The sequence below is a fragment of the Quercus robur genome, chromosome 7 (assembly GCF_932294415.1).
Source record: "Quercus robur chromosome 7, dhQueRobu3.1, whole genome shotgun sequence".
Lineage (NCBI taxonomy): Eukaryota > Viridiplantae > Streptophyta > Magnoliopsida > Fagales > Fagaceae > Quercus > Quercus robur.
The window spans coordinates 32,926,903-32,998,991 of record NC_065540.1 but is presented as its reverse complement, the minus strand read 5'-3'; the positions used below and the strand labels follow the sequence as shown (position 1 = coordinate 32,998,991).

The 72,089-nt window shown below is 36.6% G+C and overlaps 3 protein-coding genes across 3 annotated transcripts; 1 reads left to right on the top strand and 2 right to left on the bottom strand.

Moving 5' to 3' along the window:
• The first annotated feature begins 2,916 nt into the window (after positions 1–2,916).
• Positions 2,917–4,695, top strand: LOC126693141 (transcription factor MYB60). The gene is made up of 3 exons (XM_050389015.1): positions 2,917–3,175; positions 3,377–3,506; positions 3,748–4,695. The coding sequence occupies exons 1-3, from the start codon at positions 3,043–3,045 to the stop codon at positions 4,511–4,513; spliced, it is 1,029 nt and encodes a 342-aa protein (XP_050244972.1). The 5' UTR covers positions 2,917–3,042; the 3' UTR covers positions 4,514–4,695.
• Positions 4,696–31,273: 26,578 nt separating this feature from the next.
• Positions 31,274–54,550, bottom strand: LOC126693139 (S-sulfo-L-cysteine synthase (O-acetyl-L-serine-dependent), chloroplastic). Its single transcript, XM_050389014.1, has 11 exons — positions 54,254–54,550; positions 53,976–54,085; positions 53,502–53,559; positions 53,061–53,324; positions 52,792–52,929; positions 41,274–41,325; positions 41,102–41,151; positions 38,675–38,734; positions 35,029–35,109; positions 31,672–31,857; positions 31,274–31,583 (listed from the first exon to the last, which is right to left on the bottom strand). The coding sequence occupies exons 1-10, from the start codon at positions 54,449–54,451 to the stop codon at positions 31,768–31,770; spliced, it is 1,101 nt and encodes a 366-aa protein (XP_050244971.1). The 5' UTR covers positions 54,452–54,550; the 3' UTR covers positions 31,274–31,583; positions 31,672–31,767.
• Positions 54,551–56,729: 2,179 nt separating this feature from the next.
• LOC126693138 (probable arabinosyltransferase ARAD1) lies at positions 56,730–62,512 on the bottom strand. Its single transcript, XM_050389013.1, has 2 exons — positions 60,909–62,512; positions 56,730–57,587 (listed from the first exon to the last, which is right to left on the bottom strand). The coding sequence occupies exons 1-2, from the start codon at positions 61,887–61,889 to the stop codon at positions 57,033–57,035; spliced, it is 1,536 nt and encodes a 511-aa protein (XP_050244970.1). The 5' UTR covers positions 61,890–62,512; the 3' UTR covers positions 56,730–57,032.
• Between the last annotated feature and the right edge of the window lie 9,577 nt (positions 62,513–72,089).

Here is a 72,089-nt window from a genome sequence, read left to right as displayed (position 1 = left end):
ATCTCTAACAAATCTCTTCCACAATCTTGATTTCAAGTTCATTAATATCCTTAGAAATATCTATATTTTCTTCTTTGACTTCTACATATTCTTCAAGGAAAATAATTTTTTCAACATGCAATTCCTCCCTTATTGGTGGAATATATGACTCTTCAAAATAATTCAAGTATGAACTTCTTGGCCAATAATAATCTTGTATTGTATATGACAAGATTTCTTCACAATCCAAAAGACAAAATTTGATAGCTAGCATCTTTTTCATCCTTGGCCATGAACGAATTTTGTTTTTACCTTGTTGGATTCTATCAGATTGTACTCGTTCCCACCAACATAATGCATACTTACTAAGTTTATACAAAGCAAGTCCAACTTTTTTGTCATAACAAATATTCTCATATTCAAATAAATCCTCTAGATCAGGTAACCAATCAAGAAAATATTCTTTAAAAAAAATAACTATTAAAACTTGCAATTATCTTATAAGGCTTATATGAAATTTGCTTACCAATAGGTTGCGCGTGAGTTACGTCTCCACTATAGTTATCACTATTATTTCTATTCATCAACAGCACTATCCTAGCATAGATATTTGTGAGTGCTTGTTGTACGTCACGTAAAACTTGCTAAGTTATTCGTCATTGTGGTGGTGGTAGTTATCGGAAGCCTGAAAAAAGCACACATGATGCTCTCTTTGATGGGCAAAAACTAAAATGTTAGTTTCTGGGTAATAAACCTCGAATCCACGAGAGGTTTCTTGAATCCACAAGGAAAAAGGGTCTAGAATCCACTAGAAAATAAAAAGACAAAAGAATAAATTTTATAGATTGAATAATTGTTAAAAAATGCGTATAGGCTTAGGGGCTTCGTAAAACTTGACAAACAAGAAAATATTTTCTAAAATAACCCCTGATTAATACCTAACTATAATATGAACCAAATTTTATCTAAAAAACATTAAAAACACCAAAAAACAAGGAGATAAATGTCCTAAACCTAAAATAACGAAAATTACATAAAAATACCAAATATAAAAAATTACAAAAATTAATTTGAAATTCTGTCCTACATCAACATATGTAAACATTCAACAACAAGGTACTGCCATGCAGTCAATAAACATAGTAAGTAAACCATTGTCATTACCAGTAAAAAAAATCAGGCATGCTCTTCATTTGACCCTGGAGAAATATAACCAACTATTCCCATGAATTAAAAAAAAAAAAAAATCCATTATAATACAAATCAAAATCAATGTCCTTATCAATTGAATATCAAAACACTTTTATTCAATTGAAAAAGAAAGACAGAATTACAAATGTTAAAATACTCTATGCATTTAATGAAAGTAAGTGATTAATATAATTGCTAGGCACAAATTTATCAGTTTAAACTTAAGTTAAAATGGTGTTTTAACATATCATATAAAGCCCTTATAAAGAGTCTCCTTAAAATTAAATTCTCAAAATCTCACAGCCACACTAAGGGTCTTGTAATCTAATAACATTAATATTTTGTGTTTTCAATTGAAATATTTAGGGTTAAATCCACTTATCCACGTCCTCACATAAGGAAAAAAAAAAATCCCAAGAATTTCTCTTTTTAACCGCTTAGGGTGTGTTTGGATACCGCTTATTTTATTGAAACTGAAAAATTATTGTTGATAGTATTGTAGATAAAAGTAAAAGTTAGTTGAAATAGTACAGTGAGACTCATGAATAGTGTCAAAAAGTACGCCCATGAATAATAGTAAAAATAAACTGAATAGTGAAACAATTTTAATTTTTAATACTAGCCCAAATGCACACTTAAACCCAAGATTCCAGCCCAAATTAAATTCTCACAAAGTGACGTCCAAGATTTTAACTTTCAATCTGCTCAAATCCCAATATTTTAACCAATTAATGCAATAAAGTAAACTAAGCTAATTTAAGGTCCCCCTCCCTTTTTATTTTCTAGCTAGGTTTTATTATGATCTTTGTGATAATGAGTTAAAAGAGAAACAAAATAGTTAAATAGGTGCTTGTTGAAAGTGTTGTCATTTTTTATACTTTCAACTTATATTTTCGAATCTCACTTTGTGAAAAAATACTTTTATTTTTATGTTAACCTAGAAAAAAAAAAAAAAAAAATCCTTAAACCTTGATTTGAGATCAAGGACAAAATTAGTGGGAAATTAGTGTGGCTTTACATCTTTCTTAACCACAATTGAGAGTGTCTTTATAAAAGAAATAGTTAGAATTGTGATTAAATAATTAAATTTATTATTTTCTAATAGTTTAGACTTTTAACATGATTAGTGATTTCTCATGGTATAAAAGTAGGTAGTCATAAGTTTGAATTTTTTCTTCATTCTTTCTCTGATTTAAAATGTTAAATTAAATGATTAATTCAATGTTTTCTAATAATTTAAATTTTGTAACAGTTGATAATTTATCATTGTACAAGAGCAGGAGGTCATAGATTCAATCCATTGTCTCCACCTTACCTCATACATGTTGGGCCCACTTAATAAAAGTCGCATAGCCGACCCACACTTGAAGTGATAGTGTTTAAATTCATTGTTTTTTAATATAGTTTGAATTTTGTAATTTCTTATTCAAATTTAAAAATCTTGTATTGGAACCCATTTGTTAAGAGTGAGTTTGAAATTACAGTGAGATGGAGTATAAGAATTATAATTAAATTCACAATTTCCTATTAACTTAAACTTTGAGTAAAATAGATAATTTATTAAAAAAATAAAGGCCAAGACTACAAAGTTGCCTACCTATGGTGACTAGCTACTTTGACACGTGAGCCAGAAGGGAAAGAGTGAAGATATTCAACTCTTCTTCTGACTTTGGTTTCTAGATTGACTATAATATATGAAGTTAATAAAAAGACCAACTGACTCAGCAGGGTAGATAAATGGCGTAAAAAAAATGCATCTCTTCTCATAAGTCACATGTATATAAGCACTCACATGTCCATCTCACAATTTGAAAGCTCCATAGAGTCCTGAAGAGAGAGTTTCTGTGAGGAAAAGGAGTGAATTACTAAGCCATGGGGAGGCCTCCTTGCTGTGATAAAGTTGGCATCAAGAAGGGTCCATGGACTCCAGAGGAGGACATCATCCTAGTCTCCTACATCCAAGAACATGGTCCAGGAAATTGGAGATCAGTGCCTACCAACACTGGTAAGTGCATATATATATAGATCCAGCTATTCTTCATTTTTTTTTTTTTTGGTTCAAGATGGTCTTGAAGACTTCTATCAATACAATTCCATAAGGGGTTCTGTGAATTATGAAATTTCCTATGTCTTGTTTGTTAATCTGTGTGTAAATTTTGGAAATTTCATTTGTACTAAAGGATAGATCACCTTTTGTTTACAAAAGGGTTATTAAGGTGCAGCAAAAGTTGCAGACTTAGATGGACTAACTACCTCAGACCAGGAATCAAACGAGGGAACTTCACTCCTCATGAAGAAGGGATGATAATCCATTTGCAAGCTTTATTGGGTAACAAGTAATCTTCAAACATTACCATTTTTCAAGCTTCTGTCATTTTTTCCCCCATGTTATCATATAAATAAACCAAGTAATAAATTAAAATAAAATAGAAAAAAGAATGGAAAATAGTCCAGCCACAGATGAATTTGTCATGTCCTTTTCAATTTTGTTGGGAAATAAATATGGTTTTTTACCTTTCTTTTTTTTGCTGGAATTTGTAAGTTATATATCTGAGTTTACAAATTTAATTGGACCAGATGGGCAGCCATAGCTTCTTACCTCCCACAACGAACTGATAATGATATAAAGAACTACTGGAACACCCATCTGAAGAAGAAGCTAAAGAAATTTCAATCTGCTTTGGATCCCCACATGGCATCAGACTCAGCGAGTACCACTCAGTTTGTATCAAAAGGCTTTAATAATGAGAGAAGAAGCAGCTTAGATATGAGCAGCCCTGCCCCATCCTTGGGGGTAAACCAATCCTCCTCTACATATGCCTCAAGCACCGAAAACATATCGCGACTGCTAGAAGGTTGGATGAGATCTTCCCCAAAGAATAACAACGACACTATTCACATCAATGAACCCCATGAAGATAACAAGGTTAATGACAAAAGCAGCAATTTTGGCAATTCAGCATCAGTGACTACTAGTACTACTCTTCAGTGCTACCAACCCAAAGCTGAGCAAGAAGGTGGTGGTGGAGGTGGTGGTGGCGGCGGCGGTGGCGGTGGTGGTGATATAGTCTCTCATGAAGATTTTGATTCAATATTATCTTTCGAGAACATGAACAATGCCGCTTCAGCGTGGGACAAGTCAACCTGTGATTCTATGCCTGCAGAGGCTAACAAAACCTCTCAAACTGATGCAAATGATGACAAGGTAATTCATGTCATGACAGAGAGGAATAGGCAAAGATCTGAGAACTCTCCGCCCTTATCAATTCTTGAGAAGTGGCTTTTCGATGAAAGTGCTGCTGGTCAAGTAGAGGAGATGATGGAATTGTCTCCAATGTTCTAACAACATCATGATCTCTTTTTTAATTTAGAATCAAATTATATGATTTGAAAACCAAGTGTTTCATCCTTTTTCTAGGGTTTATTTACCTTTGTTGGGGTTCTGAGAAGCTGGAACCTCTTTGCAAAATGCATGTAACTTTTTCTGAATGAATTATCTCAAGTAACATTAGTCTTGCTCCTTAATTAGTTTGTATTACTCTGTAGTAATCAGCTACTAATTTATCATTGAATCTAGTTAAGAAGTTCTTTAATTCAGAATTAATGGAGAAAATGAAATGAATGCACCGCACGTTTATTGATGCGACTTTTTTTTTGAGAAAGTTTATTGATGCGACTTAAACATAATAACTTTTCTAATATTTCTTTTTCATGTATTTGGGGGTAGGTAAGTGCATATAATTTTCGAGTCCTACTACGAACTTAAATTAGAAAAAAAAAAAAATCTAGGATTATCGCCATTCGCCAATTTTACTCAGAAGCCACTGGACCTCTTTACACTTTTGAAAACAAAATTGTGAGTTCTACTTTTGACATAATGGTATTCAATACGTACGTATCTATTTTGTTTGGTTTAAAGTTTTAAAGAACGCTAAAAAAAACGTAAATATAACTATACAAAGATAGATTACAAAGCTAAATTTTGATATTGAAAGATCATTTGTATATATTAGCTAATTTTTTATCCTATTCTAATTTTTTTCAATATTTATGTTATCTTAGAATAATTTCATAAGATAGTATCAAACTTAACAAATGCAGGATATAAATGTCTATATATTTCTTCAATTTTCGATTGCAGTTAATATAATAAATACATATATTTATTTTTTAAACTTTTATAATTTAAAATATCTTAAATTTCTTTTTATTTAAGTAATACATACATACATACATAAACACACACACATATATATATATGAAATTAAGAGCCAAGTTATAAAAAAAAATATCTTAAGAAATCAAAGGAACATATAGAGAATACAAATAAAAACAAGAAAATATTGAAAAAACATTAGAAAAGAATGATTTCAATATATATATATATATATATATATATTTAACAACGACTTCGATATATAGTTGTGCTGTCTGTCATACTAATACAAATTGGTACAATAAAAAACTAAAGCAAACAAAAGAATATCAAATTTTAGTATAATAGAGTATTTTTTAAGCATAATATAGTAGGATTTTTAATATTTGAAAATAAAAGCTTGTTCTTTAGGAACTTCAATTTCGTACAATGAGTAGGAGTTAAATTTTTTTAATAAAAAATATGTGTCAGTGTGTATGTGTATGAGTATGTGTGTGCTTTTGTATACATGTGCACATGCATGTATTATACGATATAATGCATGTATTCTATTAACTATAATATTTCCAAATGAATATTTTGTAAAATAAGGACTCAAAGTTTTCCTTATATATATGGATAATGTTAATAATTTGAAGCAAGGATAAGAGAGAGGCGAATGGTAAGGGGAAAGGAATAATTATAGCCATAGTATCAAAGTAAAATAGGATGCCGTCACGAAAGTCTTGCATCCAATGAAGCAAATAAAGGTCTTCCTTTTGGGAAAATTATGAGAGGGAAACATGTGATCTTCTTCACCTTTCGGTGTGATAAGCTTCTTATATGGCTACCATGCAAATTTATATATTTATATTTCACAATTTTCACAGGATACAGGAAATAATTTGAGTCCTCACTCCTCTCACTTTGCTGTTGCATGTTGCATGGCCCCTTTACAGATACCACACCACAAATCATAACGTGCCACCTTTCCATCTTTTACCTTAACAAAACTGTCATGATAATAATGATGAATGATGATGATACGAAATCTATGAACTAAAAATGTATGGAGCTTTGTCTTTTTGTGTAAAATGAATGCAGCACCTTCTCCAACATGCGTGATGTTACATTCTGTGATAAGAAATGGACAACAAACGATTAGGTGCGCCATTTATGAACTCCCTAGACAAAATAAATTGTGAAAAGGAGTTTATAATGGCGTTAAACAAATAATCAACGTTTCATTAATTTTGGACATTTTCGTTAAAAATACCAAAAAAATTGGAAAATGATAGTTTAGACCTTAGACGTTTTTATTGAAAATAATAGAAAAAAAAAAAAAAAATTCAAGCTAAGCTACCATCTTAGTATTTATAATTATGGGTGTGCACTAGGGATGACAATGGGGCGGGGCGGGGTCGAAGGATGGGGTCTTCGTCCCCGCCCCGCATGGTTTTATCTTGCCCCATCCCTGCCCCGCCCCGCATGACGGGGAATGCTTTCTCACCCCATCCCCGCCCCATGGGGCCCCACGAAGCCCCGCCTCACCCCGTAAAACTCTACTTTTTGTTAATTTTCCTTACAACTAGTACAATTTTTTTAATGAAACCTATTTCATTAATAAAAATATACTTGAAATTACAACTAAATTTATCCCATCAAATCAAATCAATTTTTAGAAAAAATTGAATAATATATCCAAGTGTTTATCAAGACAATCATTAAAAAAAAAATTTTAAAAAAAAATCTCATAGTATAACACAACAAAATAAAGGCATAGAATCACATTGAATAGAATAAAATATGCTAATATTAATATGTTTGTTTAAATAGTAGGGTTTCAGGTATGAAAATTTTACAATTATAACCTTTAGTAAAGCGGGGCGGGGCGGGGCGGGGACAGGGAGGGGCGGGGCGGGGTGGGTCTAAAAAGCCTAAAGCCATCCCCGCCCCGCCCCGTGGTGCGGAGCTAAAATCTTGCCCCATCCCCGCCCCACCGCCTTTGCGGGGTGGGGAAAACCCGCACGGGGCGAAGCGGGGAGGGGCGGGTTAAGCGGGGCGGGGGAAAATTGCCATCCCTAGTGTGCACAGTTCGGTTTTATCAGTTTCTTTCTAAATTTGTAACTGTATTGATAAGTATAAGTTTTCTCATAATTGGAACCAATGCACACTACCAAGAGTTGGTTTTCCGGTCTATAGTAGTACAGTTTTATGCGATCAATTAATTGGTTTGAAAAATTAAAATAATATATACTTTTTAAAAAAATTTTGGGCTTTCAAGCCCAATATCCATATATCAACCTGTTCAAAACTTCAAGTAAATAAAAACTTCTATTTATTTTTTATCAAAACTTCAAGTAAATAAAAACTTCTATTTATTTAGCAAGCTGTCTAAATTTTTTTAAGAACAATTCACAATGTCACAACCTGTAAAAACAATAGCAATCATTACTCAATCTCAAGATCATTTTTTTTTTTTTCATAGCAGTAACATAGTGAATTATGAACATCCCAAATAATTTGTAAAAGAGTTGATATAATAAAGTACTAATAAGAGTTTTCTAAGCAAAAGAGTTGATAATATATATATCCCAAATTCAATAATAAAATAAAACAAAAGTTGGAGTAAGACTAGGATAGAGACTCTTTGAGAGAGAGAATATTAGGAACTGATCGGCGAGGGGTGAGAGAGAGACTTACCGGCGGTTTGCCTCGAACTGGGTGGCTGAGTGGGTTGGTTGGCGCGACGGCGGCACTTGGTGAGAACTTGAGAACTGAGACAAGAGGCATCAGGAGAGAGAGAGAGAGAGAGAGAGAGAGAGAGAGAGAGAGAGAGAGAGAGAGAGAGAGAGAGAGAGAGAGATAAGTGAGAGAAGAGAAAAGAAAGAATTTATGCTAACAGAATACCTAGCAAAACGACAACATTTTGATTTTTTTTTTTTTCATTACTAAGTGAAACAACATGTTTTGATATATTTTTTAAAACCCACAGTAAAACAATGCCGTTATATATATATATATATATATATATTAGAATATTGGTCGGTTTAGAAACGTTTCGGTTTTAGACCTTCACCTCCGTGGCCTACGCCACACCGGCTTCAAATTGGATTTCCATCTCCACTTATTGGCCTTGGCTCCATCAGTCGGCCACAACAACGGTTGGCGCCAGTCGTTACCTTCGACTTTGGTACTGTTTTGCCCACCCCTATTTATAATGGATGTCTCTGTTGTAAAATGTAGGCTTTCACTAATTTGTAGTGCTTGAAGAATAATAATAATTATTATTATTGATTATCTTGTAACTAATACTTTGCACGAGTCTTTTCTTTCTTTCTTTTTAATAAAATTTTATTAAATTATCATAGTATTTTAAGTATGTCTTTTGATTCCAAAAATAAGTTTTCTACTAAAAAAAGTGATAAGTAAATAAGAAAGCATTTCTTTTTAGTTTTTCAAAAAAAAAAAAAGTATTAATAGACTCAGATAATTTTAAGATACTAATTTGGAGTATAACATTACTTAAAATAGACTACATTAAATAGGAAAAAAGCTATAGTGTCTATTACTTTGCTGAGGAAGACCCAGCCTATGGGGATGCTGGAGAGGTCACGATGGTCATCGGAGCAATATCTACCCAACAAGGAAGGAGCAATATATACTAAAGAAACAAATGCAAGTTTGAACCAAATTAATTTGGAATATGCCTGAACCTACTCCTGATTTACTGGTGCTAAGAAATGATAAGGAGAATGTCATGGAAAATATCTTTAATTCTGTTGGACCGTGTGCCTACCGATCCACCCAACGACCAATTGGTGAAGGATGAGGGGCACAGATCTTTTATAGCATTCGATTGCAGACCAAGCCCATTGGTATTGGAGCGAATTGTGAAATCCCTCACAATCCCTCCCTCACAATGCAGCTCTAATGACTCGAACCTATGACCGGGCTCTAATACCACTTGTTGGACCGTGTGCCTTACCGATCCATCCAATGACCAATTGGTGAAGGATGAGGGGCACAAATCTTTTATAGCATTCGATTGCAGAACAAGCTCATTGGTATTGGAGTGAATTGTGAAATCCCTCACAGATTCTACTCAAGATATTAGGGAGTCTGATTTATCTTATGATAGAAAGATAGGAGAAGTTACCATTCCTATTCCTAGAGCCAACGATGGCCCAAGCTCTTCAAAGTCAACTAATGAGCCCATATGGAGAAGCCCTTTTTAAAAGAGATGATGAATATAAGACCAAACTTTGTGAGAGAAAAGCCTGTTAAATGAGTTTGGGTGGACAGGCCCTTGAACCTTAATGATGAATACGTGGCTCGCGTAACACTGGGAAAACAAAATTAAATTTCTACTCTGTTAGAGACCCCTGCAACAAAATGAAAACTCCAAGTTTTAAAAGGTGACTTGAAGTACTCTTTTACAATGGTGGAGGCTAATACCTAGCCCCACTAAGAACTATGAGTTGGTTATGTTGGAACGTGCGTGGGTTTGGGAACCAACGCACAGTTCATGAGCTTGCTTGATGGTGCGGGCACAAAATTCCTCCATCGTGTTTTTAGAAAAGACATGGGAAGACGAAGATAGGCTAAAAAAACTTTTCGATGATATACAGTTTGATGAGAATTGGGTTGTTCAGAGAGTCACCAGAGCGGGGGGACTTGCTCTACTTTGGTAAAATTCTTTGGATATTGATGTGGACTCGTCTTCACTTAACCATATTGATGTCATCATTAATAAAGAAAGGATGACTTTTGAAGGTTTATCGATATCTATGGGTTACCTGAGTCTAGCAGAAAATTTGAGACTTAAGATTTATTACATAGTCTGAATTAGAAATTTAATCTCCCTCGGGTGTGTGCATGAGATTTCAATGAAATCTTAAGAGCCCATGAGAAGTTGGGGGGGTGTACCCAGAATGGAGTTTGAGATTAAAGCTTTCCATGAGATTATAGATGAATGTGGCTTATGGACTTAGGGTGTGTGGGCCGTAAATTTACTTGGAAAGGGAAGCAGTCTAGAGGTATTGTTTTGGAAAGTTTGGATTGTGCTCTTACCACCAATTCATGGATTGCCATGAATTTAGCCACATGTGTGCAGCACATCCGTGTCAATTTCTCGAACCAAAACCCTATCGTCATTAAACTTGAAGGCATTGTGACCAGTTTAAATAAACCCTTTTGTTTTGAACAAATGTGGATGAAGGAACAAGGTTGTGGAGACATAATTAAAGCAGCTTGGGGCAACCCCCCCCCCCCCCCAGTATCTCTTCACCTTTAGTCCATGCAAAAATAAAACTGTATTTGGAAAAATTAATTGAGTGGAGTTGACGTTCTTTTGGGTGATAATGTTTAAAAAGTAGTGCTTGATTGTCTTAACAATTGTCATATGCATTTTGAGTTTAATCATACTTATGTTACTCCAGTACCAAAAGTGAAGAGCCCAGAAGAAAGAATATCTGAATTTAGACCAATACGTTTGTGTAATGTCATATACAAATTGGTCTCAAAAGTTTTGGCAAATAGGATGAAAAAGTTGCTATCTCTTGTTGTTTTTGAAAACCAAAGTGCTTTCCAAGCAGGACAAGTAGTCACTAATAATATTCTCATGACTTTTGAAAATCTACACCATATGAAAAATCACCAATATGGCAAACCAGGTTTCATGGCTCTTAAACTCAACATGAGTAAGGAATATGATTAAGTTGAATGGTCTTTTCTAGAGTGTTTACTGAGTAGAATGGGCTTTCATAGTAGGTCGGTGCTTTGATTATGGAATGCATTACTACTGTCTCTTACTCTATTTTGATCAATGGCGAACCTACAGGCACTGTACACCCTACTAAAGGCATCAAACTGGGGGACTCTATCTCTCTCTCTCTCCCCTCTGCATTGAGGGTTTACATGTGTTGCTAACCCAAGTTGCTACTTCGGGGTACATTAGAGGGATCTCCATCTGCAGAAATGGCCTTAAGCTAACACCTTTTTTTTTGTTGTTGCAAATGATAGTATTTTGTTTTGTAGAGCTTCTATCTAGTAATGCCAATATATCCAAAGTCTGCTCACAATATATGAAAAAGCTTCTAGGATAAAACAACTCTATTTTTTTAGTAAAGCTACACCTATTGAGGTCCAAGATTCCATTAAAGATTTGTTGGGAGTACATGAGATCAAGCAATATGACAAGTATTTCGGCCTTCCCTCTTTTGTGGGCCAAAAAAAAAAAAAAAAAAAAAAAAAAAAAACTATTTTGATTTATATTAAGGAAAGGATATAGTCGAAGCTCCAAGGATGGAAAGGAAAGCTTGTATCTCAAGCTGGTAGGGAGGTTCTCTTGATAGCCATGGTTCAAGCTATACTAACATACTCAAAGAGTTGTTTCAAACTTCCTATAATACTCTACCATGTGATAGAGGCAATGATCCAAAAATTTTGGTAGGGCAAAGGGATAATAGAGAAAATATCCATTGGGCCAAGTGGAGCAAAATGTCTACTACTTAAAAAAACATTAAATAAGAAAAAAGTTACAATGTCTACTACTTCGTTGAGGAAGACCCAGTCTACTACGCTGTTTTTTTTGTAAAGCCACACCTATTAAGGTCCAAGATTCCATTAAAGATTTGTTGGGGGGTATCTAAGATCAAGCAATATGAGAAGTATTTGGGTCTTCCCTCTTTTGTGGGCTAGAACAAAAAAACTAGCTTGATTTATATTAAGGAGAGGATATGGTCAAAGCTCCAAGGATGTAAAGAAAAGCTTTTTTCTCAATCTGGTAGGGAGGTTATCTTGAAAGTAGTGGTGCAACTTATACCAATGTACTCAATGAGCTGTTTCAAACTTCATATAACATTTTGCCATAAGATAGGGGAAATGATTCGAAAATTCTAGTAGGGCCAAAGGCTTAATAGAAATAGAAGAAAGATCCATTCAGTCAAGTGGAACAAAATGTGTAGACCAAAATAAGAAGGAGGGATGGGTTTTTGAGAGCTTCGAAAATTCAATGACATTTTGCTAGCTAAACAAGTTTGGAGATTTATGACAAATCAAGATTCTTTATTCTTTAAAATTTTCAAATCAAAGTTTTTTCCTCATGGCACCATTTTTTATGCCAAGAAAAATAAGGGCTCCTTTGCATGGTAGAGCATCTTGAAGGGACGTGATATTGTTAAGAAAGGCATGAAATGGAGGATAGGGAATGACTCTTTTGTTAGGATCTACCAAGATAACTAGTTGCCTGGGCCATGACATGGGAAAGTTCTATCCCCTCTAAAGGACTACTACTCTAATGCTTTGGTTTCAAGCTTGATTGACCATGATCTATATTGTTGGAGGACTTTAGAAATTGATAGGCTCTTCTTACCTCTTGAAGCTAACGTAATCAAGGCCATTCCATTAAGTTTTTTCAATAGGGAAGATTTCTTTTTCTGGATGAGAAACCATGATAGGATGTAGTTAGTAAAATTTGGATATTAGTTTCTTTTGGTGAAGATGATCGGGATTCTCCAAGCACGTCTATCAGTGAGGTGAATAAGGGTGTGTGGAAGTGCATCTAGAGACTTCAAGTTCCAAATCGATCGAGTTAGATTTGTACTATGGCGTGCTAGGACAGATTCTTTACCAACCTATGTAAACCTTCTCAAGTGAAAGGTTTTGAACAAAGCACTTTGCCAAGGCTGCAAGCTCCAGTAAAAGGATACCCTTCGTGCTCTTTGGTTATGTCTGGTATTGGATGAAGTCTGGAAAGCCCACTTTGATCATCTGATGAAAACTACGTGTAGCTGCTCCAGTTTCTTAGATGTTATCCAACTTGCCTCTCTGGATAAATCTAACCTTTTTGTTTGCAATGATGATCTCTATGATTTGGATGAGGAGAAATAAAATTAGATTGGGTGAAGACACTTTGATCATCTGATGAAAACTACGTGTAACTGCTCCAATTTCTTAGAAGTTATCGAACTTGCCTCTCTGGATAAATCTAACATTGATTTGTTTGCAATGATGATCTCTATGATTTGGATGAGGAGAAATAAAATTAGATTGGGTGAAGAAACTTTTCCTTTAATGAAGATAAACTCCATGGCTTGGGATTCAGTCCAAGAATTCCAACAAATCTAGCCTATCCATGCTAAGATCCCCATGACTGCCATATTAGTGAGGTGGCGGCCTCCTCTAGTGGGATGAGTCAAGGTGAACTCTGACAGCCCACTTTCAACACTGTAAGGTTGAATTTAATCAACCATCTTGTTAGCTTTATTCCGTGCCAAATTTGTTTGTAATTTAGCAATTAGTAACCCAGTATTTAGGTGGGAATCATGTAAGGGTAGTGTGTGAGAGAGTGTGAAGAAATGCTCAAGACTGTGCAGTGAAGAAAGGACTCGCGGCTGGATTTCACAGGTGGCTCGCGGCTTGCAAGCCACCAGAAGATGCTCACGAGTGAAGCATGCAAAGAAGCTGAACCGTCATGCCAACTGTAGCATTACAGGACAAAAAATCCAGACTGGCCATTCAGTTAGCTCGCGGCTTGGACTCGTGACTCAGTCAAGTCACGAGGCTAAGTCGCCAGTCCACTCTGTTATGGACAAACTGACTCTCCGCATTCCTTTCTCACTCCAGTATAAATACTCTTTATACCCACGAAACATTGAGAGCTTCCAGAGAGAATTTTGAGAGAGAAACCCTAAAGAAAAACAAGATTGACTCATCCACAATCTTCACATAGTGACTTTTTAAATTCCTCAACTCTTACCCTCTCCATTATTACATCATTGAAAGGTCCTTTAACCAAATCATTTTCTCACCTTACCCATATCTGTGAGAAAGCTTTTTGGTGCTTTGTGATGCAGTTCGGAAGGAACCAATTCATATTGGTTGATGTTATAGGTTACAGTGGAATCCGGTAAGTTAAAGAAGAAATAGGTTCGGCGTAACCTCGTTGGAGTAGGAGCTTGGAAGGCTTAGGTACACTGGGTAGATTAGGCTTGGAGGGTCTTCTGCTATTCATGTATCCCAACTACATTCTTTAGTGGATTATTTACTGCTTGGAGGGCGGCGAAGAGGTTTTACGTTGAGGGCTTTGGTTTCCTCTTCGATAACACATCGTTGTGTTGTCCTTGTATTTGCATCTCTCTTCCCTTAATTTTTGCCATTTGATTTCTGCTGTGGATGTGATTTTATTTGGTTTAGATTGTTTATCAATTCTGTTATTTTCTTATGTTCACATTCCACATATTAATTGTTTGATAATAAACTTGAATTGATAATTTGGAAATTGGGAGTCTAAACGTTCATAGTGTTTTATACACATTTTGAACATTCAAATACAAATTACAAAGGTATATAGCTATTATAATCTAATTTATAAATTATTGAATTATATATATGTATATATATATATATATATATAGAGAGAGAGAGAGAGAGAGAGAGAGAGAGAGAGAGAGAGAGAGAGAGAGAGAAAAAATAGATTTCAATTAATAATGTTCGTTTCTTGGTAATTTGTGATACCCTAATTTCATTTGTATTGGATAGTTTGAGTGTGTGTTTTACAAACTACGGTTGTGTATTGACCTACACATTGGGTATTTTTACTAAGTGAATCTTGAGTTTATAAATAACTAACTTGTAACCCCATGCATATGTATGGATACATTTAAAGATATATAATAAGATGTATAATATAATTCCTATATATATATATATATATATATAAAGGTGAGGTGAGGTTATGGCTGCCATGGCAACTAAGGGACCTGAGGTATCTTGCAGCGAGGAGGCTGAGTTACTTGCTTGTAGAAAAGCTATTGCATTTGCTGTAGATGTTGGCTTCTCTGAATTCATCATTAAAGGGGAAAATAGCTCTATTATGAAAGCTATTTTAGCTTTGCAGGATAATCATTCTTTGCTTGGGAATGTAATTGGGGATATTCATCATTTGATTAGGAATTTGCATTGGGTAAGGATTGAATGTACTAGGCGAGGGGGGAATAGGGTTGCTCATGAGTTAGCTCAATTTGCTTGGAATATTAGTCATGATTTATTTTGGATGGAAGATGTTCCTCCAATAGCTAGGGAAGCTTTTTACCAAGATGCCAATTTTTCTGATTAATTGAATGGCATGCTTCTATTTCAAAAAAAAAAAAAAAATATATTGATAATTGTTTAAAAAAAAATACTATTGATAGTCATTTTTATATTTTATTAACTTTTTAAAAAAAAAAAATTGTAAGGATATTACTATTGATAGTCATTTTTATATTTTATTAACTTTTTAAAAAAAAAAATAAAATTGTAAGGATATTATTAGGTATAAAATGTAAATTGTCCATTTTTTTTAAAATTATTATGAAGCACATTTTTTTTTTTATGATTCATTTATTCTAGACTTTTTAGTTTTTGTACTTAATAACTCACTTGGATGAATATTTGTGATGTGATTCCATATTTGATTCTAAAATTAAGAAATAAAGCTCTTTAAAGATAAATAATTTAGGACACATGGCGCAAAATTAAAACTCTAATTTGAGTTTCTCTCAGCTTCACCTATTATTATATATATAGATATATAGATTACAAGGAGCCCCAAGTATAACTTGACTAGTCATTTTGAAGTGTAAGCGCAAATTAATGATCAAGTTAAGTTATAGTATGTTATAGCATATCTAATTATTTGTTATAGATGTATTTGATATTCTAATTAATTAACTTAATTAGTAAAGTTTCTTAATTTGTTAATTCCCTTGATAGGAAGTAGCGATTCAATTCTGCTGTGTAAAGTTTCCAATGTGTATTTTTTTTTCTTCTTCTAAACTTAGTGTGTGTAGGGACTAGGGAGATAGTTTCTTATAACTTAGCATTTCAATAAAAAATCATTTTGCATTATGCCCCATTTGTGGTTCACCATTTTATTATTCTATATCTAGAAGTCAACGGTATCCTATTTCCTTTCCCATGTCAATTCTTATTAAAAAACAAATAAGTAGGATTTAGACTTTTCCTTCATTTACTTTTTTTTTTTTTTCAATAGTATTGAAGAAGGGCATGTGAGCTTACTCAAAAGCGAAAAGAGAGGCTACTTGGTTAGCCGGAAATTAAATGAGATCTAGGCCTGTATTGTTGAACTCATTTATTAGCGGTGAAGATGCCTCAATTTACTTGCCTCCGAATGGTAAAAGAGTAACGTTTCATATATAAACTATTTTATAATATTTTTATAAACTACTGATATGTTAAATTCTTACTAGTTCTAATATGGACTCATTATTAATATTACATTTTTACTTATAACAACTATTTAGAAAATGTTAAAACCATATCAGCAGTTTGTAAAAATATTGTAAAATAGTTTGTCTGTAAAATGACTCATGGTAAAAAGGGTGCATTTGCCAAATTTAGGATGTGTTGAAACCAACAATGCTAGTAGCCTAGTACCACATATTTTTATGTGCATTTTATTATAATTGCCTTATGTGGTAGATTTTGAGTAATGGAGAAAAAAAAAAAAAAAAAAAAAAGTAGATCTATGATATATTGGCAAACAACTAATCACCCTTTCCTATATAGGACAGCTGTGGCAAAGTGTGTAGTACTAACCTTTGAATTAAAATATATCTTCTTTTTTCTTACAAAAAATCTAGTACTACCAAAAAAATACATAGCCTTTGACAAAACTCTCCATGTGGTTGACTGTGATTAGTGGATAAAAAGTATTGGGTTAATGTGAAAGTGATAAGCAGCTAATCACAATTTACAATATAGGAGAGTTGTGACAAAAATTATAAATTTGTTTGTAGTATTAGAAGAATTCTTTTCCTTATTTCAACTTGAAAAATTCTTGAATCACAAACAATTTCACACCTATTTTCACAACTATCCAATGTGAGTTATTAAAATGTGTAGAATTAATTGTGCTCATAAAATAACTCTCCAAACTTGTTAGTTGTCATACAATTCTTCAAAAAAAAAAAAAAAAAAAGTCAGTGCCACCAAAATATTTTGAGTTTAAATCTTATCTCTACTAAAAACTAAACTAATTGATCTCACTGGATCTAAATAAAAGAAAAAAGAAAAAAACTTATGAACCTCTCTAATTGAAACAAGAAGAAGAAGAAGTCAGGTTGAGCTAAGGTGCATGCCGTGAATCGTGATACGGAGCATATTGATATTGTGTACTTTTCTTTATGTATGAACGTATTTATCCTTCAAAGCATTACTTTGACATTTTTGACACGATTTCGCATGTACGCTTTTGCAGAAACAACAGAACTATATATACAATTTGTACCTTTTTGCAGCACTTGGTATGATTGGTAATCATCATCAGAGTAAGGAACTGTCTCATTATTTTTCTTTTGTTATTTTTTAAATATTTATTTATTTTTTGTATTTAAGTCAAGGTGTCTCTCTCCATTTTGGCAGACAGATTATCTTCTGTAGTTTATAAGTTCAATATATTCGACCCACCTCAATTTTTTGAAAAATTGAATGCACCTTTACTAGTTGTGAAGCATTGAGTACGATATGTTGCTTGTGAGGACCCAATGATTTATATTAACTTCGATACATTTTGATGACCCATTAATGTGTTAGGTTTAGTTTTGATCTTTCTCTCTCACATGCAAACCCACACCTAGATCCCACATATACATAAGATTTAAAAATCAAAAAATAAAAATAAAATCGAAAAATTGCCAAAGCGCACAAATAAATTTTGACAATCGAATTTCTGAACTTTACATCATGATTTAGTAAATTTATTTACCTTATTTTGGATGAAACCCATCACATATTTAAGATTAAAAAAAAAGTTTTATAATAAAGGGTGTAGCTTATGTCCAGTGCCTTTAGTGCATTGGACCCGCTGCGATCATGACATGTGTTTATTTTTGGACACGTGCTATGATTACAACGGATCCAGTGTCATAGGACACTAGAACTAAGCTGTACTCTATAATAAATGAAACCCATCACATCAATTTGCCACATTATTGCAATCGCTACCTAACATTGCATGGCTGGCAATGGCAAGTGAGATAAGTGCCACCCCCTATGGTTATGATCCTCATCAATATTGCCTTTATTCTTCACTATAAACAAAAGAAGAAGGGACTATTATATTTGGGGACCACAACAAGCAAGCCCTACTACTAAAGCTTATTATTATTAAACTCTCACTCACAGACTAGTACACTTATTCAATCAGAAAGTGAACACGTACTAGTTCTCTTCGCTCACATGAAGACCTTATGGTCATGGATTGGGCTAAGAAAGGAAACAAGTCTAAACTATAAAAAAATTTCCAACCAATAACCAATGAATTTATACCAAAAAAAAAAAATCATAGTTATTGCCCAATAACTCTCTGTTCCCACTGCCATCAATTGAATTTAAACTCTACCCTTCCTCAGAAACACAATTATTAACAAGGTTTCATATCTCTCTCTCTCTCTTGCACAAGAGTGTGTGTGTGTAAATCAACATCTATGCTATAATGTGAAAAAAGGAAATTGGGTAGGGGTTGCTTACTACAAGTCCACTGCATTTAAGTGACCTTCTTTATGGACCTTCAAATTAGGCCAAGATATGGGCCAGCAATGAAAGAAAAAGGAAGCCGATTGCCCCTAGATGATAGATGCATGATAGATCATTCTTTCGAACTAACCTTTGGATAAACGAAAGTCAATGTCAATGATATAATGAAACTTCAAAATAGCCAAATGCCATTTGCTAATTAAAGGGGGGAAAACAAACAAAACAACTCACATATTGAAAGATCTGCAATGGAATTTAATTCTAGTAATTGCACATCAAATTGCGTGGCTACTACACAAGTATAAATGTTTGTGGGGTGTGAGGGACAAGGACCGAGGGTTAAGTCTCCAGAAGGGAGTTTTACACACATATACACTTAGATTAGGTTATAGTAGAAATTTTATCTTGTATAAAAAAAAAAAAAAAAAAAAAAAAAAAAAAAAAATGCAACAACTTTCTTAGATTTTTTTTTTTTTTTTTTTGAGGGAAATTTCTTAGATTTGAGATTAAGAAAATTAAGCATATTCTTGACCATAGACTTTTATTTTATTTTATTTTATTTTTTTTAGGTTTAGGGATCAAATAAATAAAGGACCTGAATTTATATTCCGTTCACATAAAAATCAATTGATGTCTTGTCATGACAATAACGAGCAATTGATTTGAAGTGCAATCCATACAAAAATCAATCAATCAATATATATATATATATATATATATATATAAGCAGAGACCTCATGCAAGAGTACATGAGGTCCTGTCATGTGGCACTCTAATGTTGCATTTAGCCTTTTTTTACCTCTTTTCATTAAATTTTTTTTACTATTACCCAATAAATCATAGTAACTTATTTTTACTGTTATATAAATTTAGCATTTTTTACCTCTTTTTATTAAGTATTTTTTATTATTACCCAATAGATCATAGTAACTTCTTTTTACTATTATAAAAAATATGAGCTGTTCTTGACAATTAGACAAAGTTATTCACTATAAAATGGACTGCCTTTTAAAAGTAGACCAAACTTTATGAAAAACTCAAACCTAGTTATTACCTTATATATTATGACCAATATTTGACCATTCTGATGTGTAAATCAATGCAAAAACTCTTACCCTCTTACAAACTCTCTTCTTCCTCCCCCATGTATATATAGATGATACTTCTAGAAAATCTCATTATCATGAAATCATGTCTCAATTTTTCCTCAATTTCAATTCAATATGCTTTTGTCTATTAATAATGTTCTATGCAATTTATGCAGACAAATTCTCTATCATCGACCAATGCAACAAAAATATATATAAATCTTGAAATTCCTGAGGTTGTTGAAATAATAAACAAGTGTATATTTCTAAAATTTATAACAACAAAAAGTCTAATAAATAGCATATACTATCTCACAAAATTCCATTAACTTAATATTTTCTTTAAAAAATTTCAATGATAGGAATGGTAAAAAACATGATCCTATACAAAAAATACATGCAAAAAAATTTTCATAGGAGGGTTTATCTTTAAATAATATGAAGAAAATAGTAAAGATAAAATGCATTGAATGAGATCCTACGAAATAGGTTTGCTAATCATTTCAAATTATACTCATCATTTACATAAAATAATAATAATAATAATACATCATATTATTTACATTAAAAAAATAATACATATTAATTTCAAAGTTCGTTGCAAGATGTGAACTGCTAGGGTATTGCAACAATAAGTAACATTGATACAACAATGGGTTGGTATTACATTTTGTGCGTACTTTGTAAAAGGAATGTCAAATCACAAGTAGGATCATTTTGGTGTTCAAAATGTGAAATAAAAACAAATCTTTCTATCCCAAAGTTAGAGGCACTCACATTAACTACATACTCTCCAAATATTTATAATATATTTATCTCACTGTAACTACTATATATATATACACACATACAATTGCAAACTATTTCAGATATAAGATTCAAATTGAAGTTTTTGATGCAGCTGACAAAACAAATTTTGTGATATTTGATTGAAATGCCGAGAAAATGCTAAATAAATTTACAAGAGATCTTACTGGAAAATAAACTGAGGTACAATTTATTTAAATTATTGCAAAACTATTGATATTGGAGAAGGAATCCCATGTGATTTGAAAAAAAAAATTTAGGAAAAAAATGGATTTTCCTACTTCATTTGAATGAATTCAATCTAAAGGATGATTTTGAAAATTACATAGTTGCTAAGATTTTTGATGCACCTTCAAATGACAAAAAGGTATGGAAGAAAAAAAAATACACAATCCAATATGCTATATTAATTCTTTTTGCTGCACTATTCCAAAATTAACAAAAATAAAAAAAATAAAAACATTTACTAAAAACTGTCACATCATTGAAATTTAATATAAATGCAAATACCTACAAAAAATCTTAGCGACAAAGTCCAAACTTTGTAAAATCCAATCAAGAATCTCCTAGTGCCAATTCATTAGTGATTAACACAAATGATGCAACAAAAGGAAAAAGTGATGAAAGCTCAATAATTGAACAAATATGGACGGACTAAACTTCAAACGTTGAAGATGGAGAAACTAATGATGATAACAAGTGAAGATGGTAAAATATAGAGTTGATGGGCCTACCTTAATGGGCCTGACGGATCGGAACGGGTGGGCCTGTATAAAGATGATCCCCTGCACTTTGAAGGCCCATTGTTGACAGACGTAGTAAGGGCCCATGATCCGAGGTCCATATCGCCTAGAAAAGCCTTAAGAGCCAAAAATGGAAATCCTTACTCACCACGCTCAGAGGAATTTGTATTAGAGTCCCACATGGAAAAGATTTGGAAACCAAGAAGAAAAGTCAACCCTTTGCCACTATAAAAGGCCTGCCACCCTCAGAAATCGAGGTACGCTTTAATTGACCCTCTCTAACGCTCTAAGTAAAACAGAAGAATTCTAACTTGACCGTCGGAGAGCCTTTGGCCGGCACCACACCGGTGCTCTCTGAAGGATTCTTTCAATTGCTTCTGTCGTGCAGGTTCGATTCGAGTCGCGAGTACGGTGTGACCCATTGGTGACAATTTTCGACGTCATCAGTTGGCGCCGTCTGTGGGAAGAAGTAGCGCACTATCGCTTCCTAGACAAAGGAGTTACATGGTACTCACACGCTCGATGGCAACCACTAACGACGTTCAGGAAGGGGAAGCCCTTACGACTGCCCTTGAGAGACAGGTCAGGACGCTCGCCACTGCCGTGGAGCGCCTCACAAAACAAAACCACGACCTAGAAGAGCAGCTGAACCAAAAGAGTGCGGCCGTCAATAACCAAGGAGCGGATCAAGAAGGAACCAGCGCTGAAAGGAGGAATCATGACGGACCGCAGGAGAGTAACGCCCCAAGCAAACAAGTGCGACGGGACGCTAGCATCCCTTCAGTGACGGATACAGCTCCACAACCCATCATCGCGGAGATGCAGGCGATGAAGGAACAGATGGAAGTACTGATGAATGCTCTCAAGGGGCGAGTGTCCAGTGATCTTGACGACCTTGTCAACCGGACTGACTCGCCATTTACGGCATCCGTCAATTCCTTCCCCCTGCCAAGTAAATTCCGCATGCCAAGTATGGATAGTTATGACGGAATCAAGGACCCTCTCGATCACCTAGAGACCTTCAAGACCCTGATGCACCTTCAGGGAGTGGCAGACGCAATTATGTGCAGGGCGTTCCCTACAACCCTAAAGGGCGCAGCAAGGATTTGGTTCAGCCGGCTAACACCAAACTCCATCGGCACCTTCAAGGAGCTGAGCGCTCAATTCACTACGCACTTCATCGGAGGACATCGGTATAAGAAATCCACGGCTTGTTTAATGAACATCAAGCAGAGAGAGGAGGAGACGTTACGGGCCTACATATCACGCTTCAATAAAGAAGCGCTCTCGATCGACGAAGCCGATGACAAGATACTAGTGGCAGCGTTCACGAACGGGCTGAAGGGGGGTAAGTTTTTGTTTTCCCTATACAAAAACGACCCAAAGACCATGTCGGAGGTGCTTTACAGGGCCACCAAGTATATGAACGCTGAAGACGCACTATTAGCCCGAGAAGATAGACCCAAGAAAAGAGACAGACAAGAGGATCCCCGACAGGACCAGGGGCGGAAGAAAGGAAGGATGGGAGACCGAAGGGAGGAGATCCTCTTGTCTGTCTCTTTTCTTGGGTCTATCTTCTCGGGCTAATAGCACGGAACTAGTTTCATCTGAATTTGATGCCCAGTCATGGGGATATAGCGTGATCATAGTCGTAAAGATTGTTAAGAATATGAATTATGTTTTAATATTTGAACTATTTTAAATCCTTGAAACTGCTTATGTGTTTTTGGAACCTATTATAAATTATAGCTTTGATATATGGAAAACTGATTATTATCTAATCCATCTATGATATATTTGTAAGATTAAAATATTCAAACTATGTACAACTTATTATTTTACAGATCTATTTGCTTGATAGAACTTATTAGAACTTTGGTTACTTATTGAGTTGTCAACTCACCTCCCATTTTCCCCTTCAGTTTCAAATTGTGAAGAGATAGCAAGTTTTGGGAGTTTTGCTATTGTGTTGTAAGCATGAAAGAAGCTTAGTGATTTTGGGATTAGATAGTCTTGTAATAGTCTTATATTTGTTGGCCAATTGGCATGATGTACATGAGGTTTGGATTTTGTTCCTTGATGAGGAGAAAAATTACCTTCGTCTTAAAAAAGAAAAGCTAGCTTCGTTCATCAAACTGACCCCGTCCATCAAGCCGGCCTCGTCCATCAAGCCGGCCTCGTCCTTCAAGCCAACTTCATCATTCGAACGAATAACTACGGCACGCACTAAATGAATCCTCCATTAATGACAAGAGTAATGTTTAACACGCCAAATAGGCAAAAGTGTAACCGAAGGACCAATGGGCAAAAGACCATTGATGATGATAAACTCCTCTGCATTGAATGCTATTAAGACCGTCATTGATCAAAGAAGACGTTACGCATTTATTACGCTCATTAATGATAAAAAGTAATGGATGAAGCAACGGTAACGAATGAGCTGTACACACCAGACATGAATTCCATAACATATTAGCCGTTGAGCATAAATGCAAGAATTAACACAGCAAGCAACTATAAAAGGAGAAATCTCTAGAAACCTAAGGTATGCCCAATTACACACAAAAATACTCTACAAAAATCACTCTCTAGTCTGTTTCTCTCTAAAATCTTCCTCTCTTATTGACTTAAGCATTGGAGGTGGTTTGGCTAACGCCACATCGGTGTGTTACTCGTCCACCCCGCTCATTTTGTAGGTTTTCTTACAACAGAGATGACCCCAATCACAACTTCGTCTATCCGCTACGACGAGGAGCTCAATTGCTAATTTTTTGCATCATCATTCCTTATGAATTATTTGGAGATCTATTCATAAAGAAATTGTTAAGGTATTTTGGATTTATTTGATGTAATTTTTTAGGGTAAATTTTAGTTGCTAAGAAGGCCTTGCACACTTGTAGGGTGATTACTCTATAAGCGTGCGGCTGTTGTCACGTGCCTATCTTTATAGTTGGGTTTAGGGCATGACAATTTAATTATATCAGAGCTTAGGTTATGATCTTGTAGGCTCTATGCTAGGTTTTGATTTAGAATGAAATTTGCACACTAGGCATTACGGTTGTAGTTATTGTTTATGAAGGTTATTAGGCCATAGATAGTGTTCTTTTGGTGACTTGATGAGAAGTGTAGGTGAGGTTCCATCATATGATGATTTGTTAGGTCAGTTTGTTAGGATTTGATATTTATGTCTCTTTGGTTATGCATACGTGACTTTTGTTCTTACACTAGTATTAAGTGGGTGTGCTTTGTTCTTGAAATTTTGTACTAGATCAAATTGGTTATTCAAAAACTACTTCTTCTTAAAATAAAAGAGAGGGAAAGGAACAAGCAAAAGTATCTTATTGCTGTTTTGTGATTGATCTTTTGTAAACTCATTTGATAGTTTTGCCTAATATAGTCAACCTTCCTAAGGTTAGTTTGGTCCGGTTTAGTCAAACCTCGCTAGCCACAAGTGGCCGAGTGAATCATTGACCATCTAACTTTAGTATGGTTCAACGAGTATTTATTGATTAACATAGTTGGTAAGTGGATTTATTTGACTCCATTGAGCTCACGTGTGGTCTAATAAACCAATGACCATCTAATTTTAATGTATGCGTGGCATTAGTATATGTATATATGTATAAAAAAAACTATGAAGAATTATGTGAGAGATGATTTTTTATTTTATTGAAGAGTTTTAACTCTATTACATATATTTTGTATATTTAATTGTGATTAGGGTAAGGAACTAATTTTGATTAACATATGAAATTCTCTTTTGCCACCTATTTTGTGATGGAGAGTTGTATTTGGATCTATTCAGTTGATTTTTTAAGATTCCACTGCATTTTTGAAATGTGCCTTCTATTCTTATATGTTCAAAAAGAAAGTATCCGTAAAATTTTTCTGATACCCTATGTTCGACTTCAATTTATCTTGTCATGTCCACTTGAGCACATCCACCCAATGATATGATCAGCTTAGGACTTTGTGTCGATCCAACCATCCTTGAAACCTATGTCTAATTCTCGATTTAGTTTAGCTGAATACTGAGCAGAGATGGGGTTGAACTTCTCTATTGGTTTCACTTGGCTCCTAAATTCATTGTTTAAATTTAGTCTTACATACTCTTGACCAACCTAAGCAAATCAAAATTCAAATTTTGTTATCCAGATCTTTGAAATCATGCTTACCATAACCTCAATATTAAATGTGAATTTTTGAAGTTAACTCTTGGTCTTACATATTCATGAGATTTCTTTTCTTCCCTTAAACTTTTTCATTGGTAAACACTCAAGGTTATAGGTATCCCAACAACTGTATCGGTACTTCTTCCATTATGACTAATTCATATTTGAAACTCTAAATACAACTCCTTGGCTAAAAGTCTAGTTTGCTGAAAATTTTTCGATTCCTCTGTTAATCTGTATAGTAGATTTCAATTTTTATATGAGCTGGTTTCAAACAAAAAATAAAAATTTGGTTTTCCTAGAGTTGCTAGCATTCCTTTAAACTTGATTTTTCTGGACTTATAATCAAGTTGTCATTGAACTTTTTCCTTAGTAAAATATATATTACGTTAATCCATTGGGCCTAGACGACACTAATCATACTTGAATTCATGAGACACCTATTCCTGAACTTTGTAATGTATATGTTTCATTATTCTATATTAGTTCTACTTGTACTCTTGGAAGATTGTTTAATATTCTGGGGGATAAGTTTTGATGCTAGAATAGTAATTCTTTGATTTTAGTTGGTGAGAGTCAAAGGATTGGCTCAATAGAACATGAAGTGGGTAGAGTACAAGTTTGTGGTATTATTGAATTGAACTAGTGAACCATATTTTGATTGGATATTGAAGGATTTGGGATGGCAAGAGAGTTATTTTGAAAGACTATTACAATTTGAATTATAGACAATTGCATTACCTTTGTTTTATATTGACAAGTGGTTAATGATTATAAAGTTGCATTATACTCTAAGTTCTAGGCTGTTGGGACAATATTATTTGTAAGTTAAAGAAAGGAAAAACAAAAACAAAAGGGGGTTTGAGATATTTCATGGAATTCGTTCTAGCAAAGGTACATTTAGAGATTATGATTTCATAATAAGCAGTAGATTCACAAGGAACTCAACTCTTCAATGAGTTTAGCCCAAGCATCATCTAGAGGTTAAAGGTGAATAAAATTTTGCTTAATCGCGAAAATTATTTATGTGATTAAGATAGACATTCTATGACAGACACTATATCAATGTTCAGTTGATTTTTGTGGAGACTTTGGAAATTTCTATTTTACAATTTTGAGGTCGGAAAAGTCTACACATCTGTTCTGAAATAGTTCTGAACTTCTATGTAAGTGGAAGCAATATACAACTTAATGGGAGGTCAAAGCATAGTGATTTACGGAAAACTTTGATTGTGGATTTTCTTTCATCATAACCATGGAAGCTCCTTCATTGTTCAGAATTATCAGAGATTATTTATTGAAGAAATATCATTTGTTACTAGATTTACTTGAACAAGTAGGTTCTAAATATTTTATTCACCAAGGATGTAACTTTTAAATTTTTTTGGGGTCATAGTGATAGATATCTGAAAAGGAATTTTTTAAGTTGCTCTTGAACCATGGGGTTGAGTAAGAAATTGTATTGATCAACACAATCATGGCATTCCAATTGCGTAGTGGAAGCGAGATAAATTGGTTCAGTTTGTGATGAATTCAGAGAACTGAATTCTTATCAGTGGTGGAGAATGTAATACACAGGAAAAAAAAAAAGGGATTTAAAAGGAGGGGGTATTAAGTAAATATGTTTATGGGGTCAATTTTATAATTAATATTACTAAGGGGTTTTTTAGAAAATAAGAGAAGACTACCCAAAATACTCAAGTTGAGAAGATTTGACTGCACACTTGAGGTGATATCTAAGGATTTTAGAGAAAGTGTTAGGGAGATGTTCTTTTATGGTAAGCTAGCTGAGGTAAGTAACCTTATCCCAATTGGTTTTATTTTGCTTATACTACTGTATTTTTAACTACTGAAAATTGTTCATAATTGTTACATTTTTATTTCAATTGTACTATTGATTTAAAGTAAAGAATAAAGAATTATCACAAATATATTTGATTACTAATACTATATATATATATATATATGTATGTATTTGAATGAGATATATTTTTGTTTGATCTATGATTTGATATATATGATTTTAGACAATCTGACTATGTTTTGACTTTGATACTCAGTCAATGGGGGTTATTCATTGATACTGAAACTAGTTCTATCTGGGGTATCGCGAGTCTACCGTGTTTCTAGACCCAGCTAATGAGGGATAGACATTAGCACGAAACTAATTTCATCTAAATTTGATGCTCAGTCACGAGGATATACCATGATCATAGTCGTAAAGATTGTTAAGAATATAAATTTTGTTTGAATATTTGAACTATTTTAAGTCCTTGAAACTGCTTATATGTTTTTGGAACCTCTTGTAAATTATAGCTTTGATATATGGAAAACTGATTATTATCTAATCCATCTATGATATATTTATAAGATTAAAATATTTGAACTATGTACAACTTATTATTTTACAGATCTATTTGCTTGATAAGACTTATTAGGATTTTGGTTACTTATTAAGTTGTCAACACCCCCCCCCCCCCTTTTTTACCCTCCAATTTCAAATTGTGAAGAGATAGCAAGTTTTGGGAGTTTTGCTGTTGTGTTGTAAGCATGAAAGAAGCTTAGTGATTTTGGGATTAGATGGTCATGTAATAGTCTTATATTTATTGGCCAATTGGCATTATACACATGAGGTTTGGATTTTGTTCCTTATAAATTATTTGGAGATTTATTCGTAAAGAAATTGTTGAGGTATTTTGGATTTATTTGATGTAATTTTTTAGGATAAATTTTAGTTGTTAAGAAGGTCTTGCACACTTGTAGGGTGATTACTCTATATGCGTGCGGTTGTTGTCACGTGCCCATCTTTATAGTTGGGTTTGGGGTATGACAACATCCATATTATGTATAAGTTATCTAAATCATTTTAAACATGAATATCAACAAGACACAGTATATATATATATATATATATATATATATATATATATATGATCATATCAACTTAACTATCTACTTCTAATAAAAAACAGCTCAGCTTTCATTATACATATGAACTTACTTTTCTTTAGAGTTACTTTTTTTTTATTTTTAAAATTTTTTTTTTAAAATTTTTGGGTAACTCTAAAGAAAAGTGAATTCATATGAATAATGAAAGTTGAGTTTTTTTTCCCCCCTTATTTTTTTTATTAGAAGTAGATAGTTAAGTTAATATGATCATTAATAAATAAATAAATAAATTATATATATATATATATATTTATATTTATATAAAAATGAAACTCTATTATTTTGCAAAGCAAATGGAAACTACAAAAGCAAAGTCAGTTTATTCCTCCAAGAGAAAAACTAAAGTGATTTGCTCCGGAACAAAACTTTTCTCCAAATTAATTTGGAGAGAAACTCTTCAAACTTTTCATATATTTCTTTTTTGGATGTGAATTTTGAAAATCTAATCGTTGAATTTCATATTCCTTATGTTCTTAACATGCATATCAAATTTCGTTCAAATCAGATATTATTTACTATTTGATCAATTAACTTATTTTTTATATATAATTTTATATTACAAAAACTTGAAATTATAACATTTGTTTAATGACATAGCAATTGATCTTTGATTTTCTTGAAATTTTGTAAGTATTAAGGATGTAATAAGAACATGCAATCTAACGGTTAGATTTTCAAAATTCACACTCAATATAAATATATATGATGAGTTTGTAGGGTTTCTCTCCAATCTAGTTTGGAGAGAAACTTTGTTCTTTTGCAAACACATTACAGTCAAAATTAATTTAAAATCCATATATATATATATATATATTTATATTTATATGGCACTCATGATTAGAACCTGGTATTTTAGTTAGAAATACGAAGCAGTCCTAATTGATCTAAACGTAATTGGTATGGAACTTTGAAACCATAATTAGGAACAGCAAAAAGACTAAACTAAGCCACTCTACTCGTCTCGTGTAAACTGTCTGAACTCTCTGAAGGAAGAAAATTGAACCACTACCTTTTCTTTCTAATAATTATTCTATGTTCACGCCTTTGCCACAATTGGCCCAAAGGGTGAAAATGCAATGGTTTTCAGAAGTTTTCAAGTTTTTAATTTTTTAAAGATTTGTGTCTAGTGTCTACCCAACGGGCATGCTAACTTTAACATCTTAAAAAAGCAACATCTTCATGGCAACACATAAACTTGCTATTTTACTGAAAAAAAAAATAAATAAATAAAATAAAAAATAAAAAAACTCAACTCGATTAACACTTTCATCCATTATTATTATTTTGTATGATTGATTTTCAAATCTGTTGGCTTGTGATCATCATCAGCATAGAGGGGGATACATAAAACTGTATTCGGAGTTTTGATTTTTTTTTTTTTTTTTTTTTTTTTTTTTGAAGAGGACTATTGTTGTATGTTAATTAGGAGTTAGATTATTTGAAATAAAGCTAAGACAAAAGGTAATGTAGAACCTGCAAAACCGTACATAAAATAAGCAAAAATATAATTTATAATCATTCCTCATGCACACATCTTTCCAAGATGAATTGCAATTTGAAAAATCTGACATATAATTGATCAAGTTGCATCACTCCTATCAAATTCGGATTGCATCAACCCCAATTAAATCTTTTTTTGACCCTTTTACAAGTCCAGTGGCCGAAGGGAAAGAAAACAAGAGAGTTGTTTGAGTTTCGTTTCTTAGCTTTGACGATTTATTTATTTATTTATTTATTTTTTTCATTTAACATTAGATTGCTAAGAATTTCATTAGTTGCCCAATTTCAAAACAAGGTGGAAAAGTAGCATCTCGAGTTTTTAAAACTCAAGTTCTGGGTAGAAATCGAGTTTCAAATACTCGACATCCTAAGCTACAAACATCTAACATGGACTTTTTCCCACGTGGAGCCACGTTGAAATCGAGTTTCTAATACTTGATTTGTGATCATATTTCAAACACTTAAGCGTCCAGACTCCAAAACACTCTCACTCTCCTTCACACCCAAACCCTCACTCTACTGGAGACAAGCACATCTCATCAATGGTAGAAAACCCATCAGCAAACCCTCACTCTACCGGAGACAAGCGCATCTCATTGGCGGCAAAAAACTCTCTCATCTCCTCTCATCGGCAGCCTCTCACTCAAAACCTCACTCAGCTCTCTCACTGTCTCGCACTGAGGTCAGTAGTAAAACACAACCCCTCTCCTTCTATATTTACTCACAAACATTTGGCAGTTCTCCTATCTTTTATCACTACTCCCATTTATTCATTATCAAACCACATCAATCCACTGGGAATTTTGTTTTTCCCTCATTTCCACATAACCCCAAACCAGATACATAAAAACACTTAGGGTTTTATTCCAGTAGAAATCGAGTCTTAAAGAGACTCGGTTTTGCTTTGTAGAACTCGAGTCTTTAAGACTCAAGATCTATGTGGCATAATAGTGCACAATAGTGTCCAACTCAGCAAGTAAGAAGCAAGTCTTTAAGCCTCGAGTTTTATATGGAACTTGAGTTTCTAAAACTCAAGATGCTACTTTGCAATTTTCTTTCAACCACGTGTTAACTTACTATATTCTATCCCCTTACTATGCTAGTACCCAAATATCCCCCAGCTTTGACTCATCCTTCTTTAGCTTTCAGTCCCAATAAAACTTAAGCTTAGCATGCAAGCACTAAAGGTGACCCTTTATAATGGCCTCATTTTGAAGGTGACTCTTCAGCTCTGACTCATCTACACACGCATAATGGCAATGCAGTGTGGGATAGTTACTTGTTATACAAGTGCATCAACAATCTGCTAGTACTGTTCTTAAAAAGAAAAATGAAAAACAAAAAATAATATATAAGAAAGGGCCAGTTTGAAAAAAAAAAAGAAGGTATAATTCCAGCTACTGCCTTTTTGGTCTAGCTACTCCTTGAAATGCTATCAACTCTAACCTCCTACTAGTGCCTTCAATGAAAATTGCACCTGCAAAGAAATTACAAGTCACTGAATGAAAATACTTCTCTTTTTCTATATTTAAATGATTGAGAGCATAACAAATAGAAGTTTTTACCTATTAAGAAAATAGGGTGCTGACTTGCTTGCTCAATTGTATGAGAATGACTCAATTATCCGGAAGACTCAATTTTTGGAACAGTTTCGTTTCAAGCTATCTTTGTTGCATTTTTTGGACCTCTTCATGGATAGAATGAAAAAGAACAGTGGGAATATACCTCTCACCAAAGCTTGGAAAGATAACCTTAATAAACAAATTAGAGAGACGTGTCAAGTTCAAAGTAATGTGAGGAAAAAATAGTGTTGAAAATGAATGTCTTTGTCTCAATTCAAGGAAAAACTTGTTAAGTATGAGCCCAGAGAAAGAAAATCTCAAATAAAGCAATTCTTCATTGGTAGTGCATTTGTATCTATTAAAAATTATCTTTTTCAGGGGGAGGGGAAAGAAGAGGGAAATTGTATTTCACGTAGTCCACCTTTTCTTTTCGTCTTTGAGGTAATAAATGAGATTGTATATTAATCTTTACCTTTATAAGTTTCAATTTATAGCATTTAAGTTTAAACCTTTGAAAAAGAAGTCACCTCTACTACTACAAGAAAGGCGAAGTCACCTTATTATGCTACTAATAATATGCAAAGATAACACAATAAATTTTTTCTTTTTTCTTTTTACTTTTTTGTCCAATGGCTGGGCTACACGATGTACTATTTTTAATGTCCTACGCCATAGAAATACTCATTTGATTAGCGGAATGCATATTTGATACATTCTATTTAGAAGCCCATCTTTAGTTTATGACAATTAAACATAAGGAAATTGACATGTCATTAATATGTTTCCACTGTCTATTTTCAAGCAACTACGTCTATCAATAACATAAGACATAATTTTTCTCCAAACCAATATGGAATAAAGTTCCTCGAACTCACTACGTGCTAGCTAAAATGAACATCCACGTGTACTTTTTAATCACATAACGTATTTAACGCTCCATTTATTTCAATGTAAAATATTTGCAGGAAAATATTTTTGTAGTTTACAGTGTTTATTTTGCAGTAAAACATTTTGTCAATGGCAAAATATTTTAACCAAGGCGAATAAGTGTAAAATTTTTTACACTTGAAATATTGGTAAAATATTTTACATTTCTATATGTCTCAATCCCAATCAGCCTCTCTCTCTCTCACTCTCACGCTCTTTCAGTTTCTCTCCACAACCCAGCCCACCTATCACTGGCTCTACCTTCTCTAGTAGTCCCTTGGGACTTCGACTCTCAACATCAATGTTCCCAACGTGAATGTCGAGCGTAAGGGTGGTGCAAATCGACGACCACTACCCCTTTTGTGGTGCAGATCAGTGATAAGGTTGGTAGTGGGGTGGGTCATCGGTGTTGGGTTTTGGTGGGGTGGGTTTGGTGTTTTCAGGTTTGGTTTTGAGTTTGGTGATTGGTTTTTGGTGGCCGGCACTGCTATAGTTGTGGTTCGTGGGTTTTGATGGTGGCTGAATAAGGGTTGGTTTCATTTATCTTTGATTTTGGAATTTTTGTTTTCATTTGGTATTGTTGCTTCTTGTTGGTGGTGGTTGTTGTTGTTGTTGTGGTGGTGTGGCCATGTGAGTGGTGGTGTTTAGTCACTAGATTTTGGTGGCAACAGGGTGGTGGTGGCTATTTTTTTTGCTCTTTCCAATTTCAATTTTGGGTGGTTGGTGGTGGTTTGTGCTTGTATTTGGTGGCTGATGGCTGCCTACATTTTCAAATGTCTAATCTTGCCAAACACTTGAAAATGTTTTCAATGAAAATACTTTACAGTAAAATTTTTACGTGTAAAATATTTTACATTGAAACATACGGAACGTATTAGTCATGTTAATTGAGTAGAAAACTTAATGACTCATGTTATTAATATACATGGATAGTCATCTAAATTGCAACATAATGGATTAGCAATGATTCTTCGGAAAATTTTATCCTAGTGAGTTTGAGGAACTTTAAAGCACTATTCACTATAATTTTTCAAATGCTCAAAACATGAAGATTTTTCAGTTAAAGCTCTTATATTGCAAAAGTTCTACAATGAAAATTGTACTTCCTATAGCAATTCAGAATGGGAATTCTTCTTCTTTTTAATTTTTTTTCCCCATTCTCCTTTGTTTTTGCTATATTTCATTGAGGCTCTCACCTAAAGTGCCTTACAGTCTGTTTAACGCGCTTGAGCACTCACCTAGGCTCTAAAGGCAAGCACCTCAGTAAAGGTGCCTTAGTGTCTTGCCTAGCTTGAGTGCCTAGCTCGCCTTTGACTACACTGTTTTAAGCCTATAAAATATCAATAGCAAGGATCATATTTATGTTATGGGATTCTAAAAAACAACTATACTAGGAAATTTTTTTTCTAAATTTCCAACAAGTCACCATTAATGTTTATTGGCAAAAACAAAGAAACTTCACACTCTTTCCTCACGGAAACCTCAATTAGAAACATTTATACCCAATCGGACCAGCTAATGGAATTAGAGTATATGAATCTCTTTTGAACTAACTTAGCAACGTTCCTTCTCTGCCATTAACTCATTTTATGAACACATGTTGATTCTTGCCCACAACTCTATGTCATAACAACCTAATAATAGTCCTGTAGACTTTTTCCTTTAACTTCAAAAATATTTCTTTCTGATAGGTTTTAACTTCAAATGTATTCTATAATGAAACATTACTCTAGACACACTTCTCCTTCTCAATCCACTCTATCCTAATTCTATTGATAACTTAATTTCCTCATTCTTTTAAATAGCCGACTCAAGATACTTGCATTGATTACTCTCTAATTTTCTTTGCCATCAATTATTACTATTTCCTATCCCTATTAATAGTATTCCTATAGTTGCATTCTATATACTAAGCCTTAATTATGCTTAACCTAAACCCAACACATAATCTTTCTTTTTTCCAACTCCAAGTAAATAGGGGGGAAAACGAAAATTATTGCTTGGCTATGGTCCTCAACAAGATAATCAAGATCATTCGCATGTATTCTTCTTTGCCATTCCATCCTATCCAAAATTTCTCTTTGTCATCCTCTTACTTAGCATGTCATTTTTAACAACTTCCTAATATAACAGTGATAGAAGTAATGAAAAAGAACATGCTAATTAAGGAAGTGATAGAAAATATAAATTTTTTTTTATTATTTTTTTTAAATAGTGGAGAAGAATACATGTGAAGGATTAGTTTATTGAAAATCCATAGCCGACCCCATACTAGTTTTGTGACTAATACTTTCATGTTGCTGATTTGTTGGTGAGAAGATCAATGATGTTGAATGCTGCTACATATGATCTTGCTATAAATACTGAATGTTGCAAGCTAACAACATTAGTCATATTTTTTATCACAGCCAAATAATAATAAAAAGTACTCACTGCAATAAGTTTTCCAGCATTCTCAGGCCTTCTTGCTAAATTTATTGCAGCTGCTGCAGCAGCTCCTGATGATATACCAACCTGGGTGCATGTATGAATTTTTTTTTTTTTTTGATAAGTAACAAAAAATTTTATTAAAAAACACACAGCCCAATACATAGGAAATGTACAAAAAGGCAAAAACATCAAAAAACCAAATTACAATGATCTAGCAACACAGGAATGGAAATACAAGAAAAAGATGGTAAAACAAGACACCATTCGAGAAGAGTAAAAAAGAAGACTTAAACTCAATCATGGACCGTTCACGACCCTCAAAACTTCTAGAATTTTGTTCCTGCTAGATACACCACCTCAAATAGTGCAGCGCAAGCCTCCAGATAACTATATTATGATGACGCCTGAATTTGCATGTCCAACAATCCAACAAATCCACTACCCTTTGAGGCATCACCCAACAAATACAAAACAAGCAAAAGATCATACTCCACATCTCAAAGGCTATAGGACAGTGAAGGAGGAGATGATCTACAGATTCCCCACACCTTTTGCACATAAAACACAACTCAAGGACAACAAAATGCCTCTTCTGAAGGTTATCTATAGTTAGAATCTTGCCTAAAGCCGCAATCCAAGAGAAAAAAGCTACCCGAGGAGAAACCTTCGATTGCCACACCATTTTCCAAGGGAAAGAAATTCTAGTATAAGGGGAAATAGAATGATAATACCCACTCACCTTGAAACCTCGACTACTGGCTGGCTTCCAACAAAGATTGTCAGAACCAACACCCCGCAACTTAGTGGAATAGATCAAAACCATAAACGAATCCAAAGATTGTGACTCTTGATCATTCACTAAACGACGAAACTGAATGTCCCAAGAAACTCTCCCATTTACAAAGCACATAACCTCAGAGACCAAAGCATCCTTTGTCCTACTAATAATATATAAATCTGGAAATGCCTCCTTAAGAGGACGATCCCTACACCACACATCATCCCAAAACTTCACACAAGTTCCATCACCCACTTCATTTCAAATGAACTTGGAAAAATTCCCCCAGCCACTCCGAATAAACTTCCACAAACAAACACCATATGCCCCGGACACAGATTTTGTGCACCAACCACCCCACTCATTCCCATACTTCGCCCCAATGACCCTTCTCCAAAGGGAATCATTCTCCAAACCATAGCGCCACAACCATTTGGCTAATAAGGTAGAGTTAAACCTTCTCAAACACCTAATGCCTATCCCTCCATTCTTCACTGGCCTACAAATCTTAGACCAATTTACTAAGTGAATTTTATGCTCGTCCCCCATACCAGTCCAAAGGAAATCCCTTTGTAATTTCTCCATTATCTTAGCCACCTTGCCTGGGATAGGGAAAAGAGAAAGGAAATATGTAGGTAGGCTAGAGAGAGTACTCTTAATAAGGGTAACCTTACCCCCCTTAGATAAATACAATCTCTTCCAACCAACTAGCCTTCGCTCCATCTTCTCCAAAATATGATTCCAAATCGTCTTATCTTTAAAAGAAGCTCCCAACGGAAGACTTAAATATTTCAGCGGAAGAGCCGACTCTCTATAGCCCAAAATCTCCACTAGCTCATGAAGATTAGGCACATCCCCAACTAGAACCAATTCAGACTTTCCTAAATTAATTTTTAGCCTTGACATCTCCACAAATCTAGAGAGAATCCCATGCAAGGTTGTTATATGATTACTATCAGCATCACAAAAAACAAGTGTATCATCCGCGAACAAAAGGTGAGACACCATCATCAAGGAACCAATCACATTCCCCACTATGAAGCCTGAAAATTGCCTTGCTGCAATAGTTGCAGCCAACATATGGCTCAATGCCTCCATGACAATATCAAAGAGAAAAGGGGATAAAGGGTCACCTTGTCGAAGACCTCTAAAACTCCCAAAAAAGTCAGAAGGGCTACCATTGATCAAAATGGAGAATTTAATAGTTGATATACAACACTTGATCCACCTTCTCCACTTTTCAGAAAAGCCACACTGCTGTAACAGAAACATGAAAAACTCCCAATTCACATGATCATATGCTTTCTCAATATCCAGTTTGCACAGCACCCCCAGAACCCCTTCCTTCAATCGACTGTCTAAACACTCAAAAGCAATAAGGACAGAATCTAAAATCTGTCTACCTTTCACAAAGGCATTCTGAAATATAGAAATAAGGCCATGAACCACCCTACGCATTCGATTGGCTAACACCTTAGCAATAATCTTGTACAATCCTCCCACCAAACTAATAAGCCGAAAGTGTTTGACATCCACAGCATCAATTTTCTTAGGAATGAGAGCAAGAAAAGTAGCATTGAGGCTCTTTTCAAACACAGCGAGGGCATGAAAACTATGAAACAAATTCATAATATCTGATTTCACCAAGCTCCAACAGGATTGGAAAAATGCCATTGTAAAATCATCCAGACCTAGCGCTTTATCACCATTGAAATCATGGACCACTCCAAATACTTCTTCCTCATCAAAAGGTCTGTCCAACCAAGTGGCATCTTCCTCAGAAATTCTAGAAAAAACAACCTCATCCAAAAGAAGTCTGTGGACCTCATTCTCCGTGTACAACCTGCCAATAGAAATGAGTAATGCACCCCTCAATGCTTCCCTGATCCGTAGCTAACTCTCCATCTACCATAAGCCTATCGATAGTATTGCATTTTCTATGTGAATTTGCAATACAATGAAAAACTTTTGTGTTCCTATCTCCCTCTCTAAGATAAAGAGTCCTAGATTTCTGCCTCCAGCAAATTTCTTCCAACAAAGTTGTTTGTTCTAGCTCTCCACAAATTCGATCCTTATCCTTACTTTCCCCCGCTGAAAGAACCCGGTCATCTTCGATAACTTCCAACGCATTAAACTCCTTCCATAAATTCTGCACCCTCAAACCTATATTGCCGAACTCCTCCACATTCCATCTTTTTAAATCCAATTTCAACATCTTCAGTTTGTTAGCCAAAGCAAAACTAGGAGTTCCTTGGAAATGATAGGACTCCCACCATGAACTCACCCTTTCCAAGAATCCCTCATCCTTTAACCACATGTTCTCAAACCTAAAAAGTTTTTTGCCTCCATGTAAATTATCAAACCCAAATTCATGAGAGGGGAAGGGATGTTTTCTGTAATAACAGTGTCATTGTGATAGCTAGCAAGAGATGAAAATGAAGATGAAATTAAAGATCAACGAATTAGTTGGCCCCTTAGTAAGAAGCTTCCTACAATCAAAAATTGCTCAACGGATATCAGTTCTTTCATTAATGCTAATCGCCTGGCCATTGAACAGAATATGAAAGAGAAATATCTTGGAAGGGGATGCTTGCAAAACTAAAAAACTGGGTTCTGTCAATAGTTTGGTTTTGAACTTCCTATGTTTGTCAAATGTTGAATAGTATGAAATGGGTTCTGAATTTTCAGCTTTTGCATTCAAAATCACTGCAAACAATAATCAGAAAAGACTAAAATGCGAACATAGAAAACAACACTAGTTCGAAGTTGAACTAGTTTTTATTTTAATATAGTTCAAAACAATATTGAAGTAGTTTTGTACTTTATTAAAAACTTTCAAAATGTTCTATGTTAAAAAATATGGCATATTACCAGCAAGCCTTCCTCCAATGCTAGTTTCCTTGCCATTTCAATAGCTTCCACATTGGTAACCTACATTTTGGTCAATAAACTTCATATGAGATAGTTCATGAAACTACATTTTGAAATGAAAGCACTCGACGACACTAGTTAAGAAAAAACAAATTTATCTGAACTCCAGATGAGTGGTATATCCAGACATCAATCCAGTTTGGCCATCCAGGAGAATGTCAAAAATTGACTAGAGTGATGACTCTGATGAGATAAATGAACTCTCCACAAACCATTGCAATCAAAAAATTAAAGAAAATATTCCATTTCCATTGAATAGAAATCAAATAAAAATTGATACAATTAAGATTGAGAAGCATAATTCCATGAAGAAAGGAAAGGTATCAGGAAACTGACTTTTGGGAGTTAAATTTTCAGACTTGGTAGGGTATTTCAGGAATTCTATTTATAGTTAGAATTGTGGCAGGTAAATCACTTTATGTTAAGGTTTAATTTCTTTGTAATGAGATGGGCTAATGTGTATATCCAACATATTAGGGTTTTAATTTAAGTTATCAGTAACTTAGAGCCCAAGATCTATAGGGTTTAGTCATTTAGGTTTATATACAAATTCTGTAACAGAGGAGCTGAAGCAGCTTTTGACCAAGAATGTTTAGATTTGAAAGTTTTCTCATTTCCCTTCAATTTATTTTATTTCATTCGGTAACCTATTGGTATTAAACAGGAAGGAGATCAGCATACAAAAAATGCACTATGTGGTATAATATGGCCTCATAAGAATCATGTAGCAAGAAGATGAACAGTGCATGAGTAATATATATTTTATTTAAAACATGTTTCATGAAAAGATGAATATTAAAATGCAGTTATCTCCTTAACTTTTTATTTTTATGTTTTTTGATGAATGAGAGGACATTATTATTATTATTGAAACACAAGAAAACAGGGGTCAAAAGACAATACAACCAGAGTTGGACACAGAGACTGCTAAAAAACCAAACTTTACACCTTACAATCAAAGAACCAGGAAACATCCCCTTTCCTTTCAATAAAGAGACAACACCATAGACACAAGCCCAGCTCTAATCAAACTAGAACATCACAAGAAGATCAGAGCATGTACAAAGAAACCAAATAAACCCCCAGATTTACAAATATAGGACAGTTGAACACCCTCCTAAACACCCTTCAAACTACAACTATCCACCTGAAGAAAATGGTGCCTAGAAGGATTAGCTGCCAACTTCTGACTCGGCAAGAATAAGGCCTTTTCCCATCAGTATTAACTTGTTAAATTTTGATAAATGAATAAATCATATTAACCATAGAATTAGGTGTCTCCATCTTAAGTAGAGCTCTATACGTGTTATGGTCCTTGACTCTTTGCGTTCATTCTTCCACAAAATTCGGCAATTCAGTTTTTTCTACTTGTAATTCAAAAAATCAAAAGAAAAATTAAGAAATTTTTTATTCCAGGATATCATGTTTTGGATCATATAATTTTGAACACAGATGCTAGGAACTCAGCATAATTATTGAGCCTTTTGGTTGGAAAAATAAAACAGGCAGTTTTAAAGTTTTCATATATATGGAAGGCTCCACTGGGTTAAACTCGTGTTCCCTGTGTGTCAACATTGCAATCATCTGAAGAGCTCCATAGGCAAATTGAGAATCTAACATGTAAGCTTCAATCCATTGTGATGATTTTGAAGCCCCAGGCGGATAATATTAGTGTTTTGGTATCTATTTCAAAATGTAAAAAGGCTAGCATGCTTTTGAATACTGAATCAGAATCAGTTGATTCTCTGTTTGAAATATTATATTCCAAAATTCCAATATTTCATTGAGTAGAAAGGCAGATAGCAACTGGAGGCTGAACCAAATTGGTATGTTTGATGTTGAGCAGTTGATCATCTTTTTCTTCATTGCTCTGTTATTAGAGAGATGTGGTCCTTGGTATTTACTTTTTGGGTGCAATTGGTGATGCTAAGGTTGCAGTGTGGGAGTATTAGTTTGCTGTAGAAGGACTTTTCAACAGCATAAAAGTAGTTTTATTTGGAATTCAATTCCACTTTACACTATGTAGATCATTTGGAGAGGAACAGCTGACCTTTGATGGAGATCAGCTCCCATGGAATGCACTTGAAGGTTCTATTCTTGAGATCTTTGTTTGATTAAATGTATGCTGTTTTTGGCATTATTCCTACTTCCTATGACTTCCATTACTTATTTGTGATCTTTAAGAGAACCTATTATATACTCTGCCTCAAACAGAACGAACAGAGATAGAATCAGACCGATTTCCTAAATGCCTCTCTGGATATTCCTCAATGTCCCGGCTATTCACGGAACATGAGAAGCAGATGATTGGGATTTATTACCTATCAAAAAGAAATCTTAAAACAAAGGAAACAAAATTTTCTTTACCTTGACAACCTCATCAAGCAATTTAACATCCAAAATGCTTGGCAAATAACCTGCACCAAAGCTTTGCATGCCATAAATAGAAAGCCCCACAATTGTTCTTGAAGCAGAAATGGCAAACGATTATCAAATTAATTAAAAAATTTCTGGAAAAAATGGACATAGTGGCCTCCACCTGGGTTTTCTCCTGAGATTACACTTCTCTCTGCAGGTTCAACGCCAACAACCTAAACAGAGGAAAATTTAACATTTGGTCATCTAGGAACAAGAAAATCAAGAACAAAGGAAACAGCACATAACTACGTTAACCACTCAACAACACCATATGAGAATTGAGAGCTACCATATCATGTCTCCACCAAATAAAAAATAACCTGATTTTTTGCTACATTTCAAATGATTTTTTTTTTTTTTGATAAGTAAATGGAAAGCTATATTCAATTAAGGATAATAAGAGTTACTTATCAAAAAAATTAAGGATAATAACAATACAGCAATTGTGCACAGGAAGTGAACAGAGGATACTAAAAATCAATGTGAAGAGTCCATAAATCCAAAAATTCCAGAAAAGTAGGAAAGGAATGAAAGCTTAGTGCATCATCCAATCATAAAACAGTTTCACTTCCAAGGGCAAGCACTCAGTGTCATCAAACATACAATGGTTAAATCTCTCCATATAAGCCACATCACACAGAGAGGAACAGCACCCCAAATGATATAAGTTTAAAAAATAATAATAACTTGAACTTTTAGGTTATGAAATATAACTTTATGAACTTTGGAGTCAAACCATAATGTATATTTATCATGGAATACATATTCTCTTTCAAAGTGCCTTGATGTGTAAGGTCCTAGACTTGTTGTTCCTATTGATAGGGGTTTGTGATGGTTAATGGCTGACTTACCCAAAATAAAATTTGTAATGGCCTTTCTATATTTTAATAAATGACTTCTTTTAGATATTAGAAGTTCTGGTAAACTTTGATGCATGTTCTTGGGAAGGCCAATCTTCTCTTTGAAATCAAAAGCAGTCATAACATCCTTCTAAAAACTACTTTGATGATTTCTGTAATCATCACTATGTTGATCTAGTATATTTTATTTGCCTCAACCCATTTCATGTTTCGTAAGAAACTGTATCTACTTCAGTTAAATTTTGCTAGGTTGATATTGAATTATTGATTGAATAGACAATTGGATGAATACAGTCAAATTTTTTTTTTATCAGTAAAAATGTATATTAAAAAAAAAAAAAAAAAACTGTTTTATGCAAAAAAACACAGCATATCAAAGATTACAACAAAAAGGAGAAAAGAAAACTAATTACAAAGAAAGAGAGAGCTAAGGAAGGGAGGGAGAAAATCACTAGATGTGAGTCCCCAAGCCCTAGCCCAATCATAAAGGGAACCAATAAAAAGAGCAAGCAACATGTCATCAGATCTAAGTCCTCAAAAGTCTGCTGATTGCATTCCTTCCAAATGCACCACATCAAACACAACAAAAATAAATTCCAAATGTTAGATGAGTGCTTCCCCAACCAATTCCACCAACCAAACAGGAAATCTGCTACCATTCTTGAGAGCACCCACGAAATCCCAACAGTTCTAAAGACAAAGCTCCACAACCAATGAGCCTTTCCATAGTGTAGCAACAAATGATCTACTATTTCCCCACAACATCGACGGATAATACATCGGTCAACAAAATCAAAACCCCTACTCCGTAGATTATTACTTGTGAGATTCCTATCCCAAGCAACTGTCCAAACAAAGAAAGAGATATGACGGGGTGCCTTAACCTTCCAAATACCTTTCTAGGGAAAACAATGGAAGAAGAACCACACAACTTATGATAAAATGAACGGATATTAAAATCCCCATTCTTCGTCAACTGCCAACTCATACGATTACCATCATCTGCTAAAGGTAATTTGGATGCCAAGAACTGAAAGAAATCATCCACCTCTCAATCATTAGGACCCCGAATGAAACGAACATCCCAACTTTTCCTATCCCCCATTCCATTCCATAACAGAGAAAAGTCTGTAGAGGCCGCTTTGTTAGTAGCAATATTGTACAAGACCAGAAAAGCCAAATGGAGAGGAAGGTCCCCACACCACCGATCAATCAAAAATTTCACTCTATTCCCCACCCTAACCTTAAACTGGATGTTTTTGCTAAAAGCTTCCCAACCCATTTGGATACTCCTCCACAAGTCACACTCATGAACAAATCTTCCCAACTTGGAGCCCGCCCCCCACCCCCCCCACCCCCCCAAAAAAAAAAAAAAAATCTTCCCCACATTTCGAAGCTACTACCCTCCTTCAAAGCCAAGTCTCCTTAACCACGAACCGCCAAAGCCATTTTCCTAGTAAGGCTTTATTGAAGGTGGTTAGTTTCCTAATTCCTAAACCGCAACTAGCAATAGGCATACACCTTATCCCATCCCAATATATGTGTCTTGGAATCACCCCACAAGAAATCCCTTTGCAACTTCTCAATTTTATTAGCCACATGAGTAGGAATGGTAAAAAGAGATAAAAAAATATGTAGGGAGGCTAGATAACATACTCTTAAGCAATGTCGGTCGATCACCTTTCGACAAATACAGCTTCTTCCACCTAGATAACTTCCATTCAATTCTTTCTAAAATAGGATTCCAAATTGAGAGAGACTTATGAGACGCCCCCAACGGCATACCAAGATATTTCATTGGCAAAGATCCAACCCTATGACCCAAAATCTCTGCCAAAGCATGCACATTATTCACCTCCCCTATAGGAACCATTTCACTCTTAGATATGTTGACCTTCAAGCCTATCACATCCTGAAAACAAAGTAGTAACAACCAAACATATAGGATTTGTTCCACATTTGCATAAAAAAAAAAAAAAAAAAAAAGGATAGTACCACCTGTAAACAACAGATGCGAAACACATTCCCCTCCACCCCTCCTACCACCAATCTTAAAACATGGAAGTAAACTTGCCCCCTCCATTCTCTTTAGCATCCTACTAAACACCTCCATCATAACAAAAAATAACATGGTAGAAAACGGATCCCCTGGATGCAATCCTTTGGAACTACCAAAAAAATCAGCAAGAGACCCATTGACCAACATAGAAACTGAATTGTGGAGACATAGGTACGAATCCATCTACACCATTTCTCCCCAAAGCCCATTCTCTGTAACAAATTTAGAAGAGTCTCCCAATTCACATGGTCATAAGCTTTCTCAATATCTAGCTTACAAATCATCCCAGAATCTTACTCTTCACCCGACTGTCAACACACTCATTGGCAATAGGACTACACCACTTTCAAATGATTTGTCAGAACCTTAGCCCAGATTTTATGAATACTCCACACCAATCTAATAGGTTTGAAATCTCGAATATTAGAGGTATCATTCTTCTTTGGAATTAAAGCTATAAAGGTAGCATTAAGAGATTTTTCAAACTTATAGTGTTGATAGAACTCTTTAAAGATTGCTAAGACATCTTTTTCCACAACTCTCATTGATGGAAAAAGGTCATAAGAAGCCGTCCGAACCTAAAGCTTTATCCCCTTCTAGATCTTTGACAATTGATAGAATCTCCTCCTTCTCAAACCTCCTTTCCAGCCATCCCCTCTCCATCCCCCCAATTTGATCAAACTCCAAACCTTTCACAAAAGGCCACCACTCCTTTGTCTCTTGATACAAAGTTTTATAAAATTGAACAACCTAAGTAGCCACTTCTAATCCCTCATCATAAATCACCCCATCCACTTCCAAGAAACTCAAATGATTCTACCTTTTACGGGAATTAGCCACCTTGTGAAAGAACTTAGTATTATTATCAACCTCCTTGATACATAACATTCTCGACTTCTGTCTCCATGAGATCTCTTCCAGTGAAAGAAGACCTCACTGAATTTCTCTCATGGATCTCTGCCTCAGAGAGTCCAAGATCCCTTTTCTTAGCATATAATAAATTTAAAGCCCCCAGTAATTCTTTCTTCTGATGACTGACATTGCCAAACTCACTACGGTTCCACTGAATAATGTCTTCTTTCAAAGCCCGCAGCTTTTTAGCAAACACATAACTAGGTGTACTAGAGAAAGAATGATGATTCCACCAAGAATAAACTCTATCAACAAACTCATCCGTCTTCAACCACATATTCTTAAACCTAAAAGGACTCTTCCCCCTCTCCATACCCCTTGCCTCCAAAAGAATTGGGAAATGGTTTGAAACAGGTCGCGGTAAAATCCACTAGATCACATTTGGAAAGTGTTCCTCCCACTCATGAGAAACCAGAGCTCTGTCAACCTAGACATGGAAGGCTGGTCAGTACCACTAGACCAAGTATAACTCCCTCCCTCCAAAAGCAAATCTATCAAACTAAGATACTCCATAAACTCAGAAAACTTTTCCATAGCCGAAGTAAGGTGAGAACCACCCCTTCATTCACTAGGAAAAAGGACAATGTTAAAATCCCCAATGCAACACCAAGGAACATTCCAATATTGTTGAATACCAACCAACTCATCCCACATATGATCCCTCACACTGTTAGCATTTGGGTCATAAACCCCTGAGCATGCCCAAATAAAACCATCTTCCACACCTTGCCACTAAACCGACACAGAAAAAGAACCCACCAAGACCTCCAACTTTTCTAAAACCCTCCTATCCCACATTATCAAAACTCCACCAACTGTATGATCAACATCTAAAACCACCCAATCCACAAAAGGACAACTCTGCAGGCTGCAAACCATCCATCTATCCATGCTAGCAAGGTTTGTTACTTGAAGGCATGCTACCTCACAATTCCACTCACGTAACAAGTTTCGCACTACCAAACGTTTCTGAGAATTATTCAATCCTCTAACATTCCATGAGATCATTTTCAGCTTCATAAAAACAATTACTTCCCAACTACAATCTCTTCTACACAACCAACACTCTACCTCCCATCATAATTAACCTAGGAGATTAAATTCTTTAATTCTCTCTTCCCTTTATAAGTAGAAGTAGCTACAATTTGGTTAACAATTGCTTTTCTCCGCATTGGGTTAGTATCCTCCATCTCCTTTTCTAGCCTTTGAAGATAAGCAATACACAACTTCTCATGGTGACTCATAGGGAGCCCAACCAACTTACCAAAACTTGGGATTTTGTGCTTCACCCAATTAGAAATGGATAAAGTTTCCCTACAATCTTGTTTGGAGGAACTCTCTCCAAACTATGACGTGTCAGCACTAAAAATTGACACCTGTCCAACCCAACTGAAACTGAAATTCAAGAACTAACTCCCGTTAGTTCAAACGTTAGACCTTTCCATATCATTTTTTATTAAAAAAAAAAAAACTTCTCACCATCATCACCTAAACCAAACACTCTGTCCTCTCTCTCTCCTTCAACGCAAATCCCTTCTCCATCTCAATCCTTTGTTGCAGACCGTTTTTCCCTTTTTTTCAATCGTTTTCAATCCCAACTAATCCTCCCTCCACCGGTCCCCCCGATCTATCTCTTGTTTCCGATGGTCCCACCCATCAAATCCCTTCCCTCTCTATCGGTGCTACTCCCTCCAAACTTATTTTAACATTTATGAAGAAAAAAAGAAATTTTGAAATTTATGTTTATGTGTACACATCATGGTTGTCGTTTGGATGGCGATTGGGTCGGATCATGGGCATCTTCGAAGATCGGCGAAGCAACAACTATTCGTAATTGTTCCAATTTGGGTATCGGCGAATCTCTTCACTGGCCCGGTGCTCTTTGTAGTTTTTTGGGTATGGGTATGAGATTGTTTTTCCGGTACGGGTATGCAATTGTTTCCGGTATGATTGTTTTTCCGGTATGGGTATGTGATTGTTTCCAGTATGGGTATGTGTGTTTTTCCTATGGGTTGTTCAGGGCTGGCCGATGGCTTTGGGCTATGGATTTGCAATGGGTCATGGTGGTAATGGACCAGTGGTGGTTGTTTGACCGATTTGGGTTTGGGTTGGGTTGATCCAGAGTGGGGGTTGATCCGGTTTCTAGTGTTTTTAAGGATTTTGTTGATGGTGGTTGGGGGTTACATATTTGGGTGGCAATTGTTCAGAGTTTGGATCAGATTTGGATGCGATTGTTCATAGTTTGGGTCGGAGTTGGGTGGTGTTTGGGTTAGATTTGGTGGGTCTGTGTGTGTTTCGGTGGTTGGCGGTGGCAATTTTTTTTGGAGTAATTTTGGTGGTGACAGAAGAGTGGCTGAGTTTTGGTGGATGGTGTTGTGTGGGAACGGCAGAATGAGAGAGGTTTGGAGGGAGAGAGAGAGAGAGAGAGAGAAAGATATGGAAAGGTCTAACGTTTGAACTAACAGGAGTTAGTTCTTGAATTTCAGCTTTAGTTGAGTTGGACAGGTGTCAATTTTTAGTGCTGACACGTCATAGTTTGGAGAGAGTTCCTCCAAACAAGATTGTAGGGAAACTTTATCCATTAGAAATATCCAACGGATTATCCAGACCCATTACCTTAGTACCATTGTGCACTTCACCAAACAAAGCCAACCCAGGAGGAACAATAGTAATTAGCGGGCTACAATTTGAAATCCTTTCCTCTGCACCCAAACCCATATCTGACAAAACCTCTTCCTCCACCAACGAAACAAACAACTTAGGTAGACCACAATCTGCCTTCAATGGTACCACTGCTAAATTGGGCTGATTGCTCACAATAATTGCATTCGGCATGACACCCTTGGCCTCCATACCCTGAAACACACTCCCACAACTCACATTTCCAGCTTCAACCCCTCCCTTGACACCGAACTCCACAAACCCAGCAATCAACAAGCTCCAAAGAAGATTGGCCAAGAAAATGCCCATAGATGTATGTGAATCCACCATGTCAATCGTGCCTGGAGCCATCTCAAGTCCATTGAAGCTAAAACCATTGAAAATCCTTCCGTTGACCTTTGTCGAAGTCTCCACCTATCGACTCGACGCTGCACCCTGAGAGACGAAGTGATCACGGGAGACGAGAGAGTTCTCCTTTGATGCTGAAGTGTGTTTCCTACTGGAATTGTCTCTCCTAAATTAATATCCACATTAATGCTCCAAGATTTCACAGATCCTCCACTCACAACTACTAGAAATATTTTGGCCACAAGTTTACCACTCATCACCACCTTTGCAGGTTCTAATTTCGGCATCACCTTTCTCTCCTCCCCTTATTGTGTCCTCCCCTTATCTTTGATGCACGACTATGCTAGATGCTTGCTGTCCATAACTTGAACGTGATGGCCTAGCACAGTTTCAGCAAAAGTCCTCGTGTTTTGAATCTCTGAATTACACCTATGTAGCTGAGCAACAAATTTCATAAGGCCTGAACCACCCACAGCATATTGGTTAGGTTCCAACATCTTTCTTAACTCAAACCAAAATGTCCTCCAACCATTCTTAGCTTTGCCCTCAGGGATAATGACAAATCTCCTAGACCCGCCAACTTTGAGTTCAGTCAGAAATAAGAAATTGCTAAAAGAATAGGAACTCCGTTGGAGAGTGTAAGCAATATCACCATCCCTAAATGTAAAAAACTGCTTGGAACTAATCCCAACTACAAAGTATTCGATATTCTTTATCAGCCATTGTGCCGCACTCTTACCCATAAAAACGGATTTCATAAAATATTTGCCCCATTCAAAAATCCGTAACGAAAAATAACATCCACCTCCCTCTACCACCGATTGGAAAAATTTGGATTCAACAAAGAAACTACAAAAACCACCCATACCTAATTGGAGTAGAGAATAAGAACAAAATATCTTACTAATCTGAGGTAGCCAGGCCTCCTATGAAGGGGGGAAATTTCCTTTATGATTAAGCAAACCTAGATGTATGAAGCAATTCCATCCCACCAAAAAGTTAATATAATTATTTTCCTAAGAAGACTATATATTTCTGATTTTTTGTTCAGACCACTATTCTTCCAATCCAAAAACCCAAAATGTTTTGTAAGAAGCCAATACATACCTGCCACACCTATATATGTACTTTAAAAATCTACTGGAGAGATACTATCGAATCTTTTTTATTTTTTATTTTTTGATTGGTAAATAAAAACTTTATTGAAAAAAAAAAAAAAAAAAAACCTGCATAAATCTAGAAAATCCAGCAAAGAAGGTATGGCAAGACCACACAAAGCAGTCATCCAATCAAATAAAGACAGAATGAAAATGTGCTTCGACTTAATGATAGAACTCTCCTCCCCTTCAAAGGTTCCGCTGTTCTGCTTCCTCCAAATATTCCACATATACTATTGAATCGTATATGCTATACAAAAACATTAATTACTAAAAGGGAAGGTTATACAAAAAACATTAATTACCAAAAGGGAAGGCCAAAACCAACCTAATCCTTCTTTCTTTTAGCCAAAAGCTCCTATATTCCTCAAATGAATCATTTATTAAGGTCGCTCAAGGAAAATAAGATACTGGTAGCCATGGCTACTGATTCTCCTATTAAGATGGATCACAAAGTTGGAGAGAAAAAAACACTTTGGCAATATAGGAGCCTAGAGAGGAGTTTTATTTTATTTTATATAGGAGCCTAGAGAGGAGCTAGGTGGCCTAATTGACACATACTACGATATAAATCTTGAAGCAATTCTTGTGATCAATACTTCAGGCAGTTTATGGGATATCCTCGAGAATAATAATGTGTATCCATGGTTTACTCCCTAGGGTGGGTCTAAAGGGAAATACCTTGGTAAAGTTCCATGTCATCAAAAAAATAATAAAAAATTTTATTTTACCCAAATCACTGCCAGAAGATAATGGACAGGATGTTTCAAAAATTAACCAATCCTTCATGGTGGCAGGAACCGTTAACATTGTCATGTAAAATTCTCTTGCAGTTCTAGCAAAAGCTAATATGCTATGAAAATATTGGCTTCTGCATTTTGAAGTATGTAGTGCAGAGTTCATGAAGATTTATGGAATGACTTGTACACCCAATGTCACTATGAACCAACAAACTGTGAAGGATCATACAAAAGTGTCGGCAGGATTTGTCAGGATGATATTGCAAGAAAATTAGGAATACAAAAAATTAGGGCAAAAACCTACAAGAAATATAAGCAGGTAGCCAGGTACTGTATTAGTGATTATTGTGATTGGACCCATTGACAAGTGCTTCTTGTCATTTCATGGTATATAACAAATTATCAATCCTAAGCTCTAACTTGCTCATAAGGAAACAATTGCAAGACTTCTACTACTCTTTTCTTTGATTTTTTTCTTCATTATCCCACCTAACTCTTTTTTTTTTTCCTTTGCTAATCATCACATCTAATTCATGCCTTTTATAAGTAAATATTTCTAATAAAAAAAGGAGAGAGTTTAAATATCTACAATGTGTACATTTGAACCACACCCAAAGAATTACGATGTAAGATTCAAAAATTTATAAACTCCAGAAAAGAAGATGAAGGGATGCAACCCAAGCTAGTCATTCACTCATACAAAGATCTTAGCAAAATTTCTTGGTAACATGATTGGGGTGCTCAAAGTGTCCACAAGACAAACAGTGGAATTTCTTTCCAAATCTTAGAATGAATATGATAATTAATCTTCCTACCAACACTACAATATCTGAGGCATAAGTCCTCAGCATAACCCAAACGACTCTGAATAATGTAAACACAAAAGGCCAAATATCTTGTGCCACTTATCAGAGTTCAACATCACTTCTGTCATGCAAAAATCCATCAAGGCTTGAGCCCCTCCTGAGTACTTAAGCTCCGCCCTCTTTCTTCCAACCAATGCTTGCCATGGCCAGTGCTTCCTTGTTCTTATCTCCATAGAAAGCTAACTGCACTTTTCAATCCAGCCTTTGCCATTCATTAACTTCCTCTCCCTTTCGTCTATTCTCAAGAAGTCTTGACGATACCCTTCTTTCGAAATGCCTAGGCCCAGCCTAGCCACAGGATCATATGAGAACGTCGTGCAGATGCTCAAGTGCCATAGGTTGGCTAGTAAAGGAACCGAGAATTAGAATGCCTCTAGTGCTCTGCTGTCATTGACTTTTCTTTCTCTCTTTTAGGCCATGTGACAGTCTGTCTTCCTTACATTACGCAAGGCCAAAGAACACCAAGCTTTCTTTGAAAAATGAGAAAAATGACTCAAAGGAGTGAGTTAGGGCATAGCTGCCAACTTCCCCAGCATCTCAAGTGATTAGGTGGGGACAGGATTCGAACCTGCAGTCTTCAAGTCATGGGCCTAATATCTTTCACTATTCCCACCTAGGTCCCCGACTTTGGTTGCTTGGCCGGGATAGAACCAGCGCTTAGTAAGCAGCGGTGACAGCCTGGTTAGAGCTATGAAGCTTACCTTTTAGAGAAAGGGAAAAGGGCTTTTTTAGCTTGCTAACTAGGGTTGGCAGCTAAATTTAGTCTTTGGGACCCTTAACATAAGAAAGTCGTGGAGTGCATAAGCCCCCTTAGAGATAGGGGCGACTTTCTTGTGATAGTAATTGCAAATGAGCAAGTAGGGGGCGGCAACCAAGAGGTAGCGAGACTAACCGCAATTGCAGGAATAGGTTGACTTTCTTTCATTTTGGTTATGGAAGGTGAAAGTAGTTTCGTTTAGTACGAGATCACTTCACACCTCACAGTGCTTACACCTCTCACTGAACAATGTAGTAAGGATGCTCAACTAACTCATTATCTTGTACATGCAACACCAATCAATAAGAACAAGATGTTGTTCTGAAGATTGTCAACAACCACAATCTAACCCAAGGCCTGTCCAAAAGAAAAATGCTATTGTACAAAGCAACTTGGCACCCCACTGGCTTCACAATGGGAATTGTGCTCCTGTAAACCATCTCAAAGTATCATAGTATGAATGAACTTCAAAAGTTCCATGTTTATAGCATCTCCATGCTAATTGGTCCTCACCCTGACTAGACGGAAAATTAATTCTCAGACTCAACTTCCCATTACTGAAACGATTGATTAACTTAGGATTCCAATTCCATATGCTTCGATCATCTAAATTGACCAGATAAGATGATATTGAAGTTTCAGTATCCACTGCTAGTCTGAACAAATCTAGAAAAGGTCTTTGAAAGGACAATTCCCATACAATAATCAAGCCAAAATGCACGAGTGCCATTCCCAATAAAAAATTTGATATGATTCAGGAAGGAGTTCCCACCTTTATCTAATATCCTTCCACATGCCCACCATGCAAACCCCTAATCACTTTCTGCAGTCACACCCTAGTCCCCATCTAATCCATTGAATCACGTACACACAACCATACGTGTGTATGTATATGTGTCTGTGCATGTGTATTTACACATGTGAGTGCATTTGCATAAATAAAAATATACACATATTCCATCCCATACGTGGAATCATATTCTATAATGCTTTTCTTTTACATATTTTAAAAGTAAATTGAATTGAAAAAAAAAAAATTCAAAAAGACAAAGTAACAAATAAATATGAAACAAAAAGTCCTCTAAAGTTCAAGCATGCAATTCATATGGAAATTCCTAGAACATTTAATGAGTTTTCCAGCACTTTAGTTGATCAATTAAATGAGAAAAACTCTACATAATATTTGTTATTAGTATACATTCATTATCTATCAACATATTGCAACAACAAGTAATTAATTTCCTTTATAAAAAAAAAAAAAAAAAAGGATGATCCTAACCTGTACTTTTTTGTTCATCATTTTCAGGTAACGCCCAGTGCCTGTAACAGTGCCACCAGTTCCAATCCCAGCAACAAATATATCAACAATACCCATGGTATCCTCCCATATTTCAGGCCCTGTAGTTTCGAAGTGGATCTGTAATTCATGCATGCATATCTTAATATAAGGCATACTTTATAATAAACAAAAGCTCAAAAAAAAAAAAAAAAAAAAAAAAAAAAAAAAAAAAAAAAAAAACCTCTCTCAGGAGATGAAACGGATATAACCTTGGTATTAGCGACATTATCAAACTGCTGAAACATGTAAGCATTTGGCATGCTGAGGGCAATTTCTTCAGCTTTATCAACAGCCCCTTTCAGACCTTTCTCTGAATCAGTCAAAACAATCTCTGCACCAAATGCACGTAGAAGAACTCTTCTTTCGAGATTTATGGATGCAGGCATTGTAACTATAAGTTTATATCCCTTAGTCGCTGCAACAAAAGCAATACCAAGTCCTGTATTTCCACTAGTTGGTTCAACTAATACACTCTGCATGCATAATTACAGAAAGAAAAATATAATAAGAATTGAACTGAATAGTTGGCTTTCACCAAGACATCATACCTAATTCAAAGAAAATGTAAAAAGGAACTTCAGATAACAAGAGGTGTATTGATGAATAAAGCGATTTCCTTTGTATCATAGCAAGGAAAGTCCATGACTTACTTTCCCAGGAGTAATTTCCCCTCTTTCCTCTGCATCAGATATCATACTATAACCAATTCTGAAACGTCAAAAGTTCACAAGAACATCAGTTCGTGTGTGTTTGTAATCTTCTGTTAGCAGAAGGTAAAGAAGTGTGCAGAATATAGCAGATAAGATCCCCTCTGGCTCTCATTTAAATCCTACAATTCCCGACACGTGGTGTGGTATTTAAATAAAATTCCAAAGGTCCTAAAAAAAACACACACACACACACAAAATGTCACGGCATTTAGCTAAAAAATGGAGGATTTATGTGGGTTCCCTTCGCGAACATATGAGGCATCATCGGTTGCATAAATATAATATTGAAGTTGCATGAATAAAATCATTTAACATAAGACAACTAAACATAAATGAAATGAAATGAAATTAAATTAAAGGGTGAAAGAGTAGAATGAATGCGAGAGAGGAGTTAATAGCATAGCAATTAGTTACCTATCCTTGACACTTCGGCAAGGCTCCATAGATTCAAGTTTTGCAGCAATATTAGCAACACAGCCTTGCGTAACTTTGTTCAGGTACACCATTGGTGTTCTCCCAATCAACTATATATATCAAAAAAAAATTTACTCATATTAGTAAAAAAAATTTAAAAAAAAGGTTTTAATTTGAGTGTTAAACAAAAACCCCCCAATGTTAAACAATTGAATTGATACCACATTTCAAAACACACACCACACAACATAGCTAAATAAAAAAGAAGGGAGGGGGACCTGGGTGACGTCATCGGCAATGTTGACGGAATCGACGAGGTTGTCAATTCTGGGTGAGTAGACGGAGGTTGCTGCTGGTTTTGGTTTTGGTTTTGGTTTGAAATTGAAATTGAAGTTGAAGGACACAAAACGGTGACGTTTTGAATGAGGATGAAGAAGAAGTGAAGGAAAAGATGATAATGATAGCATTAGCGCCATTCGTGTAGTGTTTCTGAATTTAATTTTTACATGAAAAATGAGTCTGAGAGTGAGAGTGAGAGTGAGGAGGAGGGGTTTTAGATGGGGTTTTCTTTTTCTTTTTCTTTTTCTTTTTTCTTTTTTCTTTGTATGTATTATTATGGGCTTGGGCCTTGCCCCATTTATTATTATGTCCTTTTCTTTTTTAATTATTTGGGATTTTTTTTTTTTTCCCTTCGTAAAATTTCATGCTACACTTATATATTTATATATATACCACACACTAATATCTACCTAATAAGAATAGTTAAATAGAATACTGTTTTATATATATATATATATATATATGATATCTCTAAAGTGAAGGATATTTTAAGAAATAACCATTTTTTTAATTAATATTTCATTTTAATTGTTAAAAGTATTTAAAAGTATACAATTATACCAAAAGGCTGATTTTATTAACTAATCAATTATAATTAAAATTTTCCTATCAAAAAAATATATAATTAAACTTTGGGTTGCAATGCACTTTATCCCTTTTAAATTTGGGATCACTTCTAAATCGATTTCTCAACTTTTAAAACTTATAATTTCACATTTCAAGTATAGAAACGGTGTCATTGTGTCATTTCTGTTAGAGTTTGCCAAAATTTTGCAATTAATCCACCAAAAAATTCAAAAAATAGAAACGGTGTCATTGTGTCATTTCTATTAGAGTTTGCCAAAATTTTGCAATTAATCCACCAAAAAATTCAAAAAATAGATAAATAAATAATTATAGAAGTTTACCAAATTAATAGAAAGCTGTTTTTTTTCCCCCCTTTTTTTCATTATAGTTTATTTGCCCCCAAAAAAAGGTCTTCTCAGCGGTGACCCAAACTACACAACCCTATATCAAGGCTTGCTGCCACTTTTTGCCCAACAATTCTATTCTCTCAACCCAAAAATCGAAGCTAACGTAATATTCAAATTGAAACCAAAATACCTAAAATAAGAAATTAATCATATACATTCATTGAAATGACACACAGACACAGACACAGACACAGACACCTAAATCACATCATGCAACTAGTGTAGTGTGAATGGCTTTTTTCAACTCACTAGTTTAGTTTGTGCAATGTCCTCCTATTTAAGGTAGTCTTATAGTTTTTGGCCGGAAAAATAGGTTGACAGCTAGCTTTTGCTACATAAAGCTGATCGGCTGTAATGAAGATAACACCATCAATTGATTTATTAATTGTGTCACAAAACAAAAGCCTGCTTCATTCAATGAGAAGTAGGAAAAAGAAGAGAAATGGCTAATATGATGAATACAAATCTTCTGTATCATTTTTTATGTTCCACTTTATGTTTCATCAATTACAACTTGTCATGTGTTTATTTTTTTCCATTTAAAACTTTGGCTATTTTATAAGGAAAATTAAACAAATACATGACAAGTTGTGATTGGTGAAACATAGAGTGGAATATCCTCTCGCTCCATATCCTTTTTATAAGAGCAGAAACTGAATCCAATCCATAGAGATTAAATTAGTGTCAAAACTCAAAAACTACTTCACTACTGGATGCATGCCAATCTCAAACCTAATATAGTATTCTCCAGCAATGAAATTGATTATGTTTTCAAAGGCCCACAAAGAAGAAAGAAATGAGAGCCATTCTTCACTTCACACCTATCAATCTTATCTGCTAAAAAAAACATTGTTTAATATTTATTTGGTTGTTGAACTCTACTCTGCTGACCGATTACTTGGGAGTGACCACCTCCTTTTGGTTTCTTATAACTCAACACATATGATATGACATGAATCAGTACTTTTGAACTGAGAACTAATGTGGGGGAGCTTATCCAATCCAATTTCTGATTTTCTCCAAGAACATTGGGATATCCAATTCTTTGGTAGCAGTGTTTTGGATTCTTAGGGATGGACTCAATTTAACTGTTTCTAACTCAAATGCCCATATAATCATCATCAAATTGGATGTTAAGCTAATTGTGGATATTTTTAGCAGTGTACTGAGAGAAAAGTACTACTTTCTTTTATAATAAGACTGAGAGATAACTTATAAGTACTATCATTTCGTAGTGCACCATAGCATTGATCTAGTTGGCGAAAATCTTAGTCATATTGCACTTACACAACGTACCTTGACTGGCATTTGCAGGGACTAATGGTTTTTACTTATTACTTACTGGATTGCCAACTTACACAGACTTAGACCCTTCTTGATCAGCCTGGAAGCAGCCATGGGAAAATGGTAAGGCCTTAAGCATAATGCTGATATTAACAAGTTTGTGTTTCGAAATTATTTATATTGAAAAGAGGACAATAAATATATATATATATATATATAAAATAAAAAATTATGAATTTTCCTAGGCATAGATGGAAGCTGAATGCTTCCTTTTTCCTTTCTCTGCAACCCCCTCCCCTTTTTTTTTTTTTTTTTTAAAGGAAAGTTACAATGTCAGTCTCAAAATTTGCAGTGAGGATACATTGTAGTTCTCACCTTTCTGAAGAGTGTAAAACTCAATATTTTGTTATATCAAAAGCTCTAAAAATTAAAGAGCCCCAACGAATGAAAACTTCCTCTTTCACCAAAAATTATTTGGTGATGGTATCGAGTTTAACCCCCTCTCAGAGTGGACAAGAGAACGAGAGAATCGACTAGACTTGTGTAGCTTCAATCTAATAGCAGGAACCTTACGGGCAACGGCCTGCCATATCATTTGCACTGCATCACCCTCCTTCGATGGGTACTGAAACTCATAGAAATTTTCAACCTCTTTCAACTTCTGCCACATTCTTGTCCACTCATCCTTCTTAATACTCTGGATGAGATTCATGAGGAATTTTTCTTTGAGAGCATCCCCTGCCCGAACAAATATGCAGAACTGAGAATAGTCAAGGACATCCTCATATGGGAGCTCTATCTCATCACTGATGATGACAGGTACACAATGGCTAGCAATGGCATCGAAGAGGCGGTTTGATGAGGGGGTATCACCTGCTATATTGAGACAGAATTTTGAAGAGTGCATTCCCTGGGTAGCTTTCTTAATTCCATCTTTTTGAACACTTCCAAATGCAAAATGCACATCTTTCTCATCTTTCAAAAGATAATATAACTCTTGCCGAACAAAGCCTCCCTGAGTATGAGAAACCCAACGTTTAAGAATCTTACATAAGTTGGATGCAAGCAATCCAAAGTGAAACAAAGACTGAATAAATTAAATAAATGAGACAGAAGATATCATTGAATCACTTGAACATAGAAGCATCAAGAATCCAAGAAATGATAATTCATTGAGATTTCATCACAAATGGACCAGTCAAAAAGAATTAAATTATAAAGTATGCCTAATTGGCAATCCTATATTGGTGGACAACATATTGACCATGTGAGACAAGAAATTTGTATCAAAGAAAGACAAACAGAATCATCCCATAAGTGAACAAAATACTTTCAGTGACTAAGGAAAAAGGAAAAGGGAAAAAAAAAAAAAAATATATATATATATATACACACACACACACACATCATGTTTAAATTTGTGTACACATACACACAAAGATCAAGACTTTCCCATTCATAGAGGTTGGTTGCTACCAAAAGGAAATTTAATACTACCCATGAAAAGGCAAAGGCAATTCTCATTAGGTCTGGTGAAGGACTTATCCCTTACATCATAATTAATCTGAAAATAACCAATACCCTTTCTTGGGATACTAGATAACTGGTGCCGGGCCTAGATTACATTTTACTATTTTAGTATAGGACTCCAAGAAAGTTTAGGACTTTATGCTGTTAGTTAGAGATGATAAACAATGAACATTCATTTTGAATCGTCGGCATACAGATGAGATCCATAAAAACAATTTTCCCTGTGGCAATTGTGGCCCAGAGATAACAGGAGACATTTATAGGGAAAATTCTCACAGTATGGATTACAAAATCAACCATCTGAAGAATTCATAGGGTCATCCACAAGGAAAATTGCCTCATTCAGGTATTATTCGAGGAGCCAAGCATGAAGGTAAGCACAAGAACCCTGCAATTGTGCTATTCCTAGATAACTAAAGCTGAAATAGGATCATGAGGGTTGCAGTCTATCCAGAACTCTGATGTGCCAGAACATTGGATCCACTGCCAGCTAACAGAATGAGAAGGGGACTGAAATTGGCTGCAATAAATCCTACGGTTTTAAGTGAAGGAACTTAATGGTGTATACATGATCCAAGAAAAAGGAGGAGATTCTAAATTCATTAGGAAATACAAACCAATTAATGGATTTGATAACATATTAGATCCATATAGACAGAATATGCTGCAGTCAATGTGGAAAGCTTTATCTCTTATTCTTGTATTTTTTCCATAGATTATTTATTTATTTTTAATTGATAAGTAATATACTTCATTGAAAGAGAAAACTAGTACAATAAAGGGGCCAGAGCACACAGAACATGTACTAAGATAGGCATAGGCAGAAAACATGGTACATCTATCAAGCATATCAGCTAATGAAGAAAAAGATAAAACACCCGAAGCATTAGACCACCCAGACAGAGTCTGGAAAAAAGACATCTTCATGTCCTGAATCGAACTCTCTCCCTCCAAATACCCCAAATCAAACAATGGGGAACCATGTTCCAAATTGCCCCATTTCTTTTATTTTATTACTAGGTATATAAATTCACAAGATAACAGAAGGGTTCATCCCAAGTATGCAGATAGTTTACAAGGGATGATCAATGTTTAATTTAGAATATGAACTTGTGAAGCTGAACACCAACAAAAATAATCCTATTTCGCTCCTTCCAAGAATATCAGATGAGATATAAAAGGTACAACAACAACTATACCTTAGTCCCTAAACTTTGGGGATAGCTAGATAAAATATAAAGAGTAATCCTCCTAAAAGCCCTGTTCTCCTTGCCTTTTACCTTTTTGGATCAGTTCTCCCCTGGCCATACTGATCTACCCTTTAAAGGAATTCACCAAAACCCACAAACCAATCCCCCTCTTCCCCAACCAAAATGATAAATAAGTATAAATAAATAAAAAATAGAATGGTTTTAACAAATCCCTAGGCTACTCTCTCTATACAAGAGAATCTGTTATCCATTCTCAGCTCAATTTCGTATATCTTCTCAATAGAACTCCTCAATCAGTGTCAGATAATACTACAACTGCACAACTTCATTTACGTGTTTCCTGAGGATCTTCCGAATCAATACCTTTCCTCCCAACCTAGGTTAGTGAATGGCCACCTCTGCATCATCCTTAACAACTGCAATATAAAACAAAACTGTGCACTCCCTTAATTGCAGCTTCACAACCAATTTCATTTGGAGGAAATGAAAAGAGAAAAGAGTAGAAATGATGGACAAAGAGAAAGGGGGAAATAATCCATCATCACCCATAAACACAAGAATTTTCCCCTAAAGATCTGTACATCCTCAAACCAAAAGGCAACATGAGAACTTTAGACTGGAGACATGACAGGGGTTTCCTTGCTGATTTGTACTTCACCAGCTTACCTAAGGATTTCAAAGCATGTGTTGAGCCAAAGGATTGTGAAGTTTGCACAGTGGGTTTGAGCACTGGGACTCAACTCTCACCTCTAAAAAGAAACTAAACCAAATACTAACTTCCCGTAACTCTCAATTCATGAGCTGAGTTGTGGGGAAAGAAATTGCTTTGGAGTGTAATAGTATTTAAAAGTGTTCTTCACCTTTTTAGACATGAAAGTGCAACATAGATGTGTCTAGATATTTTTACAATCTCATTCATTTCAAATAGGTCAATGATATTTAAAATCATACAGAACTCTTCATGTTATAATTCACCTTCCTTCTAGAACAATGGCAATGAACTAAGACAAATATAATTACAATACCATGTATACTCTGGACTAATAATCAGCAAAAACAGCTACTTTGAACCTAAGATTTTGTATGTTTTATGAGGGTATATTATTGTTATTTAACTTTTATTTTACTTCTTGCACAGCTGTCAGATTGGCTCACTTAAGTAAATTATCTGACTCATCATGTGTAGATTTAACATTGAATTTTATTGATATATGTTAAAAGTACATATATTATCAGTTATAACTTATAAATCTTACCTATACATGATCTTGCAAAATATTTTAGATATGCATAGCATCTGTCCATCAAATTTAGTAAAATTAGCTAATTCTTCATTCAATATAAACAATTTGAACTCCACGAGAGCATTTAATTTCTTTCTGCATAAATATTATTGTCAGTATTAACTAACATATGAGGCATGGCATAGCAAAAAAGAAAATGAAACCCAAGTCTAGCTAGTGACCTACAGCTTATAATTTTGTTTAGAACATGTAAGCAACAGAATTCCCAGCAAATTTAACTAACCAAATTTCCTACAACTGATACTGCAAGAAACATTGAACAAAAATTACTCAAAGAGGAAGAGTACATACATCTTTTCTATATATTGCTCCTTGGAAGTACAGCAAAGTTGGACGGCTATCAAAATCAGATGAGTCATCAACATACGATCCGATTACATGTTTGTAAGGAGCAATCACGTCTTTCTCAACATTTGCTATGTTTGGAGGATACCTTCCAAAGTCTGAAAGTATAAATGTTGCAGGCCAAAGCTTCGTCCTTGCATCTAAAAGGCTATTTGGATGATGGGCCACAATTAAGTGGTCACGTCCTCCTGACCTTTTCCATTCCTTCTGAGCTGTTAAAAACTTCACCAACTTCTCTTGAAGCAACTTATTTTTGGTCTTCTTTTGGTGTGGGTCGGTTCTGGAATACCGGTTATAGCATAAGGAAGAAAAGAATGGTACAAATATAATGTCAGCTTCACTAATGTTGCGGACTCTTATTGCACTACAGGCATTTGGAGGGTTTGGAAGTTCAGAAGCAAGGAGATCCAATGTAAGCCAATATTCTATACTGTGTTGCAAGTTCAACCCACCAGGATAATCAGGTATCTTAGTTCGAATATCAGGCCAAACACTATTACCTCGTGCCTTCCAATCTAAGAGTCCAAAATGAAATTCAGGGGATAGATCATACATAAAAACCTTAAGAACTAGTTTATTTTCTTTCTGCTGATCTAGAGCTACACTATCTTTGGTATTGCATTTCACATCAGATTTTGCATTCTCTCGGGGTGATTCTTCTTCTTCATCATTGTCCACAAGGATTGATCTATTTCCAATCGAGGGTTCCACCTCGTTTTCACTACGGGTTGCAGAATCCCCATTGTCACCACCCGTAGCAAAAGGCTTAGAATTGGGTAACAAACTATGATCGACGAAGCTAGGACGACTGGTTGAACGCAACACAAAGAACCAAGATAATATGAACAAGACTGATGTTGTAACGAACAAACAAAACAGAAAGTTCCTAGAAACAATCCCAAGGGATGAGACACTTCTCTCAGCCATTGAAATGCAAATCCAAAACAAAGTTTTAACAGTGTTATTCTGTATGAATTACCATTTCTATATTGGAATTTGGAAAAACCAACTTCCTGAATGAGCTGAGCCAAAAAGAAGAACTATGGAACTCAAAATTCACGCACGCCTGTAACAATTAATTGCACACAACAATACACTGCCAATGAAAGAAACACATCACAAAGAAGATGAAATAACCAATAAAACTACATTGCCCATCGACCCAAAATGTGAGAGGGACCCAATAAAAGCAAACCCAGATGAAATCAAATCGTATATGACAAACCCACCAAAAGAGGTTAGTTCAATGGTGGTTTGGTTTGTTGAATGAAAGAGTGAAAAAAAAGAAGGGGGTGGATTCGTACCGTAGAGGAAAGAAAATGCACAAACAAAAAGGTTGTCGTTTGTTGTAATTGTTGGTACCGGCCCGGTGTTATTGAAGGAAAAGACTCTATCTCTATCTCTATCTCTATCTCTATCTCTCTAAAAACCTTGTGTGCCAAGACTTGCTTGGAAGAAGAAGCGTGGGAATAGGGGTTCTAATGTGTGGAAGCGGGCTCTTTGTTCGTTGGTTAGTTAGGCAGACCTCTCTCTCTCTCCCTTTCTCTACTGCTACTATTTTATTTATTTTGTGACTTTTTCTTCTGCCTATTCTTGTGTTTGCGTGTATGTTTGTGTGTTAGACAGATTAATTAACTTTACATGAAATTAAAATAATCGTTACTTTGTTTTAAATCAACCATGATTTTTTCATAGAGGGGTTTAATAATCTTAAAGAATGGGCTCTAAATTTGAATGCTTCAAGTTTCATTTACCACGTCATTGATTCTATGGTTTTAAGAAAAGAAATTATATATCCACAATATTTTCACAATATTTTTACAATAAATCCTAAATGGCAGATTATTACTGGTTATTATTGTTGGAGTAAAAAAGTAATCTTAGTGTTAGATTCAACTTTGAACCAATAACAACTAACTATCTGTGATTTGTTATAAAAATGTTGTGGACATAGTATCTCTCTTTTAAGAATGTCTCGTAAGTGTTGTAGAGAATGAAATAATATATTCCTATATAAGGCTAACACACCATTTTTTTTTTATCTAAATAATAATAAATAAACATGATTAATTTTTTAGGGAAAAAAAAAATAAAATAAAAAAGGATGGAAAATGGCAATCACTCAATTACTCCCCCTTCTTAAATTTGCAACATTCTCACCATAATTTGGTAAGAAGTCATTTTCCTCCTTTACAGTAAACCTAAAAGCATAACAAATACTCACAATATTTTTACAACATGCTGAATTATCTTACCACAAATCCAGACTGTTTAACTCGGTTTTCCTCTTCTTTGTTTGCTTTTATTATTATTATTGTAGGGTCTCGATTTAGGGCCGGGGCCCAACAGTTATGGGGTTCTGGCCCAAAGAGCCCTAGACAATGAATTTATAGAGAGTGGGTTACAGAACTAGGCCCTAACGAAATGTGTGCTAGTTAACTTTGGGCCATACAACAATCAGAAATAAGAAAATCTCCTTCATGTTCATTAGGTATACGGTCCGAGGAGACGTATGGGGCGTATCCCTGTCTCTGTTCAAAGGCTATGGTCTTTCTCTCCTTCTTTTGTTCTAAGTTCCTCCTTTTTTCCGATCCGTTCTTCATGGGGACTCCCCTCTCTTATATAGCCCCTTTGAGGTCATTAGAACCTTACACTTGTTGATCATCTGGACCTTCACTTGAGTGTCCGTCCCATCGGACATCTCCACCATCTTTCTGTGAGTTGTGGTAGCCAAGATAACACTGTTCACAGGTCCTCTCCACATTAATGTGGCCAGAAAAGTAGCTGTCATGCATTTAATGTGGCAGCTATAGTCTCTCTATTGACATCCTACACTTTCTTCTCTCTTACGGGCTTGTGCGATTCATCCCTGCTACTAATACTCGTTGGAGTGAATCTTTATTGCTGGCAGAGTGCATGTTGGAGCCATATTTGGTACGTCCGAGGAGATATTCCTTCTCAGACCTCCCTTTCAACAATTTTGGGCCCATGAGAATTGGGTCGAGAGCCCTTTTGGTGTCCACACCTTCTCCTCGGGCGTGGTCGTATTCTATATGGGGCCCAAAGCCCAATGTATAATCTGGGGATTTTACCCCTACAATAGCCCCTCAAAATTCCGGTTCTTTCCCTCTTATCCGAGGAGAAAAGACAGGATTTTGACACTTTTGGGGTCACTTATTGTAAATCCTTGTTTTACGCGTGTGGAGGTACAGCCCCACGTGCCTCATTACTGACACTGGCATTTCGTAACCCACGAGGCACTAATTATTGTGCTAGGCGGCTTTATGTCCTTCGAATCCAACGGTGGGGCGCCTGATCAACGGTTGATATCTTCCCAGATCTCTGGGTGGGAGTAAGCCCGTTTAGCTTCTCCCCGCTATATAAGATTTTCAAGGGGATTTACTTCTATTTTTTGAAAAAGCACTCAAGCGTCCCAGAGCTCTCCAACACTTTCCTTTGCAAAGCATTCGAAACTCCACAGACACTCCCTTGAAGATTTCCTGCGAGTTCTTCACAAGCTCGACAGGCTTAGGATCTTCACTCCCGTAAGTGCTCATTTCCCTTCCGTTACCTTTCCCGACTTTCTTCCTTAAGCAAACCTTCTTCGCTTCGCCTAGGGTTAGTGGAATGGGTAAGCTTGAGAAACTGGTAGACTCTCCGGCCAGTATGGAAGGCTTTAGGGCCAAATACCGTATCTGGCTAGGAGTAGGTTTAGAATATTGCTCCTTGGACGAGGTCTTAACCAAGAGAAAGACAGGGCAGGTCGCCATTCCAATGATAGCCTTCATAGAGGGAGGAATGACGATCCCAATGGGGAGAATAACTAGGGATTATTTACGTGGTCATAGGCTGGCCCCCCACCAGTGTGCCGCGAACATGTTCCGAATCCTGGGGTGCATAGACGCTCTGAATGAACAGATGAACCTCGGCCTCTCATGGCACGATGTGGTTCACCTATATGAATGTCATTGCCTCAACGAGTCATATTACCTGAACTCTAGGTCCGATGAGGTGAGGCTGATATCCTGTCTTCCCAAGTCCAACAAAGGCTTGAAGGACGACCTTTTGATCGTCTCCAGAGCATGGCACGACAATCTTCACTACCCAGTTAGGGCGGGAACACCAGGTGGGGCACTGTAGGGTCAGATCCCTTGGAGGGGATCTTAGTCTCAAGTTTTCTCTTCCTTATTTCAGTTTTAGCTTTGATTATTTGCCTCCTCGAACTAACGTAACCCTTCTTTTGGGTTCTTGCAGACAAAGAACGAATAACTCCGCGGCTAAGTTTGGTCAATGTCCAGGCCCTCAACTTCCTCCTGAGGTCCGAAATCTTTGTGAATGAGGACGGGCAACTGCGTGCCGCTCCTCTTATTTTTGGACTATGAGCCCCTTTCACGCGCTTTAGTGGATGCCGGTCAAGCCATCAGGGCTGGAAGTCCTCGGTTAGCTCGCATCGACGTCTTTATACCAGGTTTTCTTGCTCAGAGAGACCTACCTCCCATCCAATTGCCTGTTCAGCGCGTTCTTCTAGAAGCAGTTGTCCCAAGAGAAGGAGCTGATTCCTCGCACTCATCTCTTGAGGCTCAAATTGACCAATTCTACTTCGCCAAGGAGGGAGAGATACCAGCCAGGCCTGTAGAGCTCTCGGACTCCGACTCGAACATAGACCGTTCCTCGGCGACTCCCACCCTTGGCTTGGTAATTGCACAAGTTGACACTAGCCAAGAGGTTGAAGAAGAAGACATGGACTTGAAGCCAAGGTCTGGTCTCAGGGGCCTCCTATCCAATAGAAATAAAGGGCAGTCTTCTAGGGATGCCCCCAAGGAACAGGCTACATCCAAGCTTCCTCCTCCTCTTCCCCCTACAACTGACCCAGCGCTACAACCTCTTCCCAATTTGAGGCGAAAGAGACCAGTAGAAGAGCTGGAGGAAGGCGAGGTCGGCCCTGAGAAGGCCAAGCAACAGAAGAAGGGCAAAGAGCCCAAGGAAAAAAGAATAAGATTCGTTGATAGCCGAGACGAGGCGGCTATGAGGAGGGAGCAACGGACCTGGTCCCCACGCCTAGAGTTGGATGGCGCCCCTATCTCGTGGGACGTGACTCTGTGGGAGTCCCAGCGAGGACAGGCGTCTTATCTGGCTGAGGCCTTGCAGCAGCCCCTTCTCCTACCTCATGACATGGAGGGGCTCCGGGCTACTCGACAACCGGATCTCTTTATGTCGCTGAAGAGAGACATGGTCATGGTAAACCATGACTCTTCCTTATTCAGTTTCTTTATTCCGCACATGTCTATTTGTTATTTTCTTTTAATCAATTTTCCATTACTCCCACGCAGGTCACTCAACAAATTTTTGTAACTGAAGAGTGGGCCAAGAAGGCTCGCAAAGATCTAAACACTGAGGTTCAGTCCCGCATCGCTGCGGAGAAGGCTACTGGCGTCCTCAGGCTGGAAAAGGATCGCCTAAATAAGGAAGTAAAGGATGCGCTGAAGGCCCGCGGCAGTGCCGAAGCCGAACGTAAGACCACCACCAAGCAGGCTGAGGACATGCGCCAATAGCTTCATCTGTCCGAAATAAACCTCGCGACCGAGAAGCAGATGGTCTCAGACCTCAAGGCTGAGCTATCAAAGGCAAAAGAGGCGACTCGCTTGGCCAGGGAGGCGGCTGAGGCTACGGTGGCAGCCTCCTACGAACGTAGAGTGGCGGATACCGAGGCCAGGCTGACCGAGGAGGTGGCTACAGTATGTAGGGACTACATACTATGTCTTGGGGAATGGCCTTGGACCGTGCGGCAGTTCCTACGGACTCCGACCTCAGGAAGATTGAGAATATCTTCTTTCCTGAAGATATTCGTGAGATTCCGGGTTCGGTTCCTCCTGAGGAGCCCCTCTCTGCTAAGGTCACTACCTCGGATTCCCTCATACCTGAAGTCGAGGAGGTGCAGCCACTTGCAAAGGACAAGTTGCCTGAGGACACCCTTACCATAAGGGACGTTGTTGCGCAAGCCAAGGAGGCCGTCCCCGAGCCCAAGGCAGGAGGTGATCAGCCTGAAGCAGAGGTCCCTGCAAAGAGTTTTGCCCAGGATAAAGCCCAGGACATTAATGTAAGACTTTACTTGTAGTTATCTTCTTTTGTCTTTTATCTCCTTATTTTGCCAACGTTTGTAAGAGAATGCATTTTTGAGCCCAATGAATGATATTATTTCTCCTTTGAATCTTGTTTCACTGCTTCTTTTTATGCCTTTGTTATGAATGAGTTTCTGTTATGCTACTAACTGCTGAGAGCCAAACGTTACTCGAAATTTAAGCAACACGGTTAAGCATGACTGAATGTATGAGAAAAATGATAGTTAACACTTAGATAAAACTGCATCGAGGTTAATTTCCCCCAAGACTGTGGTCCGAGGGGCACATAGGAATTTGGGTTCTGTTTAATACTTAGAAGAAATTGTATTCTGGTTAATTTCCCCTAAGCCTATGGTCTGTGGAGCCAGGCAGGACTTAGGTTCTGTTTAACACTTAGAAAGAATTGCACTCTGGTTAATTTCCCCTAAGCCTATGGTCCGAGGAGCCAGGCAGGACTTAGGTTCTGTTTAACACTTAGAAGAAATTGTATTCTGGTTAATTTCCCCCAAGCCTGTGGTCTGTGGAGTCAGGCAGGACTTAGGTTCTATTTAACACTTAGAAAGAATTGCACTCTAGTTAATTTCCCCTAAGCCTATGGTCCGAGGAGCCAGACAGGACTTAGGTTCTGTTTAACACTTAGAAGAAATTGTATTCTAGTTAATTTCCCCCAAGCTTGTGGTCTGAGGAGCCAGGCAGGACTTAGGTTCTGTTTAACACTTAGAAGAAATTGTACAGTGGTTAATTTCCCCCAAACCTGTGGTCCGTGGAGCTAGGCAGGACTTAGGTTCTATTTAACACTTAGATGAAGTTGCACAGTAGTTAATTTCCCCCAAGATTGTGGTCTGAGGAACCAGGCAGGACTTAGGTTCTGTTTAACACTTAGATGAAGTTGCACAATAGTTAATTTCCCCTAAGCTTGTGGTCCGAGAAGCCAAGCAGGACTTAGGTTCTGTTTAACACTTAGATGAAGTTGCACAGTAGTTAATTTCCCCCAAGCCTGTGGTCCGAGGAGCCAGGCAGGACTTAGGTTCTGTTTAACACTTAGAAGAAATTGTATTCTGGTTAATTTCCCCCAAGCCTGTGGTCCGAGGAACCAGGCAGGACTCAGGTTCTGTTTAACACTTAGATGAAGTTGCACAGTAGTTAATTTCCCCTAAGCCTGTGGTCCGAAGAGCCAGGTAGGACTTAGGGTCTATTTAACACTTAGAAGAAATTGTATTCTGATTAATTTCCCCCAAGCCTGTGGTTCGTGGAGCCAGGCAGGACTTAGGTTCTGTTTAACACTTAGAAGAAATTGCATAGTAGCGTGGTGCCAAGAATTACAACTTTCATTAATAATAGTACATTTTCAGGTTATTTACATTCTAAGAGCGTGGCACTACATGTTCATCCAAGTCTTCTAAAAAGTAGGCCCCTATGCCAGCCACAGAGGTGATACGATATGGGCCTTCCCAATTTGGTCCGAGTTTTCCACACGCGGGATTTCTTGCAGTGCCTAGGACCTTCCTCAATACCAGATCCCCGGGTGCCAAGGGCCTTAGCTTCACCTTGGCATCGTAACCTTGCTTGAGCTTTTGCTGGTAGTAGGCAAGTTGGACCATTGCACTCTCCCTTCTTTCCTTGATGAGGTCTAAACTTTTTTCCAGCAGTCCGTTGTTAGCATTGGGGCAGAATGTGCTGGTCCTCTGTGTTGGGAAATTTATCTCTAGAAGAATAACAGCCTCAGCCCCGTAGGTCATCAAAAAGGGGGTTTCCCCTGCGGACCTGCGTGGCATGGTACGGTATGTCCACAAGACATGGGGCAGTTCTTCTACCCACCTTCCCTTCGCGTCATTTAACCTCTTTTTCAACTCATTTACTATGGTTTTATTGATGGTTTCAGCCTGCCCATTCCCTTGCGGGTAAGCCGGTGTGGAGTACCTATTGGCAATTCCTAACTCGCTACAATATCTTCAGAAAGCTTTACTATCAAATTGGAGACCGTTGTCCGAGATTAGGGTGTGAGGGATTCCGAACCTGGTGACGATATTTTTCCAAACAAATTTTTTGGCATCGACATCTCTAATGTTTGCCAGCGGCTCAGTTTCGACCCATTTTGTGAAATAATCCGTACCGACAAGAAGAAACCTTTTGTTCCCCACTGCTTTAGGAAATGGTCCTAGGATGTCCAGGCCCCACTGCGCGAACGGCCAAGGGCTGGACAGCGGATTAAGGGTTCCACTTGGTTGATGTATATTCGGGGCGAACCTTTGGCATTGGTCGCACTTCTTCACATATTCCTGCGCCTCTTTCTGCATGCTCGACCACCAATAACCTTGCGTTATGGCCCTGTGGGACAGGGACCTACCCCCCGTATGACTTCCACAAATTCCTTCGTGCAATTCCTCCAGGATAAGTTCAGTGGCATCTGGGTGCACGCATAGCAAGTACGGTCCTGAGAATGAGCGCTTATACAGTTTAGAGTCCTCGGACAGCCAAAATCGAGAAGCCTTTCTTCTAATCTTGTCGGCCTCGTTCTTATCTTCTGTAAGGTGTCATTCTTTAGGAATAGTACTAGAGGATCCATCCAGCTAGGCCCTGCCCTGATGTTGTGAACCCGTACTACGTTGGTTCTCGCCCTCGTTGGGTTGTATAGATCTTCTACGAGTATAACCCGAGGAAGTGGTTGAGCCGAGGAGGTGGCGAGCGTTGCAAGAGAGTCAGCGTGGGTGTTCCCGCTCCTGGACACGTGCACTAGATTGAAGTGATCAAAAAGCGCCCGCAAGCGCTTGGCTCGGACTAGGTACTCTTGCATTCTTTCATCCCTCTCCTCCAATTCCCCATTTACTTGTCCCACGACAAGTCTTGAGTCCGAGAACATGTTCATGGATTTTCCACCCAGTTTCTGGATCATTGACATTCCTTCCAATAATGCCTCATACTCTGCTTCGTTGTTCATGGCGGAGAAGCCCAGCCTCAACGATTTTTCAATGGTAATCCCCTCGGGGGAAACTAGGACGAGCCCCACCCCTGAGCCTCTTTGGTTGGCCGCGCCATCAACGTGTGCTCTCCAACAAGTGGGCTTTTGCTGAGAGACTGTGCCGATCAGTTTCCCATCTGGGTTTAGTGGCCCTCCTCCCCCTTCTGGTGTGGGTTCAGCAAACTCAGCTACTAGATCCGCAAGAACCTGACCCTTCACAGCGGTGCGAGGCATGTACCTAATGTCGAATGCGCCCAAAATCGTCCCCCATTTTGCTATTCTGCCAATGTAGTCGACACTCCGGAGTATTGATCTGAGCGGAAGTTAGGTCAGTACAACAACGGTATGTGCCTGGAAATAATGGGGGAGCTTTTGCGTGGCTTGCACGATTGCCAAAACGGCCTTTTCGAGGGGGAGGTAGCGGATCTCTGCCTCGTGCAACGATTTTCTTACGTAGTAGACGAGTCGTTGTGTGCCGTTGTCTTCCCAGATCATCACTAAACTCACTGCGTGAGGGGCTACCGCAATATAGGCAAATATCACCTCGTCAGCTTCTGGACTAGACATGATTGGTGGCCGAGCTAGGTATTCCTTAAGCTACTAGAAGGCTAAGGCGCACTCTTCCGTCCATTCGAAGCCTTTCCACTTGTTTAATAAGAGGAAGAAAGGCCTGCACCTGTCCACCAAGCGGGAGATGAAATGGTTTAAGGCGGCAATCATGCCGGTGAGTTTTTGGACTTCTTTAGGGTTCCGAGGAGGCTGCAGGCTATAGATAGCTCTAATTTGGTTGGGGCTGACTTCAATGCCTCTATGGGTCACCATGTAACCTAAGAATTTCCCTGACCCCACTCTGAGTGAACACTTGGATGCGTTCAGGCGCAGCCTGTACTTTCTCAGGATTCCAAAGACATCGCCGAGGTCTCTGACGTGGTTGGGTACTAACTTACTCTTCACCACCATGTTGTCTATATAGACTTCGATGCTCTTACCCATCTGTAGTTCAAACATCCTGGTCATCATCCTCTGGTAGGTCGACCTGGCATTCTTTAAGCCATAGGGCATTACCTTGTAATGGTAGTTTCCAACGGAGGTGACAAAAGCCATTTTTTCTTGGTCCTCAACAGCCAGGGGTATCTGATGGTAGCCTTGGAAGGCGTCCAAGAAACTCATTCGAGGGTGTCCCACGATCGAATCCACCAATTGGTCTATTCGCGGCATAAGGAAAGGATTCTTCGGGCAGGCCTTATTCAGGTCTATGAAGTCCACGCAGACCCGCCATTTCCCACTCTTCTTCTTCATCACGACTGTGTTGGCCAGCCATTCGGGGTAGAATACCTCCTTGATAGCCCTTGCTTTCTTCAATTTTATTACCTCCTTTCTTACCGCGTCTGCATACTCTTTCGACAATCGCCGATGAGGTTGCTTCTTGGGTGTTACGGTCGGGCTAACATTAAGGTGGTGGCAAATGAAATCTGGATCAACCCCCGGAGCCTCGTAGGCATCCCATGCAAACACGTCTACATTCTGTCTGAGAAAGTCAATTAACGTTTCCTTCTCTTGGAGCGGTAGTTCTGAGTTGACCTGAAAAAATCTTTTCAGGTTGGAGCCCACAAGAACTTTCTCCAGATCCTCACAACTCGCTTCCTCGGTAGGTCCCTCATTACCTGAGGCCAGGGCCGAGGTCGTTAATTGATATAAGCCGTTCTTGGCTGAGGTGGAGGGCTCAGTATTCATTCGTCGCGAGATGGCTGACACCATGCATTGCCGGGCCATTGCTTGGTTCCCTGTTACTTCTTTCACTAGACCTTCCGATGGGTATTTCACCTTTTGGTGTAAGGTTGATGACACAGCCCCTAGGGCATGAAGCCACGGTCTGGCTATGATGGCGATGTAGGGGGAATATGCGTCTACCACTATGAAGTCCACTTCCACCACGTCTGAGTCTGTTTGTATAGGCAGCTTAATCATGCCTTTCGAAGTGACGGTTTTTCCCTCGAAACTCACTAAAGGGGAGTCATATGCTGTCAAGTCCTTTGGTTTCAGTTTCAA

What these genes read in the sequence shown, in the direction of transcription:
- LOC126693141 (XM_050389015.1), top strand. Translation starts at nt 3,043, where the DNA reads ATGGGGAGGCCTCCTTGCTGTGATAAAGTTGGCATCAAGAAGGGTCCA. An exon ending in ATCAGTGCCTACCAACACTG is followed by an intron (nt 3,176 to 3,376) that starts GTAAGTGCATAT and finishes TGTTTACAAAAG; the next exon opens with GGTTATTAAGGTGCAGCAAA. An exon ending in CAAGCTTTATTGGGTAACAA is followed by an intron (nt 3,507 to 3,747) that starts GTAATCTTCAAA and finishes TAATTGGACCAG; the next exon opens with ATGGGCAGCCATAGCTTCTT.
- LOC126693139 (XM_050389014.1), bottom strand. Translation starts at nt 54,451, where the DNA reads ATGGCGCTAATGCTATCATTATCATCTTTTCCTTCACTTCTTCTTCAT. An exon ending in ATAATGTCGCTAATACCAAG is followed by an intron (nt 52,930 to 53,060) that starts GTTATATCCGTT and finishes CATGAATTACAG; the next exon opens with ATCCACTTCGAAACTACAGG. An exon ending in TGCTTGATGAGGTTGTCAAG is followed by an intron (nt 38,735 to 41,101) that starts GTAAAGAAAATT and finishes ACCAAAATGTAG; the next exon opens with GTTACCAATGTGGAAGCTAT.
- LOC126693138 (XM_050389013.1), bottom strand. Translation starts at nt 61,889, where the DNA reads ATGGCTGAGAGAAGTGTCTCATCCCTTGGGATTGTTTCTAGGAACTTT. An exon ending in GAGCAATATATAGAAAAGAT is followed by an intron (nt 57,588 to 60,908) that starts GTATGTACTCTT and finishes TCTCATACTCAG; the next exon opens with GGAGGCTTTGTTCGGCAAGA.